At 40.6% G+C, this 72089-nt stretch overlaps 1 protein-coding gene across 1 annotated transcript; it reads left to right on the top strand.

Annotated features, from left to right (window-relative positions):
• The first annotated feature begins 27387 nt into the window (after positions 1 to 27387).
• On the top strand, positions 27388 to 56908 carry LOC126088447 (spermatogenesis-associated protein 17). Its single transcript, XM_049906589.1, has 3 exons — positions 27388 to 27409; positions 51588 to 52238; positions 56835 to 56908. The coding sequence occupies exons 1-3, from the start codon at positions 27388 to 27390 to the stop codon at positions 56906 to 56908; spliced, it is 747 nt and encodes a 248-aa protein (XP_049762546.1).
• The last annotated feature ends 15181 nt before the right edge of the window (positions 56909 to 72089 follow it).

Here is a 72089-nt window from a genome sequence, read left to right as displayed (position 1 = left end):
GCACTTTGTAAGCGCTGGAGGACTTGCATTGAGCGTGGGGAAGATTATGTTGAAAAGTCATACAGCTTTGTACCACTTCTACACAATAAATAATATTTAAAAAAATATTTAAGGTTTTCATTTGACTCACCCTCGTATATCAGATATTTTTGCTAACGCATCTGGTTTGATGTATGCATTGATACTGAGCTAGGTTTGTTCTAATTATGGCGTCTTCAAGTAAAATCGAAGAAACTTGTTTCTTTCTTTTGGAATGGGAAACGGATTACTTCCTTTACCAGGTAAAGGAGAAACGTGTGTCTTTACTGTGGTATGCAAGTGTATCATTTGGAAAGAGAGGGAACAACGAACGTCACTCGAAAACCATTCAATCAAGGATAAGGAAGGACTGGATTCTGCTCTAAGGAAAGAAGAAGTGAGGCAGCTAGAACCCAAACTTAATGCTTACGAACCAACTTTTTGTAAAACCATTAGAAAAGAATAAAACAGCAACTGAGGCAACATTCATTGTTTCAAAAATTACTGCACAGAGTAAGAAACCGTAGGGAGATGGTGAATTAATCAAACTACATTTTTTAGAAATTGCAGATTCGTTATTTGAAAGTTTCAAAAAATTAGTTAAAATTCATTTAATATTTACTAGAAATGTAAGTTTATAGCCAAGAAACTAATGTAAGATTTTCTTAAAAACCTCTTATTCCTTCCTGTCCTAATTTCTTTTGCTAGCTCGTGGAAGGTTTTAAAAACGTATGGTAGCCCAGCAGCTTCGTAAGTTTGGCAACCACTGCTGTAGAAAGTAAATCATTATGGCAATAATGTACAGTTAGCTGCAAAACAAAGAAAGAATATTATTTAAGTTTCTTTCGTAACTTATTTAATTTACTACGGTCAATGCTTACCAACGTACTTACTTATCTGATAATAGGCTGCTTTGGCGTAAAACAGGCACGTGCATGGCCCATTCTTCTTCTGCTTTTTTGTGCCTTTGTCCCACATCGGTGCAGGGTCGGCATGGTTATTAACGGATTTTGCACGGTTAGTTTAAGGGAAGGCCAGATGCCCTTCTTGTCGCCACCCCATTACCCCTGGGAAGTAATGTGTGTATCCCAGTTGTCTGTGTGCGGTGTAGTTCATGTGAAAGTCAGTGGAACTTTTCTATATGTTTGCGAATCATGTAACTAAAAATGGTTCAAATGGCTCTGAGCACTATGGGACTCTACTGCTGTGGTCATAAGTCCCCTAGAACTTAGAACTACTTAAACCTAACTAACCTAAGGACAGCACACAACACCCAGCCATCACGAGGCAGAGAAAATCCCTGACCCTGCCGGGAATCGAACCCGGGAACCCGGGCGTGGGAAGCGAGAACGCCACCGCACGACCACGAGATGCGGGCGAATCATGTAAGTGAATCTGGACTTGGGTACCAGCCCAGTATTCACCTAGGAGGCTGTGGGAAACCGCCTGAAAACCTCATCCAGGCTGGCCAGCAAACTGGTTCTCCTCACTCATTGGCCAGGCGGAGTGGAGCCAAGGCCGGCGCCTCTCCCTGGCCGGGAAGCAGCGCTTTAACATGCACGGCTGTCATGGGTGGGGTGCGCATTTTTTGTTCTTGCCAACATTAAAACAGTTAATTGTTAGGTCATAAATGCAAGTGGACATTTAACGTGACCGTGTACAAATGAAGCAAAATCTTAAAAATTTGATCATTATTAAAAAATTAAATACAGTACGGTACTTGGATGACGAAAAATGTAAAATAAAATTTCCGTTTCTATAGGCACAGTATTCTGGATTTCAGTACTTGTGAACAGTGCGTAGCTCAAAACGGAAGAAAGATAAGAAAGATTACATGTCACCAAACTCCGGACATTGCTAATAAGTTATAATAAAATGAAATGATGCTTCCGGTTGACTGAGAGATGAAACTGCTAAATGTGTACACAGTCCTATTAAGGAGGATATCTGTGGTGAGCGTTCCGTTTCAGAAATTTAGCCTTCCTAGGGAAATCAGAAACGGCTACTGGCATGATAAAACACATTAGTCAAAGGGTTATTCCTTAAAAATTCTAATAACGGTTAACAGCTGTCAGGCGCTAGTATAAAGTAACACATTGTGTTATATTTCTTTTAATTTGATGAAGGGGTGCTCGTTTGTACTGTACGGCCAACGATCGGATCTAGTCGGTAGAAGTAGGGCGTCGTCGGCATTGGAACTTCTGCCAACATGTGTGACGTAACAGTGGTTGGCGCTTAACGAGCGGGTGTTGTACAGCAGCCTTCATTTAACTGGTTCCGTAAACACTACTGCAAATAAGCACCACATCTGAGCACGAATGTCTGCTGTGTAATGCATATGCAAGAAACCCAAAGGAAGGAGAGAAGATTAGGATTTACGTTCCATCCTTAATGAGGTCATTAGATGATGATGATGATGCGTGGTTTGGGGAGCGCTCAACTGCGCGGTCATCAGCGCTCGTACATGTCCATTTTTTACACAATCCAATCTAGCCAATGTCACGAGTAATGATGGTGATGATAATGATGATGATGAAATGATGGGGACTACACAAACACCCAGTCCCCGGGTTGAGAAAGTCCTCCACCCGGCCGAGAATCGAACCCGGGACCCTGTGATCCAGAGGCAGCAATGCTAGGCACTAGATCACAAGCTGCGGACGAGGTCATTAGAGACGGACCACAAACTCTGATTGTTTCAAGGATGTGGAAAGAAATCGGCCGTACACTTGCAAAGGAACCATTCCCGGATTTGCGTGAAGCACTTAGGGGAATGACGGAAAATTTAAATCAGGATGGTAGGACGCGGATTTGATTCGTCGTCCACCCGAATACGAGTCCAGTTTGCTAACCACTGTGCCCATGTTCATCTTCTGGCTTGGCATCATCTATATCCAAGTTACACACGTGAATTGGGTTGCCCGGAGTCTGCCTCTCGAATTTTGGTAGGTCCCGGAGTTTCAAGGGGAATGAGATACTTTTGAGATTATAATTCCCACAGGCATTTAATGTTCTATATCTACCTGTAGGCACTGCATTTGTCGGGTAATTTCTATTGCCAGCCATAAGTCACCACGCAAAGCAGAATTAATCTCTCTTAGAAGTATCCTGGACATTAATACTTTTATTGTTTTTTATTTTTATTTATTTATTTTTTATTTTTTTTAGCGCCAATGTCTTCCAGAAGAGCAATGAAACTGGGTTCTACATTAAGTGAATCAAAATGGCTCTGAACACTATGGGACTTAACATCTATGGTCATCAGTCCCCTAGAACTTAGAACTACTTAAACCTAACTAACCTAAGGACATCACACAACACCCAGTCATCATGAGGCAGAGAAAATCCCTGACCCCGCCGGGAATCGAACCCGGGAACCCGGGCGTGGGAAGCGAGAACGCTACCGCACGACCACGAGTTGCGGACAAGTGAATCAAAAATATACATGTGTACGTGAGTACTCGACAGAGTGCCTTAGCAAATCCCCTTTCCTGCATTTCAGAAAAAATGGTCTAGTATGACACGCTTGGTAAATGCTACAGACCACTCTGCGATTAACTCGCCCCACAATATCACACCACTAGCCCACTAGCCTCCCGAATTTGGACGATGCTCCCTTCCCCAACTGCTTCACTGCCCTCCTTGGGTGGGTGGGGGGGTGCTTGAGTTTACAGTACAGAACTGCCTTACACTTAATTACGGGAAGTCATCGGCCACTGACAGATCCAGGGAGATCCCTTTCCAAAATGGCTTCTCAGGCATTAAGGAAAGTCTCAGGACCTCGATATCCTGGATTAGTGTTGCCAATGCGAGCCTGTAAGATCCTGCCTCCAAAAGTGCTAGCAACCACAGACTAGTCCAGTGAGGGTGTGTGGTTTATATGATAATCCATAACAGAGTGCGCTCTAGGCTTGCTGCAGTTGGGCTCAGAGCGATGTGGTGCTGTCCAGTGGCGATGACTGTGGTTATGTCCACGGTGCAGAGAGAATAGTTGCCTTGGCAAACAAGCTGGTGTCATCAGCCGATACCACACTGATGTTGACTGACATAGCTGCGGTTGTGTTTGCGGGCACAGTGAGGATCGTCAAACGACTGGGCTGGGCCAAAGACCTCATCACTTCATGTCAAGTCGTGGTGGTGATGGTGGTGTTCCAGGCGCAAGCCAGAATCCACACACATTGACCACATCTGCAACTAGAACCGTATTTGTAAGTATCATGCAAAAAACGTTGTATGCAGGTATCTATGCTTACAAGTATGTGTAAAAACGTATTATTGCAGAATACAAAGAACTACTATTTCGGTATTTGTGACAGACTGCGGTCTGTAGTGTACAGTTATTCCACTGGGCTGCAGTTCATCCACTCCCATCACAGAAACGTCATTGCAAAACCCTCCTGGAAGCCGTCTGCCATCCGCGGGTGCATCAATGAACCCCATCAAATCGTCTAGCGTACACTCATTCATTCTACATCTACATCTACGTGATTACTCTGCTATTCACAACAAAGCGCCGGGCAGAGGGTCCAATGAACCACCTTCAAGCTGTCTCTCTACCGTTCCACTCTCGAACGGCACGCGGGAAAAACGAGCACTTAATTTTTTCTGTGCGAGCCGTGATTTATTTTATTTTATCGTGATGATCATTTCTCACTATGTAGGTGGGTGACAACAGAATGTTTTCGCAATCGGAGGAGAAAACTGGCGATTGAAACTTCACGAGAAGATCCCGTCGCAACGAAAACACCTGTGTTTTAATGATTGCCACTCCAATTCACGTCATGCCTGTGACACTATTTCCCCTACTTCGCGATAATACAAAACTAGCTGCCCTTCTTTGTTCTTTGTACTTTTTCGATGTCATCCGTCAGTCCGACCTGATGCAGAGTGATGGCCCGCTCCCATGTGCAACAAAAGAAGAAGAAATTAACCATTAGGTTGCAACTATAACGAACACGTCTAAAATACATACCGGTAGGATCACTAGAGTCAAATCAGGAGCGCTTATTAGCTCCTTAAGAAACATCGTCGTAACCGTTCCATTTCAGTGCTTCATCTCTGCCGATGCTAACGGCGCTGTTGATGTTGCTACTAGGAGGTTCTCCGATTGGAATGACTCTACTTCACAAGCAGAACTTAAGAGCCGCCATACTGCATGGAATTAAACTTGTCCTGCTTGGAAATTGACCCCAAATAACGAAACGTGTAAGGTCATTCACATGAGTGCTAAAAGGAACTGCTGAAGAAGAGTTCTTTACCTGACGACGTTCTCAAAAAACTTCGTCCTGGTGCTGCCGTGCCACCGAGACTATACGGTCTACCCAAGATTCATAAGAAAGGGGTCCCGCTTCGTCCGATTGTGAGTAATTTGGGTGCTCCTACCTACAATCTAGCCAAGTATTTAGCATCTGTTCTTGGCCCTCACGTCGGTAAATGCGGACATCACATTCCCAATTCTATGGTGTTGCATGGGGGCTTAATAAAATGAAATGCAAATACTTTTTTAATTTCCTGTCGCTGTATGTCCGATTACGCAAGTCTCGTAAACGGCTGGCCCTGACTAGTTTTAGTACGCAATCTGACTGCATAGAATAACAACTAACAATGAAAGAAACTCTTCGTTAACACAGTTAATTAATTAAGTCCCCAGCAACTATAAAACCTACGAAACAACAAACTCAAGTGTAGCTGTTCTGTGTGTGGTAGTATGACTCAACGTGCACATCTGGCACGGTTCTTTTTCAACAAGACAAAAAATTTTAAATAGCAATTATACTGACGTGATAAAAGGAAATTAGAAATACTATAATTGCGTAAGGAAAGCAGAATTACACTCTAATACAAGAACACAAGCCAGATGCTTTGTTGACTGAACCTGTAATGAAGCATTATTCAGGACACACAAATAATAAGAAAATAAAGAACAGTAGTTAGTTACCTTAATTTATATTGACGAAAAGCACTCAGATCATTACAATATCTCCATTGGATCAACATCTGCTATCTCTCCCATCAAACCACTGCATAAAACATGGAACAACACTCTGCACTACCACATCTCATCTCAACTTCCGCTACAAGCAGTGTCCACCACAACTGCTCGGCAAGAACTGCTTGCCGCTACCTCTCAACACGCACTGCCAGTGGAGGCGGCGAAACAATACTCTCTCTGGCGCGATTTTTGGCGCTGTGGCTCAGTGTAGCCACCTTTCATATGCCCTTCCTTCACGGGCTAGAATTTGATGGTATTTTTGCCAGCATTGGTGGTGAAAATACCACCAAATTCGTCAAAAAAAAAAATACAGACAAAAATAAAAGATCATATTAATACGTAAATATCATATAACTAGATAAAATTTTGGCTTTGCACTGACCTTTCAATAGCCTAATATATAAAATACACTAAGCAATACCAATTCTTTCATACATGTGACTTTACATAATAGTTTACAGAAATATAACAATATTTGAAGAACCCTGTATGTAAACAATACTAAAATCAAATTCCTGTAGGTACAACGCCCATCGTGACAATCTGCCATGAGTTAATTTTGTTGACATAAGAAATTCCAGAGCTCGATGATCGGTGTAAACCTTAGTATGTCTGCCAAACAAGAATGTGCGAAATTTTGTAAAAGCCCAAACAACAGCCAAAGCTTCAAGTTCCGTAATCGAATAATTCTTTTCTGATTTAGAAAGAACACGACTTCCAAATGCAATAGTCCTTTGTACTACAACGCCGTTTTCTTCTATCTCTTGAAATAAATGTGCACCTAGCCCTTTGTATGATGAGTCCGTTGCCAAACAAAAATCTTTAGATAAATCCGGGTGTGAAAGAAGTGGAGCAGCAACTAAAGCATCACGAAGTTGTTCAAATTCTGACTGAGCTTCCTCATCCCAACACCAATTAGATTTCTTTCCGGATAGTTCACATAAACGAGGTGTGGCCAAATTGTCCAATCTAACAAAGCGTCTAAGAAAATTACAAACACCAAGGAAACTACGAAAATCACGTTTTGTGGTAGGAACAGCATAATTACGAATAGCGTCTAATTTTTCTGGATCAGGAAGAATACCTTCTGTAGAAATAATGTGACCGAGAAATTTCACCTGAGAACGACCAAATTCAGATTTCTCCAAGTTCACAGTAATGCCAACTCTTGCAAAGATACGTAACAATGAATCCAAAATTTTGTTGTGCTCACTCCAAGAATGTTTAGCAATAAGAATGTCGTCAACATATGAAGTAATATTGTCACGAAGATAAACAGGTAAAATTTCATTTAAGCTACGAATGAATGCTGCTGAAGATACAGTAAGTCCAAACGGTAATTTCCGAAACTGGTAACAGTTACCAAAGGCTAAAAAGGCAGTGTATTTTCTACAATCAGGGTGGAGTTCTATTTGCCAAAAACTTGCGCGCATATCAATCGTGGATAAAACTTTAATTCCATGGAAATGTTGAAGAAGTTCATCTAAATTTTGTGGGCGGTCAGTTTCAGGAATGATGATATTATTTATCTGTCTGGAATCCAGAACCAAACGAATCGACCCATCTTTTTTAAGAACGACATGTAATGGGCTAGTATAAGGACTGACTGCAGGCTCAATAATGCCCTGATCTAACATGTACTGAAGTTCATTCTTAACCTTGTCTCTGTAAGCCAAAGGAATAGCGTACGTTTTCCCACGAAATGGCGTGTGTTCTTTTACTTTAAATAAATATTGTAAGCCTTGTATAGTTCCCGTGTGATGACTAAACACTGTAGCATGTGAAGTCAAAATGTGGTGCAGCTCTTCTCTTGCAACGTCATCTGGCACTTCAGCTTTCTTAACCTTTTGATTAATTAGTTCTTCGCTATTAATTATATCATCCATCGCGTCTCTGTAGCTATTGTCATTGTCATGAATAAACACACTGTCGTCATAATGCTCAACGAAAACATCAGAAGTAAGAAACCTTGAACATTTTGTATCTGACTCAGATCTTGTTAAACACTCAAAAAATTTCAAACATTTCGGCATTCCGGCAACAGTCAAATTCACACTTCCTTCTTTAAAGTTTAAAATTGCCTTATGTACGTTAAGAAACTCCATACCTAATATAATTTGTGTACTGAGCAATGGAACAATAATAAAATTAGCAGAAAATTCGTATCCTTGACAATTGAAATTTAGGTTGGTCTGTTGTTTAACTTCTACACCTTTTCCAGAAATCGCTCCTCGAATTGTAGTTTTAGAAATAGGTAACACAGGACAGGCAATAGTTCTTTCACATATACGAAAAACTGATTCACTAATGACGTTCAATGGGCTCCCAGAATCTAAAACTGCAGTGAACTTATTCTTACCCACACGTACTTCAATAACAGGATGTAAAAATGCGTCTACATTATTTTCCTTTTCGTCTAACAAAATGTCTCTCATGTCTTCCAGGCGTACGTAGTGTAAAACCGTAGTGTCATTACTTTCTGAACCGTCTATATTGCTGCCAGAAGCCGAAGCTGCTAGTCATTGTCGATTGTTTGCGCCACGTCTTTGATTATTCGCGTCATTTCGCGGATCCATTTCTACGATTTGCACTTGTCTCTCTGAAGTTCTGTCACGTGGAGGATGCCAATTAGGTCCCTCCTGTCTGTTAGATACAAATTCTTGGTTGTGTCTGTTATTAAAATTTCTGTTTTCCTGTCTGTCTGCATAACTACTTCTTGTGTAATTTCGACTGTCACTTCTGAAATTATTGTTGTATCTACTACCCGGATTATTTCTGTAGTAAGAATTTCTATTACTGTTTGAATAATTTCTGTCTTGATAATACCGATTACTGTTTCCGTATGATTGATCATTCCGGTACGAATTACCGTTATTATAATTGTCTGTGTAATTTCTGTTAGAACGCCTGTTATTGTCATAAGGCTGGTATCTATTGTCCTGTCTGTTTCGTCTGTCATTCTCAAAATTACCGCTATAACGTCCGTTCCGATCACTGTCCCTTTTCTCTGAAAATCTATCATAATTACTGTTACTGAAAAAATTACAGGTAGTCCCGTCGTCATTGTCGTACTCGAGTTCTTGTAGCAAAGTCTTAAAAGTCTCAATGTCGTCTTTACATCTTCCGGCTAAAGCAATTTGTCTTATGGATTGTGGCAGCTTGGTTAAACAAATGCGAATTAATTCAGTCGGGCTATAAGGGTTGGAAAGGAACTGATTCTTTCGAATCATGTCTTCAAAATATTCCGCTGGCGTGCGGAATTCAGACTGTTTGAAATTACGCTGCATGATAAGACTGTGTTTGACTCTGTCTTGCGTGTTTTCGGACCAATATGCCGATAGAAATGCATGATAAAAATCATTTAGGCTATTACAATCTCTAATGATTGCGCGCATCCGCGTCGCCGGTTCGTTTTCTAAATACCCACACATAAATTCCAGTTTGTGACTTAGTGGCCAATTTGGTGGAAGTGCGTACATAAATTGATCTAACCATGAACATGGATGTATGTCATTCTTAGAATTGCGGAAGATCTTAAATTTCCGAACAGTCAAAAAGTGTTTATAGTCAAAGTTTTCGCCTCGTGGCGACAAAGACCTACCGCGTTTGTCCCAGTCCCAAGGTCGATTATTGTCAAGTTCGCGCGCCTGGCGATCTCTTGTTGCATCCCGTAAATGAAACAAATTATTTTCTTCAAACCCCTCTGCTATCTGTGATTCTAAATTTCTTCTACTGTCTTTACCTACAATTTCGCCTTCAATTTGTTTCACTTGCTTTCGTAATGCCTCAACTTCCCTTTTAACGCGTTCATTAAATTTTCCTTGATTTTCAACATGTTTACTTATGCTCTGGTACTCTTCGGTTTCTGAAAATGGCAATGGAGCTGTGTCATCTGAATCTCTGTCCCCATTTAAACTAAGATTTGTCAATTTATCTGAAATCTCCTCCACTCTTTCCGATAAATCACCTATTTGTTCTTTCTGTTTATTTACGTCTTCCGTAAGTGTCGCGACTCGGGTTTCAGTATGGTCACATTTAGTAGTTAACTGTTCATACTGTTGTGTTAGGTTATTTATTCTGTCATTTGGTACGGATTTCTCGATTCTTTCAAGTATTTCTTCCTTATCGTGTGCACATTGTAAATTTAATTCTGAAAATTTCTGTACTATCACGCGATCTCTTTCCTCCTGTTCTCTATCCTGTTCCCTTTGTCTAATCTCTACTGCAATTAATCTATTATTGTGAGAATTCAAAATCGGTTGTACTTCTTCTCTGATTTCTTTCTTCAATTCATCTTTCATATTTTTGAAACATGTCCCTATTCGTGAGTCTAACCGTGTTTCCAAAGTTCCCATCTCTGTTTTTAATTCAGATCCAAACCGTGCTTCCATTGTTCCCATTTGCGATCCCAGTGAGTCTAACCGTGTTTCCATTGTTCCCCTATCAGTTTTAATTTCAGATCGCAAAGTTCCCATCTCAGTTTTAATTGTTCCTATATCAGTTTTAATTTCAGATCGTAACTGTGATCCCATATTTAATATAGCACTCATCAACTGCTCCATATTAAATGGTTCAGAATTCTTTTCGCCCCTAACATTTTCCACAATACTAACTTCCTTCTGCATAGCCATAAGGCTATCTGTGTTCGATACTATTCCAGAATCTTCTGTCGTTAATCTCGGATTCTGTGAATTTTCTGGTTGAGAAAAATTTTGAAATGGTTCCGGACTATTTTCCCGACTTATTACATTGTTTTCCACTACATTATCCATCATACTGTTGTCCTGTGTTGGCGAGTTCGCCATGTCAACAATTTCGTTATTCTCACTATTCATCATTTTTGCCTTTTTCATTGATCGCGTAATCATTTACAAAATATCGTCACTATATGAAAATTACACACAATGACACTTTATCACCAACAATATCAATCACACGAAATGCTTCCTTCAAACACGATTAACGAACAATAGAAGAATGACAATCACCAAATAGACTACAATTACTAAACTACAAATTACTACAACAATACTACTGTCTACTATTTTTGCAATCAGAAGAATTCCAAGGGACGATCCGAAGCAGCGGTCGCCACGTGCATGGGGGCTTAATAAAATGAAATGCAAATACTTTTTTAATTTCCTGTCGCTGTATGTCCGATTACGCAAGTCTCGTAAACGGCTGGCCCTGACTAGTTTTAGTACGCAATCTGACTGCATAGAATAACAACTAACAATGAAAGAAACTCTTCGTTAACACAGTTAATTAATTAAGTCCCCAGCAACTATAAAACCTACGAAACAACAAACTCAAGTGTAGCTGTTCTGTGTGTGGTAGTATGACTCAACGTACACATCTGGCACGGTTCTTTTTCAACAAGACAAGAAATTTTAAATAGCAATTATACTGACGTGATAAAAGGAAATTAGAAATACTATAATTGCGTAAGGAAAGCAGAATTACACTCTAATACAAGAACACAAGCCAGATGCTTTGTTGACTGAACCTGTAATGAAGCATTATTCAGGACACACAAATAATAAGAAAATAAAGAACAGTAGTTAGTTACCTTAATTTATATTGACGAAAAGCACTCAGATCATTACAATATCTCCATTGGATCAACATCTGCTATCTCTCCCATCAAACCACTGCATAAAACATGGAACAACACTCTGCACTACCACATCTCATCTCAACTTCCGCTACAAGCAGTGTCCACCACAACTGCTCGGCAAGAACTGCTTGCCGCTACCTCTCAACACGCACTGCCAGTGGAGGCGGCGAAACAATACTCTCTCTGGCGCGATTTTTGGCGCTGTGGCTCAGTGTAGCCACCTTTCAGTGTTTATTCAGAGATTGAAGTCCTTGTCTCTTAGTCCCTGCGATTTGCTTGTGAGCTTTGATGTCGTGTCGCTTTTTACCCGGGTTCCTCTGGAAGAATCCTTGCAATTAATTGGTGAGAAACTGGATGAGCCGGCCGCGGTGGCCGTGCGGTTCTGGCGCTGCAGTCCGGAACCGCGGGACTGCTACGGTCGCAGGTTCGAATCCTGCCTCGGGCATGGGTGTGTGTGATGTCCTTAGGTTAGTTAGGTTTAAGTAGTTCTAAGTTCTAGGGGACTTATGACCTAAGATGTTGAGTCCCATAGTGCTCAGAGCCATTTTTTTTGAAACTGGATGAGGAAACAACCAGGCTTTGTCGCCACGTGCTGACTTCAACGTACTTTTTATTCAATGACAAATATTTTGAACAGACTGACGGAGTGGCTATGGGGAGCCCATTGTCCCCAATAGTCGCCAACCTTTTTATGGAAGATTTGGACGACATGGCGCTGAAGATGGCGTCCTTAAAACCAACCTGTTTCTGGAGGTACGTTGACGATACGTTTATGGTGTGGCCTCATGGTAGAGAAGCTCTTGACCGCCTCCTAGATCATTTTAATTCCCTGCATCCTAGCATCAAGTTTGCCGTGGAGGTGGAAAGTGATGGAAAGCTTCCGTTTCTGGATGTTCTGGTGTACAGAAAGGATGATGGGACACTGGGACACAGTGTTTATCGAAAGCCTACGCACACGGACCGTTACCTGCATGCTTCTAGCTGTCATCCATCATTCCAGCGTACGGGGGTCCTGCGGACGTTGGCGAGAAGAGCTTATGCCATTTCAGATGTAGAAAGCTTGACACCAGAATTGGACCATCTTAAGGTTGTGTTCAAGCAGAATGGCTATACAGATAAACAGATCCGTCGTGCTTTCCAGTTTGGACCATCGCCTGAGCCATCAGAAGATACCTGCAAATCGGTGGCTTTTCTGCCTTTTGCTGGGAGCATTTCCTCGAAGATAGGAAGAATTCTGAAAAGATATCATATCAAAAGTATTTTTCGTCCGCCAGCCAAGATTAGAGCGCTTCTTGGCTCTGTTAAGGATGACTTGGGTCTGAGGAAGCCCGGTGTGTACAAGATCCCTTGCCACTGTGGGAAGGTTTATATTGGTCAGACAATCCGGACCATTCAGGACCGATGTGTTGAGCATCAGCGGCACACACGGCTGCTTCAACCTGAGAAATCCGCAGTGGCGGAGCACTGTCTCACCGAGGGACACAGAATGCTATATGACGCGACACAAATGGTTGCCCCTGCATCTCGCTATTGGAACTGTATTTTAAAAGAATCCATAGAGATTCGTTTATCTGACAATCTTATTAATAGAGACAAGGGTTATCTTTTAAGTAAGACTTGGGACCCGGTGTTATCTGACATTAAAAAACAACGGTCTGTGTTTCGATCGTCGGAATAAAAATTTTTTAAAAATTTTTTAATTTTTGACAGCGGTATCTCGATTTCGCCTGTTTCCACCACTGGCGGCGCGGTGTGTTTACTGCGCTAGAGGGCAGTTACGGCACCTTCTCGCGCACGCGTTGTGGGTCTTCTACGGCCTATATAGAGGCCGCCACTTGCACTGGGAAGTCAGTTCCGGCGAGATCGTGCACCAGCCCTCTCACCTGAGGATGGCGGCCAGTTGGACCGCGGAAATATTGTGTCATGAAGACGTTTTGATCCGGCTGCATACCCGAGAAGAATATTATCAATTATTACGCCGGGAAAGCCTTCGTAGTCACATGCATATCGGTAGTTCAAAAGCTTCCTGTATTTCATGTGTTTAATGTTACAGCTTGTGTGCTATGAAAGTATACCATTTCAATATTACGGCACAATGACGATATATCAAAAGCGCGTTGTTTTGGTACAACTTGTCATAATTAGATATCAAATAATGACAATTGTATGGCTCTGAGCACTATGGGATTTAACATCTGCGGTCATCAGTCCCCTAGAACTTAGAACTACTTAAACCTAACTAACCTAAGGACATCACACACATCCATGCCCGAGGCAGGATTCGAACCTGCGACCGTAGCGGTCGCGCGGCTCCAGACTGAAGCGCCTAGAACCGCTCGGCCATTTCGGCCGGCGACAATTATAGATACAGTTTTTAGGCAGTGTACAACATATATGGTACCGATTGCCGCGTTGAAGCCGTAGCGTAGTTGAAACTTCCTAGCAGATGAAAACTGTGTGCTAGACCGAGACTCGAACTCGAGGCCTTTGCCTTGACAGGCAAGTTCTCACCAACTGAACTTGCGAAGCACGACTGACGACCTGTCCTCACAGGTTTACTTCCGCCAATACTTCGTCTCAAAGTTCACACAAGTTCTGCGAAACTTGCGGGACTAGCACTCTTGGAAGTTCCGCAGGAGAACTTCTGTGAATGAAACTTCCTGGCAGATTAAAACTGTGTGCCAGTCCGGCACATATCAGCGCACACTCTGCTGCAGAGTGATAATCTCATTCTGGAAACTTCTGTGAAGTTTGGAAGGTAGGAGACGAGGTACTGGCGGAAGTAAAGTTGTGAGGACGCGTCGTGAATCGTGCTTGGGTAGCTCACTCGGTGAGCACTTGCCAGCGAAAGGCGAAGGTCCCGAGTCTCAGTTTGGTACACAGTTTTAATGTGCTGGGGAGTTTCACATCAGCGCACACACAGCTGCGAAGCGAAAATTTCATTCCGGAAATATCTCCCGGCTGTGGCTAAGCCATGTCTCCTCAAATTCCTTTCTTGTTGCAATTCTTGTAGCAAAAGCCGGTGGCTGGAGTGTTTCCCCATTGCCTAGAAATCTTAAAGTTACTGCCAACCTATGTCAAATACAATTGTTGCTATTATGAAACTTTATGTAAAAAAATATAGCTATTTCTTGGTTTTATGGACTACTTCGTGTTTGAATCATGTTGGTAGATATCTTTTTCAATGACGTTGAACACTTCGAAAAAATCTCCCCTTTCATTCAAATTAAATTACGAAACGAACCTCAGTCATGAAATCTGTGTGATGAAGTACGTTACTTCAGAGTGATGGTAGTAAATGCAGCAGCAAGAATATACATGCTCTTACTAACATTAGACACAATACTTTAACTATTTTAACTTTAAAACCGAATATGGGGTGAAGTTTCAATTGTGTTAACAAATAACTTTTACTAGTATGTGTCTCAGATCATTATAGAGCCTTATGTAGAGTTTCTGTACCAGCAGTTCGCTGTTCAATCCATCGACGAGTCCAGAACCTTCTTCGACATTTTCACCGCTCTTCTTCGATGATTAACGCAACTGTTGTACGCGCGTCCATTTTCGCAAAGGAACTATATGATTTATGCACCAAATTCAGCCGGGAATTGCCGCTGGAGAGCGCTGAGGTCACAAATCAAGACGAGCAGCACGTTCGGTAAGATGTATCAGGTCGTTTCAGAGTGTGCAACAACCACAGCGGACAGCAGGTCTGGCGTGCTTCGCAATGAGAAACACGGTCCCTTGAGATATTGGATTTCTGCGGGCCCACGTAGCGAGACACGGCCTACGGCTGCGCTTCCACTCTGGTGTTACGGTCGCCGTCGCCATGTCTGCGCTGTCGGCTGTTCGTCTGCCGCAGCTGTTCGTCTGCCGCAGCTGTTCATCTCAGCTGTCTTCGCTGTGTTGCTTCTCCGTCTTCTGTCGCAACTTTCTGAAGCGGCGATTGATGTTAAGGTAACACGCTACCCAAGTTTTTCTTGAAATAGTGTCAGCAATATTGTCCAGGATACGCCATTCTGCCTTGCAACACGATAAGTCCTTGAAATTGAGTCGTACACGCCGATTCAGTTGCTGCCGATCGATATTAGCATCATAGGCATACAGCGGACATTAGCATGTAGTACAGGGTGAGTCAAAAAGGACCTTACAACTTTGGAATGATATAGAAATTTATTGAAATAAGTTACTGAATCGGTAGATGTTATTTTGTAGCAAACAATCTCAAGTTTGACTCATGTAGTGCATCAGTACCTCACTCCGCCACCAGGAGCGCCAGCTTAGTGCACAGTTAAAATGGCTGCTTTCAATGTTGCAGAGGTTGCTCGCTTTGTGTTTCATGAAACAAACTATGCAAGAACTGTTTAGCGAAAATCCACATGCAACCCTAGAACACGCTCGTAACTGCCCCAAATTTACTGTGTTTGTGCCCTTAGCAAATTGCGAGACTGCTACGGTCGCAGGTTCGAATCCTGCCCCGGGCATGGATGTGTGTGATGTCCTTAGGTTAGTTAGGTTTAAGTAGTTCTAAGTTCTAGGGGACTGATGACCACAGATGTTAAGTCCCATAGTGCTCAGAGCCATTTGAACCAACCTTAGCAAATTGAAGTGTACAGCCTTTCTCCTTGATGGAGAAAACTTTCACTGATATTGTGTTTCTGGATATGCTTGAAAACTTTTTAATTTCACAGATCGATGGAGATAGCAGAGATGGGGTGGTTTACTAATAGCAAGACGGTGCACCATCTCATTTCCCCACGGATATTCGAGGTTTCCTCGATGATCACTTCCCAGTTCGGTGGACAGGCCGTGAAGGGCCATTTGCATGGTCGCACCACTCCCCATATGTGACACCACTGGATCTCTCTGAGGTCCTACTAAACACAGCGTGCATTTTCGCCCCCTACCAAACAATTTAGCCGATCTGAAAAATCTAACCTGCGCTGCCGTTGCACAAATTACGCCAGATTTGCTGCAACGAGTATGGGAAGAAATTGATTACCGGTGGTCTGTTTGCCACATCACAAATTGTCAGCCATATCGAACCAAAATGACACTTGACATTTTTATGTGAGAGTTAAGGTTGTTTGCTACAAAATGGCACATCTGCCGATTCTGTAAGTTAGCTCAATAGATTTCTTTATCATTTCAAAGTTTTAAAGTTCTTTTTGACTTACCCTGTATAGTATGGAGCGCCTTTTTCACCAAGGACACATTCAGAGATCTTCGAACAGTTCAATGCCAGCAGGTACCTCATTTCCAGTCTCTGTTTTATATTTGGGAGAAAACCATAGGTGCCCCTTGATGTTTTGGCGCCATTCTATCGTTTCTGCCACAAGTGGAAGATCTGGTTGCGGACTTGCTGCTTGCTTGTGACCCCTATTTCTATTAAATTCAGTACTTCATTACGTTGTTCTTTCTTCAGCCGATGCATCGCCCGTTTTCTTCGTATCTGGAGCTCGATTGGACACCTTACAAGTATTACTTACAACGCTTTAACTTACACAGTACCAAAAATTCCCATCAGTCAAAGAAGTATTCCGCATTGCACCCTGTTTACTGCCCGTGCTGGTGTTATGAGCAGTGGTGTCCATCCAAATACTCGCACAGCGTCTCATGATCGCAGGATAGCATATAATCGAATTCTACAGCATAGCAGTTTCCCTAACCTATCGAGAAATCAAACTGGTCGTTAGGACTTTGGACCTAGGTGATTCTTTTCTTCATCCTTTTTCAAATAATCGCATTTGCTTTCTTCCACTTATCTAGTATTCTTCCATGAAAGGAACATGTGTTATAGAATTGGCACACTAAAAACGTATGCCTATAAATGACACGTAGAACTTCAGCAGCGACGCCATCAGGATGAAGTTACTTAGTCCTTTTCAGTTTTAGGATCTCTTTCCTCAACTCCTCTTCCGAAAATGGAAAAACTATACCATCTCCCTACTTTTCATCCGCAATTCTCTTTGTTCATCAAATTCGGCCTCTGCAGTGTCTTCTGTAAAGAGAGTGTTCACCAGTAATTGTGCAGATTAATGCCAATTTTTTTTCATGCAGCTGTCTTTTCGTTTTAGAGTTGATAACATTGTCAGAGACCTTATCTTTTGACAGACGATTTTATATGGGTTACGCCATGGGTCAAGATGTAGGTTATGTGCTGCGAATCGTTTCCAGTTCTTTATTCTTGCCTGCCGCAGATGGTCTTTAAATTACTGCGTAAGGTATCTGTATCTGCCCAGTCTACAAGCTCTTTCTTCCGCAGTGCGGCCTTTCTCGTGGAATCTTCTGGCCCTTCTGAGTTGTTCTCAGTCTTTGGAGACCATCACTGCATCGTACTTGTGAAATCCAGCCCGTTTGTCTTATGACTGTGTTTTCTCCTTTCAAGGGTTCCTTGAGATTTTGTGTCCACGTTGTCATCTACTTCCAACCCGCCAGGTTAGCCGAGAGCACTAAAGCGCTGCTTCCTGGACTCGGGTAGGCGCGCCGGACCCGGATCGAATCCGCCCCGCGGAACGACGTGGGCTGGTGTGCCGGGCAGCCTGGATGTAGTTTTTAGGCGGTTTTCCACATCCCACTAGGTGAATACCGGGCTGGTCCCCACATCCCACCTCAGTTACACGACACGCAGACATTTGTAACACTTCCGCACTATTTCATGGTTTACACTAGACGCAGAAGCTGGGGTACACATATTACATCCTGGGGGGTATGGGGTGGCGGTAGGAAGGGCATCCAGCCACCCTTTAAATTAACCTTGCCAAATACGTTGTAACCACGCCGACCCTGCGAACATTGCGGGACGAAGGCGCAAGTGAAAGAAAGAAAGAAGAAAGAAAGTTGTCATCTACTTCCACCGGTTCTGGAGAGTAGCAAATACTCCCTAGGTGGTTCCAATCGGCTTTCCTTGTGTTAGATCGTGTCTTTACATGTCTAATCCATTGTTATCTATGAGTTCATTGCTACGAAGTCAACCGGACACTGCGACGACGTCTGTCAAAGCGGTGACCGCTGTTGCGACTTTCTTTGGTGGAGCAACAGAGAGAGACTTGGCAACAGTGTTGCACCCAACGATAATACTGGACACAGGAGTGGCACCACATCATCTTTACAGACGAGTAACGCTTCTTTGTACAGTGTCTGGAGTGTAAACGTACAAATGGTTCAAATGGCTCTGAGCACTATGGGACTTAACTGCTGTGGTCATCTGTCCCCTAGAACTTAGAACTACTTAAACCTAACTAACCTAAGGACATCACACACATCCATGCCCGAGGCAGGATTCGAACCTGCGACCGTAGCGGTCTCGCGGTTCCAGACTGTAGCTCCTAGAACCGCTCGGCCACTCCGGCCGGCGATTGTAAAGGCTCCAAGGAGAACGAACACTTACATATTTCATTCATTGTATCATCTGGTGTGATGGTAAGGAGTGTCATTGGGTATACAACGCAATCATCTCTGGTTCACATCGCCAGTACAGTGTACCGCAGCAATTACATTTCTGAGGTGTTACAAGGCCGGTGGCTGTGCCCTATATTAATGGTCTCTGATGTGATCTTTCAACAACTTAATGCAAGACCACAGGCTGCTCGTGTTGTCCTGACCCACCTTCATACAGGGGAGGGTGTTCTACGGCTGCTCTGGCCAGTACATTCTCCGCATCTCTTAACCACTGAAAACTAGACTGGCGTGCCAGCACCTACCAGCAAGCAACATGGAATGACGCATCCATATCAGGTAGGCAAGCTCATTTTGACTCGATAACCAACTGGGTTAGTGCTATTATGGCTACCAGAGTTGACAGTTGCGAATACTAAATTTGCGCCATGTATGCTTCCCAATCACCTATAAATTGAATAATGTTTCCTTCCTACTGTACTGTATGTGCTCGATAAGTACAATTTCTTTATTTGTTACCCAGCCAAGTGTTGCAGTTTTAATGGTCAGCAAGGTATTATGCAGTTTTGTTAATGAATAGTGTATCTGTTCTAATGTAAAACAGGGTTCAACATATGGCAATCTTTCACTGTTGGAGTATTGACAGTACGCGTGCCTATCCTCTGCGAAACCTTCTAGAATCCAGAGCGAAATCTTCTAGTTTTCAGAGTCGATCAGTGACTGTGTCACCGCTCACGTGCTGCGGTTCACGTGAAACGACGCCATGTTCACGGTGTGTGTGTTGCTCTCACTGCGTGTTAACTCCACACATCCCGGCTTTGGTGAAGCCTCTCATCAATCAACAGTTGTCCGCGACATTTTGCTCACTGGATTCTTCGACACGTCTTTAGAAGCCCCAGATAAGGTTCCAGCTGACAACGTGGGCTAACCTGCGATTGCCAGTGCGCACCGCCTATGTTCTTCTCACACCACAGCCGTCGTGTTGCGAGAAAGGGAACTGGACTAAAAAATCAAGGGACAGTGAACTCAATTACGTCCCATTAACGTGCTCATCCACGATCACTATACGCTGTGAGTATCCATCTCATGGATGCCCATTAGAGTGGTCCTTATTTTTCAGACTTTCCAACAATTTAGATGCCACTCCACTATTCCGCTACAAAAAAAAAATTTAGCTGAGCGAAATAGCTGCAACGCGTCCCTCAAAGGCCACGAAGTACAGAAATTTTCACCCAGAAAGTAATTTTTCAGATAATCACTTGTATACATTAATGACAGAAATTATTGCAAGTTACATTAATTTAATTAATACCCAATTCTTATGCGCACTGGCATGTGGTTTGCAATTGCTAATGTAATATATAAAAAAATGGGATGCAAATTATTATCTGATGTTTCTTACTTATTTTAGACTTACACTACCGGTATTATTATTATTTTGGAGTTTTTATAACTTCGGCAGTTTTGTTATGCAATGTACTTGGTTCAATTATTTTGTAACCAAAAATGATTATTTCGTGGATGATTATTCAAATGCTATTTCAAATAATTTGTGCTTCTGGTGCGAACGTACTTTTATAATGTATTCTTCCTAGACTTGTAAAATGCCATCAGCTTCTTCCGATTATCCATCCCACAAATTAAGATAACATTTCTAAGTTGCCTTTCTTTTTCTGCGTTGCCTATAAATCAGCTGGAGCCACACACAGAGCAGGGATATCAGTGGAGTGAGCGCAGCATGCGCTTGTCTTGCCAACGTCAAACAAAAGTAGTCACTTATTTGTGGACTGCAATATTTCCTTAGATTTTGCACTAACACCGAAACTTTAATAATCTACATATTGACTCTGTTTTCACATATTTATTTATTAGCAACGTGTAGTAATCGTTGCTGTTAAGTGTGCAAATCGAAATGCGTTAAAGGAGGAAAAGTTACTCTTCACAGATGAGAACTCCAAAGATCTAATTGCAGTTAATATATCAGGAAGAACCACTTCGTGTGTTGAAAATATTGAGAGAAAGTGTATTGATATCACAGGGCTAATTTATGTGGCTGGATCGTCGTATATTTACGAGACAAGTTTTAGATAAATTCGATAGTGTGGGAGCGTGCTGACAGTGGATCCGCTGAATGTACACATATTTCTAGCAATTTTCTGTTGCATATTAGATTTACACACAATTGTCTGAGCCATTAACTCCGGATTCTACAGATCTGCAAACAACTATGCATATTTCAAAGTAGTCAGAAAGGAAACTGCAGTGCTAGTACAGTACTCATGTTATGGAGAATGATTATCTACAATTTATAATTTAGTTGCCATAAAATGAACTAAGATTAAATACGTTGCTCCAGAAGGGAAAAACAGAAGAATTTCATCCCTTATAATATTTCCAAATGGGATAAATCGGTAATTTGCTGGAGTTCACAGCTCCAACTTTGACATTTCATAGTACACATTGACTTTGGCATAACACGATGCCATTTCGCAATAACACCACTGCATGATTTATTAAAACAGAGACTGGGCTATACGATCAAGTGGAGTACAAAACCTAAAAACTATCCATGGCTACCTCTTATTTTCCTGCAGCAGAAGAATTTTCCAAACGTGAGCTGTAACACTTATCGCAAACAATGAAACTGCTCTTATTTTCGTCTCTAAAAAGCTTTAAACCAAGTCACTTTATATATCAAATGCACATTGTTAAGATGCCTGTGAAACGCATGTAACAGAATAGCTCATACTTTTGAGCTGGAACTGTCTGTATTATCGATGTAATCTAATGGCTTTTACGGGCAAACCCTAGGCAGCACCATAGTTACATGACTTTAGAGACGATGTATGTTGGAGACAAAAATTCTATACTGTGAATCGCAGTGCTCACTCCATACACATTCCTGTATTATGGAGCCAAACTACCCTCGAAACTGTAATTTCTAAACTTTTCCTTTACAGTCTCTTGTAAAGCCTACAGCAAAGGAAAGCGAAGCTTGGAGATTCAGAGAGTTTCAAATTTTTTTTGGCAGAAAGCATGAATTCCTACTACAATATCTGGCCACTTCACTGATATGTTATTCAGACTCTATGTTGAATGGAGTGGTTTGCAGTAACATTTAATTAGAACTATAGATAAGGAAAAAAGAAAACAAATATGTTTGGAAATTGCGGATGATTCTCTGTATGGCTCGTTCAAATGTTTTTGAATTGATGAAAGACGAAGAAAATAAGATTTTCCTAATGCTTCGACGCCAAAAGGGGGAACGGGTTACATAGTTTGTGCAGATAAAAAACTAACACAGAAGGAGGGAAGAGCACTAAATCCCAATCCAGTGGAAACCGATAGCAAAAAAAGGATTTTGAAGAAAAGGAACAATGATTTGCTGCTTATCTGCTTGGTGCACCAAAGACAGATGGGTTTAACATCAGCTAGCGAAAGTAGTGGTGCTGGTGAAAAGTCGTGTGTCGTTGTCCAGCAAAAATCAGCAACAGCCGCAGCAGAAGCTACAGCTCCACGTACTCTAAAGGGACATGTTCATGTACACTGGCAATAATAGCATCTTTTCAAGGCAAGGAGAAATTGCTCGGAGTTTCCGAAACCGTTTCGTCTTCAGAAGAGCAACATGTGGATGTTTTCCAAACAGTGGCGAGGTGGCGGATGACCGTCAAAATTCAGAAAGATAGTTACACGTTCCATAGATGATTTTGCACAACAGATTGTAATGATATGTTTGGAACGGTACATGTTACATTCACATCGCAAATTAATTTGTATACACAGCTACACTCTGAACATTTGTAAGGTGTTCTTCTACTTGTTTTTCGAAAGGAAACTGATGCACAGATGTGAGTTAGTAATTCCTACCCAATACCTTTTACAAATTACAGTAATACAGCAATAGAAATTCTTCTACAGAACAGAAGGAATTGTCAAGGAGAAACTTTCTCAGGTTGTTATCAAATTTTACTTTGCTGTCTGTCATACATTTTATGTCACTGGGAAAACGATCAAAAATTTTTGTTTCAGTATTGTGGAATTGTTTTTGTGCTAAAGACAACCTTAATGTGTAGAAATGGATGTTATTTCTCCTTCTGGTATTGTAATTATGCACCTTATTGTTACTTTTGAGCTGTAGTGGATTATTTACAACAAACTTCATGAGGGAATAAATATACTGCGAAGCAGTAGTCAAAATGCCCAACTCCTTAAATAGATGTCTACAAGTTGATTGTGTTTGAGCATCACATATTATTCTTACAGTATATTTTTGCCCAATGAAGACTTTCTTTCTTAGAAATGAGTTACCCCGGAACATTATTCCATATGACATTATTGAATGAAAATATTCAAAACATGTGAACTTAGTGATTTCTCTTCCCAAGATATGCAATGATTCTAAGCGCAAAGCGATTGAACTAAGTTGTTTTTGGAGTTCCAAAATGTATTTTTTTCCAATTAACATTCTCATCAATATGGACCCCTAAGGATATTGAAGTTTTCACTCTATTTATTATACTTATCATTGGTGTAGTACCTCTAGACGTGCAGAACTGAATACACTGTTTGTTTCTAAAATTGTGGGTGAGACCATTCATAAAAAACGAGTCAATGATACTTTTAAGAACTCTGTTTGCCATTTCTTCTGTTTCTGCACATATGCTTTGATTGATTAAATACTAGGGTCATCTACAATGAGAACTAATTCTGCTTGTTGTATACTAGACATAAGATCATTTACATGTATGAGGAACAGTAGTGGACCTAAGATTGAACTTTGGGGAATCTCGTAAGTGATTTCTCCCCAGTCAGAATGATATCCCTGGACTATATTGCTTGAATTACTATGTTTCTGCATTCATTTGGTTAGACATTACGTTATCCACTTGTTGGCTATGCCATTAATCCCATAAAATGTCAATTTATGTAGGAGAATACTGTGACTCACACAGTCAAATTCCTTAGAGAGGTCGCAGAAAATAATACTTGGTGCTGTTTTATTATTTAATGCTTGTAAAATCTGGTGACAGAATGCATAAATGGTATTCTCAATAGAGTAACCCTCTGTTGTGATCTGACAATAAGCTTCACACCCTGCTAAATGGTTCCATACATATTTAGAAGAAAATATGATGCAAATTATTTTCCAAGCAAATGAAGTCGAAGAAGGGGAAGAAAAATAAAACCAATCACACGAGTACATTCTGCATGAGAATAGTTTTCTTCACCATCACCACCGCCACCACCATCACCACAAACAACCTGACATAGACCCTTCAGCAATATGTAGTATTGGCAGTTACCAGACTAACTAATGTACCAGCATTTTTTAGATTATTTGTTTAAATTATATAAAAATTATACGTAACATATAAATCCCTTGTCAACTAAACCTTTCTGTAATATTAGGCTTCGCCACCTTACAACTAAACTATTAAGTTGCAATCTAACGTAGACCTTGGGCTAAGCTACAGATCAGTCTGTCATCACAATTAGGTTTTTTTTCCCTTTCAAATTCGTTGGCTTTGCTAACTCACAACCAAACTGTTACTTCCCAACCTAACCTAGACGTTGGGCTAAACTACAGATCAGTCTGTCACCATATACAATGTTTACATCATATGTCACACTGTTAACTCCACAGCTAAAAAGCCTGTCAGAATATGTGAAGTGTGTAACTGACATTATTTTCAGGACTAAAATGTATGAAAAAATAGGTCAGCAATGCACAAAATATTTATGTTAAGTGTCACAATGTTATTGCCACATCTCACCTGACGACTACAGTGTGACTGAACTCTCAAATTAAGTGTCATAATGCTAGTTCCATGTCTAAATTGTTCTGTACCTGTACAAAATATGTGGGTAAAATTATATGCTATGCAGGAAACTGACATTTCATCCTAGGCCTAAATGAGGCTATGAACAAAAATGAACTCATCAAACACCATTTTAGGAGGAAAAGTAACTTACAGTATTTCCATATCTAAAGTGTATGACAAAAACACATAAAAGGTATATCTCACAGTTATTCCACATCTAAAATGCATGTCAAAAATATATAAACTTCATCACCAAAATAATGTTGAAGTCAAGTGTCACAATGTTATTTTCACATCTAAAAGTCTGTCAAAGTACATAAAGAATGTAGCTTACAGTATTTCCACATTTAAAATAGATCTTAGGACTACTTTATAATAATGAAGGACTCGGGGAGATATAGTCATAAGCCACAACTTTCACGAAATTGAGTTTTTCATGTTGCGGCATTCTTAACAATGTCTTCTTCACAATGAGTTGAAAAAGTTCCTTGTTACTGCAACAGATGGCAGGCTATGACGGAGTGCAGTTCTATGCTGTGCCATTTGGTGGTAGTTTCAGAAGATACATAGTCACAAGCCACGGCAAAATGGCGGGTTGGTCAGGAACGTCTGAAGCGTCTTCGGGTCTTCAACGCATATTTGACACAGACAGTAGTGGAAGTGAAGAGCTTTACCCTTTGCATCCTGACAATGATGAATCTTGGCATCCATTGACCAGCAGTTCCAGTTCAGATGATGTTTGGATAAGGAAATTAAACGGTTTATTTCTGCTGATTAATTTCCTGTGGCTTGTGACTTTGTTTCTCTTAACACTGGCAACGCATTTCACAGCCATCCTGTGTGTTAATGATGAAACTTGATGGGCACATTTATATTACTGCTTAATGGTGCAATAATGTAGTTTCAAAGGCAAAAGATGTGTAGAAAATATTTTCTTATTAATGTGATTTTAGCGAAATTTAATGTTTTGTGTGGCTTATGACTATATCTCACACAAATTCTTAGACTATTTTGCTCTTCATATTATACTTTGAAATAAGTAGAATAAATGAAGAATCACACAAAAAACCAAAGCCTTCATGGAAAAGAAATCGAAAAATTGATCAGTGGAAGAAAAATAAAGCAAAATGTCGATGAAATGCTGGTCAGCAGTATAAGTCTTTAAAAGCACACAAGACTGTTCAGGCTGCTACTATAGGAAGTCCCTGTACTTGTTCAATTAAATGCTTCACAAAACTGCTTTCAGAGGAAGAAAACATTTTTCATTCATTTTGGGACATAAGAAATTTTAATGCCCTGAATACTTACCTGATGAGCTGTATGAAAATGGAACCGAAAAAGCGGAGGTTTGTTCACTATTTAAATACAAATGGTTTAATATTTTGTACATTTATTTCATTTTGTTATATTTGTCATAATTTCTTTCAAAGCTATCCAAAAAAGACTTCCAAGAAAATATCATCCAGGGATGTTACATTTTCTTATAATGTGAGGGTATGCGGAATAGAAGTCATGATCTGCAAGGAAGCTTTCCTAAGGGTTCATGGCTTACAGATACATTCACGAACAGTGAGGAATTTACTACATCAAATGAAGCAGAGATTTGCAGTGACAAAAGAAGATGGAAGAGGTTTGTATGTCACTCTGTGCTATAAGTTAGGGATGTACTCAAACTGAGTACTATACAAATATTTCTATTAGGAAGAGGATATAAGCTCATCTTTTTTTTTCTTTCAGGAAAACATGGAAACTACCCATATAAATTTCAAGACAAAGCTGTACAAAGTGTTAGAGAATTTCTCAACGCCATACCGAAATATATCAGTCATTACAGTTGGCAACAGAACCCTAATAAAGTGTATTTGGATTGTGATCTCACAAGTTGCTTCCTTATTTCGAGATAAATACTCAGAATACTGCAAGGAAAAGCAGGTTCCTGCAGTATCTGAAAGCAAATTCAGAGAAATTTTCGTATCTGAATTTAATGTAGGCTTCAAACTACCAAAAAGTGACACCTGTTCAAAATGTGATGGATTTCTAATTGCTATAAATAACCCAGAATTATGTGCAGAAGAAGTCACAGAAAGGAAACAAAAATATGAACTGCATCTCAAAAAGGCTGACGGAGGTCAAAATATGATTGCGTCTTTAACTGTTCTGGCTAAAGAAAATTCGAAAGAGCATCATGCGATAGCAATGGACATGCAGCAAACATTCCCCACACCTAAACTAACAGTAGGTCCAGCATTTTACAAGAAAAAAATATGGACATACAACTATGGTATCCACGACTGTGGATCAAATAATGATTATATGTTTCAGTGGAGCGAGAAAGATGGAGGACGGGGTTCAGATGAGGTTGGGAGCTGCTTATTGAAGTACTTGCAGATAACTAATCCTCAGACAAAACATTTTCACATATTCATAGACAACTGCAAGGGTCAGACAAAGAATTGGACTATTATTGCTTTGGAAAGGTCCCTTGTTTCTCCCAAAAGATTTGATTCTGTCCAGCATTACTTCCCTGCTACCTTGCGATCATGATTTTGGTTTCACTGAACGGTATGCAAGAAACAGACGCCCAATAGTGTACATTCCAGATGAATGGGCAGAAGTAATAAAATCTGTGAGTCCAAAACATTTCATTGTAACTAAAATGGAAAGAGAAGACTTCAGAAGTCTGGAAAGCCTGAAGACATTGACCTCAAAACGTACAGAATCCACGTCTGGAGATCCCCCACCATTTCAGTGAAGCTACTCAATTTAAGTTTGAGTCTGAAGATCCCTTCAAGCTAAGTGTAAAGCACTCTTATTCAGACATAGGGGCTTTCATGTCAGTGGATATTCATGTCAAAAAGAAAAGCTAGTTGAACCAAATCCATATCAGCTGCCAATAAAGTACAGAAGGCTACTACCAATTATCCAGAAAAAAAATTGATGATGTACTGTCTCTTATGCCATACATACCTGCACCAAATCAAGCTTTCTTTCAGTCATGTACTGGAAATAACGTGTACAATAATGAGGTAGAGGAACTTCCTTGATGTAACTGTGTAAATGAAAAAGTAATTTATACATCACAGATACCTGATATGTATATATTAATGTGTAAAAATTATATATTCTGCTTGCTGTGTAAGAGTAGTTAAAATAAATCCTTACAGATTTATACTTTATGTTTTAATTAATTTTTTGGGAGATATAGTCATAAGCCACCGCTGACTACATCTTAATTATAATCATTCTAAAATTAATATTTTATAGCATACAGAGAGCTGACTATTTAACAACATGATTTGCAAGTATTAAGCAAGTGTTTGCAGTAGAAATAAGGTTTCTATTTTGTATTAAACATTTTCAGACCTCTATGGAACTTTAAACTCGCTGTATCTCAAAACTAGTTCGATGTAGCTTATGACTATATCTCTCCGACCCCTTCATATGTTACTTGTGGTATAAAGATGAACTTTCTTCACCTGATGTTTTTAGGAGTTTTTCAGTAATATTTCACCTCACCAAGCTCCATTTTAGGGGGGAAGAATATAATACTAAAATGGTGCATTCTGAAGAGATCATTGGAATGTTGTATCACTTAAACTGCATATTTACATAATACACAACCAGAACTTCGCAATGCAGCAAATACGAAATATAAACACAACTAAACATGATCAAAGACAATTGTGGACAAGGTTCCACATAGAGATGAAAGTTCGATGTCTCAAAAATACAGTATTTGCACGAAAATAAAATTATTTACCAAATACAAAAAGATTTCAAGTACAAAACACATACATGTTGCTTATCAAATTCTCTGACCACAAACGAAAATTCGATCTTTGTACTAAAATAAAAGTGTGTCTGTTATCAAAATATATAAAGGTTTCGATTAGAAAACACATGTGACACTATTGTCCTCACTTAATTTTGGTGTAACATTTTTTAAAAATACATATGGCTTATATATTGGCACTACTGATATAACTTGCTGTGTTGATACGCTTATTTCGATCTTTGTACCGCTCTTTAAAGAAACAAAAAAGTGTTTATATTATTTATCAAAATACTTAAAGTTTGTTGTGTAACATGACATCACTGCAGATCTTACTTACGGCTTTAAGGGCAATTTTTAGCAAGAATAGTTGGATCTTTGCACCAAAGTAAACAAATTTATTCCTATGTCTGATCTGTCGGTATTATTTTTTCAAAAACTCATCTTTGCTTTGCTTAGACCGATATCAAAGTCAGCTAAACATTATAGTGACTCCTGTGCTAAAGTATTAACTTCACCTTGAGGTACAAATCATTGGACATCTTCTGCTGACAATGCTATTATTCTGTGACACAGTGGAAAGAACATGACACTTTGATGAAATAACATATTGAGTGGTAGTAATTCATATTTGTAGAAGTAGGAAATGAGGATTGCTATGCTTGCAGCTACTGACTTTCAATTACTTTTCAAAGTCATCTGAACAATACAGCAACTCCAAGCTATAGCATTAACTTTATCTTGTACTCATCTGCTGACAATGCTAACTTATGCTATTACATATTGGAGACTAAATGACAATTAGGTCTCCATACATCATCATTTTCCAGCAATATTGCAACACATTGCCCCCATACATTGGCATATTACAACAAAATTGTAACAAATTACCCTATACATGGACAAATCACAGCTAAATCGTGACATATTACAGTAAAATTGTAAAAACGTTCCCATGCTCACAATGTCACAGAAAAATTGGAAAAATTGTCCCTGTTATAGCAAAGCTGTAACGAAGTGCCCCATACACCGATTTGTTACGATAAATTTGTACCAAGTGATGTACACATCGCCATTTTACAACATAATGCTCCATATATAACCATGTTATAGATAAGCATCAACTGCCATTATCCCTTGATCATGGTTACTACCATTACCCCTGATGCTACTGTCATGCAATGAAGGTCAGTTGACATATGGTGACTCCCATTACTCAAGGCATCATTGTGAGGAAACGATGTTCATTTGACATATGACAACTGCCATTACCCTGGATACTGCTGGGGCCATTATGGCCAGTTGACATGGTGACTGCCATTACTCCAGGTGCTGTTTAGGGACTATGATAGTCAATTGTCATTTGGTGACTGCCATTACCCCAGATATTACTGTAAGGCAATGATGGTCAGATGGCATATGGTGACTACCATTACTCCCAGATACCACTGTGGGGCAATGATTGCCAGTTAATGTATGGCATACATAACCTTTTAACTGCAAAACCAAAATACATGTATTTGCTAATGATATTCATAGTAAATAATCCACTACATTTTGAGAAAACAGTATCTGTCTGGGCAATACTGTTGTGCATACCTGACGGGTATTATGGGCTGCTGCCTCTCCAGGAGGGCAGAGTGAACAGCTCACGCCATCATAACTGACTGAGCTGTTTAAAACACTAACCTCCCACAGCCTGGGCTATTTACATAGTAGCTCCACACAGCCTCCACAGTGTCCAGAGGCGCCAACCTCGCCATTAGGGATCTTGCCTACCGTAGTAGAGAGTGCTGTAGTCTAGGCACCACTTTCTTATGCCACATCACATGCCCATTCAGTATCACACTGGTATCCGTCTGCTGCAGAGGGTTTAGGCTGCCACCAGACCATGCTGCAGGCTGTAACACTCTGGGCTTCACGCTACTCATACAAGCAGCTCACCAAACAGTGTCACCATCCTTGCCATAAGCACCTGTTGCTGATGCTATAGATGATATGCAGGACACCATACACAACACCGAGGTGACACACCACAATGCATGTGTTCCCACTGGTAGCTAACATCTTTGAGCCATCGTCTCTAGCATCCACTGATGCCTGACGCACTGGAAGTATCATTTTCCCACCGACAGTTATCATCATTGAGATACATCTCTGGCACCATTGATGCTCGCTGTCCTGGAAGTATTCCATAGTTGAAGGTACATTCCGAGTGCCAGGTTGGTTGGATCCTACCCTTGATCATCCTTAGTTCCTTCTGCTCTTCCACCTGCTATGACTCATGGACTAAAATGTGTAGAACATCCCAAGCAACCGCAAGGAGTGATATTTCTGGCTGTACTTTAGTAGTGTGGACAGTTGTCCACAGACACTGTGTTTGAGATGTGTTTCTTATACCAACAATAAACAGTTGCACATTTAATTGGTAGTCCATACCACTGCTCGGCCATAGACAAAACACATAGAGGCAAGTCTGTTTCTCAAGTGTGTTGAAGTGTGTTTAGTGTCAAACTGTGTGCCGTTCTTATCTCCTTCACTCATCCAGCATATGTAGCTGGTGGCATTGAGACTCTTCTTCACATTACCTGATGGTGGTTCTGTGTTTGTTGGAGCGTAGTTCATTTTATTTGTTGGTAGAAGTTTGTAGACTAAACTGACAATGAAGATTATGTTTGGAGCTCGTCCAAAATTTTCGTCTGCTATATGCAAGACAGGTGGCATCGTTACTTGATTTCAGTACTGTGTGTGTTGAGGAGATGTCATCGGTTGTGTTGTACTGATTTTGTAATTGCTCCTGCTACAGTCGATGCAGCACACCACCTAATTTTTTAGGGTTTAGGGTTTAGGCTGCCACCAGACCATGCTGCAGGCTGTAACACTCTGGGCTTCACGCTACTCATACAAGCAGCTCACCAAACAGTGTCACCATCCTTGCCATAAGCACCTGTTGCTGATGCTATAGATGATATGCAGGACACCATACACAACACCGAGGTGACACACCACAATGCATGTGTTCCCACTGGTAGCTAACATCTTTGAGCCATCGTCTCTAGCATCCACTGATGCCTGACGCACTGGAAGTATCATTTTCCCACCGACAGTTATCATCATTGAGATACATCTCTGGCACCATTGATGCTCGCTGTCCTGGAAGTATTCCATAGTTGAAGGTACATTCCGAGTGCCAGGTTGGTTGGATCCTACCCTTGATCATCCTTAGTTCCTTCTGCTCTTCCACCTGCTATGACTCATGGACTAAAATGTGTAGAACATCCCAAGCAACCGCAAGGAGTGATATTTCTGGCTGTACTTTAGTAGTGTGGACAGTTGTCCACAGACACTGTGTTTGAGATGTGTTTCTTATACCAACAATAAACAGTTGCACATTTAATTGGTAGTCCATACCACTGCTCGGCCATAGACAAAACACATAGAGGCAAGTCTGTTTCTCAAGTGTGTTGAAGTGTGTTTAGTGTCAAACTGTGTGCCGTTCTTATCTCCTTCACTCATCCAGCATATGTAGCTGGTGGCATTGAGACTCTTCTTCACATTACCTGATGGTGGTTCTGTGTTTGTTGGAGCGTAGTTCATTTTATTTGTTGGTAGAAGTTTGTAGACTAAACTGACAATGAAGATTATGTTTGGAGCTCGTCCAAAATTTTCGTCTGCTATATGCAAGACAGGTGGCATCGTTACTTGATTTCAGTACTGTGTGTGTTGAGGAGATGTCATCGGTTGTGTTGTACTGATTTTGTAATTGCTCCTGCTACAGTCGATGCAGCACACCACCTAATTTCTCCTGCAGTGGTCCATACATCCAGTTACTGCCTGTCCTTGCCATGCCCACACTGTTGCCCACTCTCATGGGCCTTCGATAATGTCATGGAGCAATGTCTGGCGTTCCTAGTTCACCTAGAACAATATTTTAAGGCCTTCATGATATGTAAGGACGCTCATCATCAATCATTTCTCCTCTTCTTGTCCGGCACTACAGCGTACATTATCCTTCAATCCCTTAACCCCAGGGTATATATATATATATATATATATATATATATATATATATATCATTGGCCGCCCTCGCCTTAATTATATCTGTATGTGACGTCTGTTCTTTTTGGACACGCCCGATCCGGGACAGATACACCAGTGTCTGACGTAACGAAAAGAGCAGATTCTCGCACCCGCACAAGTAGGAAGCCTCAGGTGTTGTCTCTGTGAACGGCACCTCACCGGGCAAGCTCCAGGGGGTTGGGAGGGGGTGGGGGGGTTCCAAGCTACTGTGTGTTTATGAGCAATCCCCAGCCCCCAGGCCGAGCAAAGGCCAGGGAAGGAACATCCCTACGTTCTGGAGAGTGGTTTGAACAGATAACAATCTTATGCTTTCCTAAAGAAACACAGGCTGCAGAAAAATAACAGCCTAGTGTCGGGCGCAGTTTCTTACTTTCGGAGGACCTCTGATGCGTGGCTAGTTGCTGGGGCAAAAACGCGCGGTTGGTAAAAATGTTTGTTACGCCACGAAGATGGAGCAAAGCAGTAGCTTTTTTGAGAAGTAAGGGCAACTCATAAAGTCATTGGTGTTTCAATGTGGCGTGCTTTCTTCGTGGGATTTTTGTGCAACAAGGGAATCACGACAATGCCTGGCTGAGTGTTATTCAGTGATTGGTGGACATTTACTATATGGTGGGAAGGAAATAGCAGACTGTGTGATCCAACTACAATATAGAAAGTTGGTTGTGAGACGGTGACGCAGATGAATCGAAGATTTCATCAAGAGGCAAGGAGGCGTGGATCTGGTGCGCATCTTGGCCGCAGGTCACTGTCCAGAGTTCGTGTTGGGGGAAGCACGAACCTCGCTCGCCCTGCACCACAGAGATGCAGACATGACTGCATCTTTCTGGACGTCTCATGCTGAATATTTATGGTGAGCATTATTAGCAGCACGAACATCATAGGACAACCCTTGGCCTGCATTTGCTCAGACCATTGCAGTTATCTGTGTCAAGTACAGCACTGCTTTAGTAGATCCACGCATTCCTCACTCTAACTGTCAGGCCAACAGTCTTTGTATTTGTTGGAATAGAAGCTTGTGAGTCATTTTAGGAAGTCATTTGCTTCTAAAGGGCACGTTTCATTGACCTTCGTGTAACACTGAAAACCAGCAAGTTTATTTCGTGTCACTCGTTATAACAGATGAAGTTCTTTCATGATCAGATGCGTTTATTGTATGTGTGCAATTGAATAAATTAATGCGTTCATTTAAAATGCGTTTCTGTTAACACTTTCCATTAATATCAAATTTAGTAGTGTGCCATTCTCCACTTTAGGAACCCAAAATAACCGGCCAGTGTGGGCGAGCGGTTCTAGGCGCTACAGTCTGGAACCGCGCGACCGCTACGGTCGCAGGTTCGAATCCTGCCTCGGGCATGGATGTGTGTGATGTCCTTAGGTTAGTTAGGTTTAAGTAGTTCTAAGTTCTAGGGGACTGATGACCTCAGCAGTTAAGTCCCATAGTGCTCAGAGCCATTTGAACCATTTTTGAACCCAAAATATGGCATTAGTCAGCGTGTATGGCTCTTGATTAACTTACTCGGGTAGGGTAAACATTTTAAACACACACTGGGTTTTGCAAGAAGTTTTATGCAATTAACAAATGTTATCCACTCAAGTGCAAATTAAAATCAATTTTTTGAATGGTTTATTCGTTATTTCTCTTCCGCATGTCTTTACAAATGATTCCAAAAAGTTTAATTGTTCTACGATCGCTCCTTTTTCATGGGGGCCTTCTCAGTAGAGAAGTTTGATTAAAACCACCCTGTATAACTGAAAACGCTGAAAAGTATGCATGTGAAATCATTCAGACCCGGAGAGTGAATGAAAAGATTCATAACTGACGTAACCATCAGAGATTTGTGTCAGTTCGCTATTAAGTGAAACGACCCATACCCAGAGAATGAGTGAAAAACATTCATATAGATGACGTCGTCACAGAGAATAGTTTCATTCGGTTGTTCATTCTACTGAAGGAAAAAAAAAGCGATTAGCCAGGTGGTTTTTAATACCATTAAGGTGCACCATGATATGCAGGCAGGCCCGTATTTAAAAAATGTTATGCTCATGGGCCCAATAACTTTTTTCTCCCCCCGCCCCCAACACCAAACTTAGTCAATTTTGAAAAAACATTTAGCAACGAAATTATAAACACGTTATTTAAAAAAAGAAATCTACAAAAAAGGATAATATTGTGTGGAATTATGGTAATTGGTTATTACATCAACAACTTTTTTCTTACCATATTATCAGCAAACACATTTACCACATTTTCAGAGTCCAGTTTCACAGTCAGATCATTTTTACTGCTAATACAGCCAAGTGATTCAAACGATCTTGTGTCTGAGAAGCACGCAAGTAGTTCTTAACCCTTCCAAGAACTGAGAAGGATCATACAGCAGAGCAGTTCGTTGCTGATGCGGTCAAATAAATTTGCAGAGCGATTCTGTGTTTGGATAAATATCAAAGAGATTTTTTTTAAAGGAAATTGTTGAATGGAGACACTGAGCACGCGATTACTTGATTTACCCACCCAGTCAGGGATCACTTTACTGTGCACCATGTAAACTATTTGAGGATTCATCCCAGTCAGCTACAGGTGGCTTTCGTGATTGGAAATACGCTAATCAAAGGGTAACTGAACATGAAAATTCCAGTGCACATCGCGATTGTGTTGTAAGTTTCAGGCAAAGGGGAAACACTCTCTCCAGAGTTGATAAAAATTTATTACTCAGCTACAAGAAGTAAAGTATTCGAGAAATGTACTACAGAGGGTGGTGGCTGTAGTGAAAAACTTTCCTCAGTGGGATTGCCATTTCGTGAAGATGAAGATCAGCTTGGTTCCTTAAGGAATGGCAATTTTATGTGTTTAGAGCTGATAGCAGAATTTCATCCATTCTTAGCAGCTCATATAGCTAAATATGAAAACATGGGTGAAGGAAACACCTCATATTTATCATTTAGCACTTACGAAGAAATAATTAGCATTTTATTTAAGACTGGTAAAGAAGGACCATTCTCTATCCAGAACTCAAAAGGAAGCTTTTGAGAGGACACATTCTGTTCCAAGAGAATCCTCTATATCCCCTGAGTAAATATGCTGCAGCTGTTTTGCAGCCTTATAGACTTCATCAGGGTCCATTTTCATCCAACTGGATAAGAAAGAGAACTTTTCCGAAAACTCTTTGTAGACACCAAGACGATCATTGAGCTCTGCGGATAGTCTGTTCAATACAATTAAATGATTGGTCTTCAGTATGTCACCTTCAGATTTGTAAACCACTATTTCATTTTCTGACTCAGAGTCTGAGTCGTCAAAGAGATTTTTTCGTTTCTTCGCACGTTTTTCTCGAGTTTCAATGACTTGCAGAAGGTGTTGCGTTGTCAGGGTGGTCTCCAGTTTTCTCTAAAAAATGGTTCAAATGGCTCTGAGCACTATGGGACTTAACATCTATGGTCATCAGTCCCCTAGAACTTAGAACTACTTAAACATAACTAACCTAAGGACAGCACACAACACCCAGCCATCATGAGGCAGAGAAAATCCCTGACCCCACCGGGAATCGAACCCGGGAATCCGGGCGTGGGAAGCGAGAACGCTACCGCACGACCACGAGATGCGAGCCAGTTTTCTCTCTGCCAACTTTTTGTACGCTTTAAAAGATTTAGTCATCTCATCTATGAAAGTCAGAAGTGAAGCATAAAGTTTCACTACTGCAGATATGTCAACTTCTCCTGACTGTAGTGCTGTACTTACTGCACTGAAACGTTCCAAAATACTCCCCCATATTGTTGCCATGAATGCAATATTTCTAGAGTTAAGTTGCTGCAATATCCCTGTTACTTCTTATTTAATAACATCTGTCTCGGTTTTCTCTTCAGAAATGCATTTTAGAGGTTTATTGACTGCATCTCAACTAGCATTTAAGCTTTTGCAGGCATCTTCTCGAGCTGACCATCTTGTAATGCAGAGAGGCTTTAAACTCAAGCTTCCATCTTCGAAAATTGTCTGCAGATTTTTCCAGCGTTGTGCAGATGTCGAAAAAAATTGTAACTCGTTTGTAGCATGTCAAAAAATGTAGCCATTTTACAGCATGTGGCTGCCCTTGATCCTTCCAGATTCAGGGAATGAGTGGAGCAGGGGATAAAAATTGCCAAATCATTGAATGGCTTGATTTGGGCTTGTAGGCTAGAGTAGATCCCTGCCACATTTGCAGCATTTTCATAGTTTTGGTCACTCCATGGGAGTTGAGGAACATAAATACAGCATCTTCCAGTTCTTTCCGGATATGTCCAGCATTTCTCATAAATTCCACAAACGGCTCTTGTGGTTGACCATCTTTATTTACATATCGTACAATGAAACTTAACTCATCACAATGTGAAACATCAGGTGTAGAATCCACAATAATGGAGAAATACTTTGCATCAACTATCTCCTGTATGACTTTTCTGTGACAGTCTTCCCCATAATATTGATAATTTCTTCGTAAGTGCTAAATGATAAATATGAGGTGTTTCATTTACCCTGGTTTCCATATTTAGCTATATGACCTGCTAAGAATGGATCAAATTCAGCTGTCAGCTCTAAACACATCATCAAATTGCCATTCCTTAAGGAACCAAGCTGATCTTGCTGTGGAATTCTTCGTATGTTTGTTATCAATTTCAGATTCACGATCGTGAGCCTTTCACCACAATTGCTGCTGCACTGTGAATTATCTGTAGGTGTCAAGTTCGCAAGAGAGGAAGAATTTGCAGGTTGATAATCTAGTCCTTTGCTAACGGTAAACGTTTGTAACTTTGGCGTTTGATGTAATACTTCCTTTTCCCCCTTCCTCCTTCATTCAACTAATTTTCTGTGGCCTGCGCCACTGAGACGTTTCCTACCATCCATATTCACGATTACGTAATGTCAAAACTTCACCAGATTAATGAAACGGGGGGAAAATACACAAAAACAATAATAAAAGCACCAAACTGAAACTAAGCCACATCAACGCTACATATGATGCGCTTGTGCCTTGCCACACAGAAACCATGCATAGGCAGTGCTGTCCATTGCGTGATGTTGAGATCATACCCGTCTACCTATGATTTCCCCTCCAGATTCATTCGAGTTAAGGTATCACAAACAATCGAAACTGTTGCGCTCGTTTCGATTCCTTTGCAAACTCGAACGCTTTTTGCGTGTTCCGTAGTTTGGCCACCCATAGCGCTAGTTGACACCTTTGCTTGCTTCAGAAAACTATGCTATGAGCATGCGCCATGATCTCTTTGGGGCACGGTTTTAAATGCTTTGGAACCATCAGAAGAGCATCGTCTCGTTAGTAGGAGACAGTTTCGGCCATCCATTAGCCACAAATAAAATAGCAAATGATCCGTTAGAAACCACAGCAACTGGGGAAAGGGTGCAATCGAACGCATTAGAGCAGTCTAAACGGTTTCGAACTAACTCGAAAGAACCTAATAATAATTCCCGCAACCATTGCAATGTGTTTTTTTTTCTGCACGCATAAATTTGTATGCTCAAAATTTTGCTGCCTGTAAGATTTTGCAGCCCCTAAGAATTTGCCGCCCGGGGCCATGTGGCCCGTGCACAAATACGGACTGGGTGCAGACACTGCCCATTGGGATGGTCTCTTGCACACTTCGTATAGGTGACAGGAAACGAACAGTGGTAAGCTACATGCCCTGCTTCCTGGCAGTGGACGTACTGAAACAGACCTCACATTTGCTTCATTTGTTTATTTGATTTAAAAAATCGACTGAACGAAAAAGCAATAGACTGGACCTTCGGTTGTTAAAACCAGTTGGTTGTCCCAATCACTATGGCGCATCTTGACGTGTGGGCACTGCCCACTGGGATGGTCACTCACACATTTTGCACAAGCACTGCGAAGCAAACAGTGGCAAGCTACATGGCCTTCCTCCTGGCAGTGGAAGTACTGAGGCAGACCTCACTTTTGTTTCAGCTTTCCCACTGTGACAGTGGTGGAAGACACCACCATCACTTGAAAGACTTCTCAGTTGTCTGGATTATCTGGGAGGACAACTAAGACAGACAGTGAATCTTGCTGGATCCTGGGAGATTTGACACCCGTCACAGTACGCACGCCAAATCCGACGTTTTCCTGTTCTTCACGTGGGTGATCTACATTCATGCTACAGGGGAAGCCATGAAAGACCGCTTTCCATAAGAAGTGTCAGCATGGGTTGTGCCGTGGCTGGCAAGCCGCTCGAGGTTGGCACTACTTCCTCCTGCGAGCCATGGTACATCACTGGCGAGCGAGGTGTTTATCTAGCGAGCGCGAAGCACGATATGGAGGGTGACAGTTACGGACCAGAATCGGCGGGCATGTTGTGGCTATCACGTCGGCGTGTGATTCGCGTCAGATCGGACACGTGACTTTGGAACCCTGGCTAGCTTGTTGTATGCTAAGGCCACCACGATATCAACAGGTTTCCTAACAGATGATTGTTCAGTGGATATACTGTGAAAATGCCTGTACTCCGGTGGTGCACTGTAGTAATACTGTTTTGCAGCTTGTGAAATAAGTGTAAAGTAGAAGCTTATGTGAAGATTGTACTCTGAAGGGTTGCAAAACTGTGTTTCCCGGAAGCGTAAAACTCCAGTAAACTAGATGCATTGGACTTTCCATGATGTGTTTCAGCTCACGTATTTTACTGTGGTTTGTGCTTGTATCAAAAGGTCATGCCATTTTGGAACCAATGTAATGTGATGTGGCGACATTTAGCTAAACAGACCAATCTACCATTGACGAAATTCGAGAAGGCAATTACTAAAGGCACTTTCTTGATAAACTTCATTTAATCCTTCTTGAACTTCTGCATTGCTAAAGTGTGTCTATTTTACCAGTGTTTACGTTAATATATATTTGGACATCGATCACCTTCAGGAGTTGAAATTAGTGACCTGTTACAAACTTGGCTCTCAGGCAAGAGCTAACTGCAGTAGTTGATTGCTAAGCTATCCATTTTTCTGCATTCTATCTCTGAAGGTAAATTTAAGGGGTTGTCTTCTTCTTCTTTTTCTTCTTCTACATGATCAGACCCAGTGGACCACACGCTGCTACAAGTTTCCTCCTCCATTGTATTCTGTCCATTGCTGCTATCCGCCCTCTGTCCACATACATTGATGTCTGGTTTAAATCTTCATGGAGGCCATCCCTCCAACACTTCTTAGGTCTGCCTGTGGGGTCTCTTTCCTGTAGCTGTGAAATCTAGGAGTTTCCAAGGCCATCTGTGATCTTCCATGGCTGGCCCACTGCATTCGTTTGGCTTTCACGGTTCCTGCTACCTTGGGCTGCTGGTATAGTTCCTCAAACTCTTGATTGTGTCTGATCGTCCATTCACCAGTGTCTGCATCCAGAATCGGACTGAAGGTCTTCTGAAGCACTTTTCTCTGAAAAACGAGGAGCTTATGGAAGTCCTGTTTCCGGATACTCCATGTCTCACAGCCAAATAGAACAACAGGCTGGATCAGGGTTTTGTATAGTGGAATCTTGAACTGCCTGGAGAGATATCTGGAACGAAGCAGTTGTGCTAGGCCTTGGTAAGATCGGTTTCCTGTTCGTATTATGGCATTTATCTCTGCTTTACATGACGAGTTCTCAGTCAAAAGTGCCCCTAGGTATCTAAATTCATGCATTCTCTTGTAGGACTGGTCTCCCACGTGCAGTGATTGTAGGTGACCAGCAGTCTGACTTTGACCACGCATCATAACGAGGTACTCTGTCTTGGCTTCATTTATGTTTAGCCCAAATTTGGTGGCAGCGTCCTTGAATGCTCTGGTCATTTGCTCCAACTCCTCTTCAGGCCTAGGGAGCAAACAGATGTCGTCTGCACAGGCTAAGTATGTCAGTCTCTTTCCTTCGATTTCAATCCCTTCGTTCTCTTGGAAGGTCTTGTGTACGATCTTCCCGAGGGCAAAGTTGAAATTAAGGAAATTTAAGGGGTTGTGCTAAAGTACACCTCAGCTTGGAATTAAAAAATATATTTTGCTTCATGTAACGGATCATTTTCATCTGAAATGTATGTGCTCAGGTGGAGAACTGAGTGGTGTGTCATTATGAGCTGGGTGCTTGAGTACATAGCGTTCTCATGAATGTGATTTGTAATCATACTGAACATAGTGTGCTCGTGTAAAGCTGTCTATTCTAGAAATTTGCTTAGGCATGTGACGCCATAGCACATGCGGAATCATAGAGAATTGTGACGGCCATCTTTTACGGGTTTCAAACTGTGAAAGTTGACTATGTCTTCAAAGCTCACATCCAGTTATGATTCTGGAATAATTCTATCAGTGCGCCTTTTACTGGTTAAGTTTGAAAATTTTATATTTACCTGTTTACAACAAATATGTTGTGTTTAAACTTGCACACAAGCTCAATCAGTCTTTGCGCCCTTTCCTAAGTGCCAGCATCCTGCCACAGGGTGTAGAACGGCAGGTGCCGCGCCGCCACCAAACTCGTAGACCTCTGAAAATCTTCCATGAAAGAAAGAGATTCTCTGAACAGGTCAGCTCCCACAGACTTCACTGTGATCACTGTAATCGTCCACTGCTCGAGGCGCTGCAAGAACCCTCTGTAGTCGTCCTTCAGCTGAAGAACGACTGGCGGTGGCTTTGGTTTGGACGATTAGCACTGGGCACTTCTCAGGACCTGTCTCCTTCTCGGGCAGCAGTTGTGGTGTCCGGATGTCCAGTCTGTGTCTGGACACCCATATCGACGTCCGACAGCGCCTGGAAGAGGCTGCCGGTTGCTGCTGGCGGGGCATTGAGCATCTGTGCCCTTGCAAAAAGTTACTGGCATCATAGTACCAAAGTGTTGGCTCTTAACTTTTCTAAGCACTCGTAATTTGCTTCCGTTCTTGGTTGTAATTTTTGTTGTTGTTGTTGTTGTGGCCTTCAGTCCAGGGATTGATTTGATGCAGCTCTCCATGCTACTCTATCCTGTGCAAGCCTCTTCATCTCCCAGTACCTACTGCAACCTACATCCTTCTGAATCTCCTTAGTGTATTCATCTCTTGGTCTCCCTCTACGATTTTTACCCTCCACGCTGTCCTCCAATGCTAAATTTGTGATCCCTTGGTGCCTCAGAACATGTCCTACCAACCGATCCCTTCTTCTTGTCAAGTTGTGCCACAAACTACACTTCTTCCCAAATCTATTCAATACCTCCTCATTAGTTATGTGATCTACCCATCTAATCTTCAGCATTCTTCGGTAGCACCACATTTCGAAAGCTTCTATTCTCTTCTTGTCCAAGCTATTTATCATCCACTTTTACTTCCATACATGCTACATACCATACAACTACTTTCAGAAACGACCCCCTGACACTTAAATCTATACTCGATGTTAACAAATTTATCTTCTTCAGAAACGCCTTCCTCGCCATTGCAGTCTGCATTTTATATCCTCTCTACTTCGACCATCATCAGTTATTTTGCTCCCCAAACAGCAAAACTCCTTTACTACTTTAAGTGTCTCATTTCCTAATCTAATTCCCTCAACATGACCCGATTTCATTCGACTACATTCCATTATCCTCGTTTTGCTTTTGTTGATGTTCATCTTATATCCTCCTTTCAAGACACTGTCCATTGCGTTCAACGTTCCAGGTCCTTTGCTGTCTGTGACAGAATTACAATATCATCGGCGAACCTCAAAGTTTTTGATTTCTTCTCCATGCATTTTAATTCCTACTCCGAATTTTTCTTGTGTTTCCTTTACTGCTTGCTCAATATATAGATTGAATACCATCGGGGATGGGCTACAACCCTGTCTCGCTCCCTTCCCAACCACTGCTTCCCTTTCATGCACCTCCACTCTTATAACTAACATCTGGTTTCTGTACAAATTGTAAATAGCCTGTCGCTTCCTGTATTTTACCCCTGCCACCTACAGAATTTGAAAGAGAGTATTCCAGTCAACATTGTCAAATGCTTTCTCTAAGTCTACAAATGCTGTCTTCTAAGATAAGTCGTAAGGTCAGTATTGCCTCACGTGTTCCAGCATTTCTACGGAATCGAAAGTGATCTTCCCCGAGGTTGGCTTCTACCAGTTTTTCCATTCGTCTGTAAAGAATTCGCGTTAGTAGTTTGCAGCTGTGACTTATTAAACTGATAGTTCGATAATTCTCACATCTGTCAACACCTGCTTTCTTTGGGATTGGAATTATTATATTCTTCTTGAAGTCTGAGGGTATTTCGCCTGTCTCATACATCTTGCTCAGAAGGTGGTAGAGTTTTGTCAGGACTGGCTCTCCCAAGCCCGTCAGTAGTTCTAATAGAATATTGTTTACTCCCGGGGCCTTCTTTCGACTTAGGTCTTTCAGTGCTCTGTCAAACTCTTCACGCAGTATCACATCTCCCATTTCATCTTCATCTACATCCTCTTCCATTTCCATAACATTGTCCTCAAGTACATCGCCCTTGTTAGGTTCTCTATATACTCCTTCCACCTTTCTGCTTTCCCTGCTTTGCTTAGAACTGGGTTTCCATCTGAGCTCTTGATATTCATACAAGTGGTTCTTTTTTCTCCAAAGGTCTCTTTAATTTTCCTGTAGGCAGTATCTATCTTACCCCTAGTGATATATACCTCTACATCCTTATATTTGTCCTCTAGCTATCCCTGCTTAGCCATTTTGCACTTCCTGTCGATCTCATTTTTGAGACATTTGTATTTCTTTTTGCCTGCCTCATTTACTGCATTTTTATATTTTCTCCTTTCATCAATTAAATTCAATATATCTTCTGTTACCCAAGGAGTTCTACCAGCCCTCGTCTTTTTACCTACTTGATCCTCTGCTGCCTTCACTATTTCATCTCTCAAAGCTACGCATTCTTCTTCTAGTGTATTTCTTTCCCCCGTTCTTGTCAATCGTTCCCTAATGCTCTGACTGAAACTCTCTACAACCTCTGGATCTGTCAGTTTATCCAGGTCCCATCTCCTTAAATTCCCACATTTTTGTAGTTTCTTCAGTTTTAATCTACAGTTCATAACCAATAGATTGTGGTCAGAGTCCACATCTGCCCCTGGAAATGTCTTACAATTTAAAACCTGGTTCCTAAATCTCTGTCTTACCATTATATAATCTATCTGATACCTTCTAGTATCTCCAGGCTTCTTCCATGCATACAACCTTCTTTCATGATTCTTGAACCAAGTGTTAGCTATGATTAAGTTATGCTCTGTGCAAAATTCTACCAGGTGGCTTCCTCTTTCATTCCTTACCCCCATTCCATATTCACCTACTTTTTTCCTTCTCTTCCTTTTCCTACTATCGAATTCCAGTCACTCATGACTATTAAATTTCCGTCTCCCTGCACTATCTGAATAATTTCTTTTATCTCATCATACATTTCATCAATCTCTTCGTCATCTGAGGAGCTAGTTGGCATATAAACTTGTACTACTGTGTTAGGCGCGGGCTTCGTATCTATCTTGGCCACAATAATGCGTTCAGTATGCTGTTTGTATTAGCTTAACCGCATTCTTATTTTTTATTCATCATTAAACCTACTCCTTCCTTACCCCTATTTGATTTTGTATTTATAACCCTGTATTCACCTGACCAGAAGTCTTGTTCTCCTGCCACCGAACTTCACTAATTCCCACTATATCTAACTTTAACCTATCCATTTCCCTTTTTAAATTTTCTAACCTACCTGCCCGATTAAGGAATCTGACATTCCACGCTCCGATCCGTAGAACGCCAGTTTTGGTTCAAAAATGGTTCAAATGGCTCTGAGCACTATGGGACTTAACATCTGTGGTCATCACTCCCCTAGAACTCAGAACTACTTAAACCTAACTAACCTAAGGACATCACACAGATCCATGCCCGAGGCAGCATTCGAACCTGCGACCGTGGCGGTCACGCGGTTGCAGACTGCAGCGGCTAGAACCGCACGACCACACCTGCCGGCAACGCCAGTTTTCTTTCTCCTGATAACGACGACGTCCTGAGTAGTCTCCGCCCGGAGATCCAAATGGAGGACTATTTTTCCTTAATGAATTTAATTTCTTTACTAACTGAAGCCCTTCTGCTTCTACTTACATTTCCCTACATTTCGACAATAAGTGATCATATTGCTGTCGGGGAATACTGTACTCATTTCATTTAACACTCTGTAAGGCTGGTAAATCCCTATGTACTTCCAATAATTCCCAAATGAACGTCCGTTCCGCTGATTGAGAACCCATTTCCACTTCACGAAACAACAAACGCTAGCTCCTTTAGCGATCCCATTCGGCTCCCCGCATACAATGGCGTAGTCTGCCTACATGGAAGTTTAAGTGCACACGAAGTGACAATAGAATTTATGCAAATCTTGAACGACAGAATATGAATCTGTTGGCATTAACGTACGCAAGAAGTTGGAGAAGATGGACAGCACTCAAGTTGTTTACGACGATTGTCGAGTCAGTGATCCAGCTCTTCTTGGATGAGCGTTTGGCGCTCAAAGGCTGCGCCACGGTCCACGAACGGTTGCGTTGTTCATTGGCTAGCACCCTTGCCGCCTCTCGACACTTCAGCTCCTTTCTGATAGCTGCGGATAGCGTTGCGGCGCATCGGGGAGCACCTCTGTATGGCATGCATCTGTCGCCTCCTTGTGGACGGTCCGCCACACCATTCGCTACATCGTGTCCGCCAGCACACTTCATCTCAGCTCAGAAAGACGGGACGGAACTGCGCGCCACAAAAATGTGACTACTGACTTTGGTGTGCCTGGTCTCGGCAGAGAGCCTCGCTAAAGCACGTTTTACTCGAGTGACTTTCTGGTGAAAATAGACTACTCGAAGTGTGTGTGCACCTTTCGTGTCTGCGTGTAAATCAGCAGCCAACCACGTGGTGAGTGTGTCTATGACGTCCATCAATCGTAGATGTAACGTAAATGTACAGACTAACAAATGATTACAGTTTCAGAAAAAAATGGATGATTTATTGACGAGAAAGAGCTTCACAACCTGAGCAAGTCAGTAACACGTTGTTCATCCTCTGGCTCTTATACAAGGAGTTACTCAGCTTTCATCTACATCTACACCCACATGGATACTCTGCAAATGACATTCAAGTGCCTGGCAGAGGGTTCAACGAACCACCTTCACAATTCTCTATTACTCCAATCTCGTATAGCGCAAGGAAAGATTGAACACCTATATCTTTCCGTACGAGCTCTGATTTCCCTTATTTTATCGCGGTGATCGTTCCTCCTTATGTAGGTCGGTGTCAACAAAATATTTTCGCATTCGGAGGAGATAAATTGGTGATTGGAATTTCGTGAGAGGATTCCGTCGCAACGAGAAACGCCTTTCTTTTGATGTTTTCCAGCCTAAATCCTGTATCAGCGATGTACTCCGTCAGTCCTATCTGGTAAGGATCCCACATCGCGCGGCAGTATTCTAAAAGAGGACGGACAAGCGTAGTATGTCTGTTACATTTTCTAAGTGTCCTGCCAATAAAACGCAGTCTTTGGTTAGCCTTCCCCACATTTCCTATGTGTTCCTTCCAATTTAAGTTGTTTGTAATTATAATACCTAGACATTTAGTTGAATTTACGGCTTTTAGATTAGACAGTTTTATCGTGTAACCGAAGTTCAACGAGTTCCTTTTAGCACTCATGAGGATGACCTCACTCTTTTCGTTATATAGGGTCAACTGCCACTTTTCTCACCATTCAGGCATCTTTTGTAAATCGTTCTACAGTTTGTTTTGATCTTCTGATGACTTTAGTAGTCGATAAACGACAGCGTCATCTACAAACAACCGAAGACGGCTGCTCAGATTGTCTCCAAAACCGTTTACATAGATAAGGAACAGCAGAGGGCCTATAACACTACCTTGGGGAACGCCAGAAATCACTTCTGTTTTGACTTTCCGTCAATTACTACGAACTGTGACCTCTCTGACAGGAAATCACAAATCCGGTCACATAACTGAGACGATATGCCATAACCACGCAATTTTACTACGAGCCGCTTGTGTGGTACAGTGTCAAAAGCCTTCCGGAAATCTAGGAATACAGAATCGATCTGAAATCCCTTGTCAATAGCACTCAGCACTTCATGTGAATAAAGAGCTAGTTGTGTTGTTTTTCACAGGAACAATGTTTCCTAAACCCATGTTGACTGTGTGTCAATAGACCGTTTCCTTAGAGGTAATTCATAATGTTCGAACACAATATATGTTCTAAAATCCTGCTGCATATCAACGTTAACAATATGGACCTGTAATTTAGTGGATTACTCCTATTACCTTTCTTGAATATTGGTGTGATCTGTACAACTTTCCAGTCTTTGGGTACGGATCTTTCGTCGAGCGCACGGTTGTATAAGATTGTTAAGTATGGAGCTAATGCATCAGCATACTCAGAAAGGAACCTAATTGGTATACAGTCTGGACCAGAAGACTTGCTTTTATTAAGTGATATGAGTTGCTTCACTACTCCGAGGATATTTACTTCTACGTTACTCATGTTGGCAGCTGTTGTCGATTCGAATTCTGGAATATTTACTTCGTCTTCTTTTGTGAAGGCATTTCGGAAGGCTGTGTTTAGTAACTCTGCTTTGGCAGCACTGTCTTCGGTAGTATCTCCATTGTTATCGCGCAGAGAAGGCATTGATTGTTTCTTGCCGCTAACATCACATACGACCAGAATCTCTTTGGATTTTCTGCCAGGTTTCGAGACAAAGTTTCGTTGTGGGAACTGTTATAGGCGTCTCGCATTGAACTCCGCGCTAAGTTTCGAGCTTATGTAAAGGATCGTCAATCTTGGGGATTTTTCGTCTGTTTAAATTTGGCATGTTTGTTTCGTTGTTTCTGTAACAGTGTTCTAACCCGTTTTGTGTACCAAGGAGGATCAGTTCCGTCGTTTGTTAGTTTATTTGGTATAAACCTCTCAATTGCCGCCGATACTATTTCTTTGAATTTAAGCCACATCTGGTCTACACTTACATTATTAATTTGGAATGAGTGGATATTATCTCTCAGGAAGGCGTCAAGTGAATTTTTATTTGATTTTCTGAATAGTCATATTTTTCGCTTATTTTTAGAGGATTTGGGGATTACAATATTCAATCTCGCTACGACAACCCTGTGTTCACTAATCCCTATATCGGTTTTGATGCTGGTTATTAACTCAGGATTATTTGTTGCTAAGAGGTCAAGTGTGTTTTCACAACCTTTCACTATTCGCGTGGGCTCATGAACTACCTGCTCGAAATAATTTTCAGAGAATGCGTCAATAACGCGTTGTTCATCCTCTGGCTCTTATTCAAGGAGTTACTCAGGTTTGGACTGATTGATAAGACTTGTTGAATGTCCTCCTGAGGGACATCGTGCCAAATCGGTCAACTGGCACGTTAGATCCTCAAAATCCCGAGGTGGTCGGAAGGTCCTGGCCATAGTGCTCCAGACTTTATCAGTTGGGACAGATCCGGTGACCGAGCTGGCCAAGGTGTGATTTGGGAAGCACGAAGACGAGCAGTGGAAACTCTCGCCGTGTGCGGGCTGGCGTTACCTTGCTGAAATGTATGCCCCGGAGAGGTTGCCATGAAGTGCAACAAAACTGGGTGTAGAATATCGTAGATGTGCCGCTGTGCTGTAAGGGAGACGCGGATGAGAACCAAATGGGCCTGCTGTGAAAAGAAGTGGCACCCCAGACACACTCCTGGTTGTCGGGCAGCACGGTGTGCAACAGTCAGGTTGGTATCCCACCGGTATCTGGGGCGTCTCCAGTCACTCTTCGCTGTTCACCAGGGCTCAGTTCGAAGTAGCACTCATCGTTGAAGACAATTCCGCTCCCGACAATGAGATTCCAGGCCGAAGACGTCTCTGGAGACCCGACAGACAGCGGTGGGATACCAACCTGACTGTCGCCTACAGTATGGCCCGACGACCAGGAGTGATGGACTGGGGTGCCATTTCTCTTCATAGCAGGATCCCCTTCGTTCTCATCCGCAGCACGCTTACTGCAAAGCGGTACGTCTAAGAGATTCTGCACCCCATTTTGTTGCCCTTCATAGCAAGCCATCTTGGGCTTACGTTTCAAGAAGGTAATGGCCGTCCACACATGGCATGAGCTTCTACTGCTTGTCTTTGTGCTTGCCAAACCTACCATGGCCAGCATGGTCACTGAAACTATCTCCGACTGAGAACGTTTGGAGCTTAATGGGCAGGGTGCTCCAACCATCTTGGAAATTTGACGGTCTAACGCGCCATCTGGACAGAATTGGCACAATGTCCCTCACGAAGACCTCCAACAACTCTGTAAATCAGTGCCAAGCCGAGTAAATGCTTGCATAAGGGCCAGAGATGAAACAACATGTTATTGACTTGCCAAGTTTGTGACGCCCTTTCTCTTCAATAAATCATCCAATTTGTTGGTTCGTAGATTGTTTTCAGAGCGTATATTACTTACCAGCAAGCAGTACAAATCAAAATTCCGGCTCCATGTGCAGTCTGAAACTGCAGGAGTGCTACAATGATCTCTGCACAGCCAGTTAACAACAATTAAAAAACCACAGGCGCAGAACAATCAAGAATCACTTGTTCCGTTTTTCGATTAAGGTACTTTTGCATCTGTAAGAAGTTATTTGCAGTTTACATTCACTGTTAAAATTTTCGCCTCTCTAAAGCGAAAATTGTCGGTCTGTGAAAACCATTTACTGTTTTGAAAATAAAGTGCTAGTTTTTATTAACTGTGCATTATTTACTTGCAGATATCTGTTTTTTAATTACTTGAATAAAATTATCTATTTACCTTTAAAAATTCTTCATTTAGTTATGTGTAAAGTAATCGACAAGTTTGTCGTGTTATATAATAAAACGACGTTGCAGAAATTGAAGTAGAGAACTTAACGTCTTGAATTACCATCCAGTTGCAGGCAACGGAACGAGGCTGGCAAACGTTCACGTGGAGGTGAGCATGCAGCCAAACGATATCTTGTTTCGGTGTCATCGGCGTAATTAAGCTAAAATTATTCGAATGTCCATCCATAAATCATTATTACAATCAGCAAGAGCATTTTCACGGAGGTGGTGACGTAATAGAGGCCTATATCCATAACGATATCTAATCTCTCGTCGCCTTTTAAGCCATACCGCTATTCGTCTCTCTTTATGCTTTTATAAGCTCAAATAAACAAATGCGGCACAAGCAGCAGCACGATCTTTAACTTTCTTGAGGACATGATATTCAAAACTACACACTTGCAAGCGTAGCACACGACTGTCAACGTCTATATTAGCTTGGCACGTGAAGAAAAAAGAAAACGGCACACTCCACGCGAAGATAGGCGTTACTGTGGCGGACACTACAGTCACACTTCGACACGCAGCCCTGGAAGTCTCCCCCCCGCCCCCCCTTCCCCACCATACCACGCCCACCGCTTGAGTACTCCAAGCGCGTGCTTTTAGAATTGATTCAAATGACTCAGAGCCCTATGCGACTTAACATCTGAGGTCATTAGTCCCCTAGAACTTAGAATTGCTTAAACCTAACAACCTAAGGACGTCACACACATCCATTCCCGAGGTAGGATTCGAACCTGCGACCGTAGCGGTCGCGCGGTTTCAGACTGAAGCACCTAGAACCGCTCGGGCACAGTGGCCGGCTTTAGAATTGGCAGTTCGCAGAGCGCGTGTATACGAAACTATTTGGTACGTTGCTTGCATAATAGCGGTTCAGTCGTAAACAATATTTCAATCTCTACAAGCTTATTTGTGATCGATTGTACTATGTTCGTACACATAATAACTTATTCTACTTCCCTGGCGATTATTACTCATTATTATCTTAAGTGGAATCAATGTCACATTCCATTGCCGCTTTACTATAAAAATAATCAGAGCTAGAATCCGATGTTTTCTTAATTCTTGTGGATCTTCAAATCTTCGCTAATGTAGGCCCAGATCTTTCTTTCGATGTTTCAAAAATGGCTCCAAGCACTATGGGACTTAACATCTGATGTCATCGGTCCCCTAGACTTAGAACTACTTAAACCCAGCTAACCTAAGGACATCACACACATCCATACCCGAGGCAGGATTCGAACCTTCGACCGTAGCAGCAGCGCGGTTCCGGACTGAAGCTCCTAGAACCGCTCCGCCACAGCTGCCGGCCTTACGATGTTTCTCCCAATTTGTGTGCAGGTTATAAGTGTAGATCTTGGTTGCTGGAAGCTGCGTCTTTGGTTCATCTCTTGCTGCTGATGTTTACCCGACTCGTAGTATCTCGTACATGTTTTCTTTAGTCGCAATGGCTCTATGAAATGAGCCTTGCCATTTTTATTTTCCACCTATAACTCAACATGCTAGAAGGATTTGAACGTGACTGGTTCTAACGTATCGTCCGGTAAGATGGCCCTGCTGCTAGCTATTTTTTTTATTCATCTCATAATTCCGAAGCGAAATAAATTTACTTCAATTTTTGCTTACCTATAATAGCTTTCCTTCATGAATATCTTTATATGATGCTATGTTTCATTACGTAAATTACAGTACTGCATACAGGGCAGTCTCAAAGATTATTTAATGTTTTATTCGTTGTAGAAGTCTTTGCAAACAACGTCAAATACAATATCTTTGAAATTTTTACTGTGATGTGTTGGTACACCACGTACATGGTGTGAGTGTTTTAGTCAGACTGAAGTTGGCGTTCACTACAGGCATCGTGATTAGAAGCACATTAAATTCTGAGATTTCATATACCTCGTACAAATTTTCTTCCTATTCGTAGTACGAATCGCAGGACATCGTTGCTTGAACATAATTTCAGCTACCGCAGTTTAGTACCGGTGCACTATGGCATCTGTTTTCCCTTACATTCAAGACGCAAGTGCAATATATAAAGAGATCCAGAAGAGAGAAGATGAAGCTGAAGAAAACAGAAGAGCTGAATATGTTTCGGCTTTAACTATTCAAAAAACAGTGCGCGGATTCCTCGAAAGACAGCATATTCGTCGGTTAAATGCTGCTGCAGTAACTATTCAGAGTCACTGGCGCGGGTATGTTGGCAGAAAATTGTATATGCTTCTCCTCCAGAAAGCGGTAAACGATATGTACTGGCAGCATTACTGTACATCGGCAACACAAATACAGAAAATATGGCGAGGTTATGTTGTTCGAACACGAATCTTCAATTATTACGAGTTCAAAGCAAGAGTTAAAGAGGCGGTAGAAAAGGACGCAGAATTACTCGACAAGATGCAACAGAATAACGACAGATTCGAAACAGCGGTAATGGATGTGCTTGAGAATGAAGCTAAGCAGTGGGTGCTGTTTATTTTGTTTAAACTACATCATTTGGTGAGAACTACCAACCAACGCGGTATATATAGTAAAAATACAGGCACAGAATTATCGGCCATTGAGAAACAACTTAAAAGTCTTTCTTATACAAAATATGTGAAACTTTTACGTGCTCAGAGGAAACAAGCCAGTAAGATGATTTCATCTTCTCTCGCCCTGAAGTATGGAATTGATTATGGCAAAGAAATTGAAAAGCTGCATAATACCAGCGTGATTCGTCAGGGTAAATACGAAGACCCCTCAAACAGAATTAAGTGTGCTCAACCTAAAGTCAGCCGATTTTCTTTTCCACGGGTCAGATATAATGACAATCATCTAATTATGAAGCAAGCCCAATACCAACCTGTGAAGTTCAATCTCAGGGAAACTGATCCTGCCAAGAATGTGTGTGACAACGAATTCGTCAATATTTTACGTCCAATAGAAGTATTTGATAAAATTAAGGTGTACGATAAAGATTCCTTTTGCCCTTTAACATGTGCTCTGGAAATATTCTTAAAGAGATGTAATAGTTCTTCTCTATGAAAGATACAAAACTGGAAACCTTGAGTCAGTTATGTGCTTTATTGTAGAATTAAGGCTAATGTATTGTCACAGTAGCACTGCTGAATGGTGAAATTACGAGCATAAGTTTTTGGGAAGCCTGTATTTTTACCGAAACCTCTTGTCGCTCTACTTTGCGTCTGTGTCACCGAAGACACACGGTTTCCTAGTTCATTATGAAATGAGTAAGGATACCCTGGTGTGATGGTCATTTTGCCATGATTACTGTTACGTTTTTTGTACCAGATTGTTAATGATTTACAGTTCAACAGAAACCTCTCATGAGAAAAAAGAAATTAAAAAATATGTATAAGAGGAAAATTACATGGCTAGCATTACTGTACATCACTCATCATATGAAAAAATGACATTTAATATGCAGCTATCAATATTTTGCTATTCATACCTACTTGCTTTCTAACAAGCCTTTGTTATTACTAGTCAGATAAAATTGTGCATCGCAAATGCTGGAAAAAAATAAATTAAGGATATTTCACTATAAACGCAAAGATGTAAATCCAAAAAATTTGGGTCAATAGGAATATTAGATACTAGTCATCGGCTTTGACCAGTGAAGTAATGTTAATGACAGCTGTGATGCGACATTTTGGTCCGTATTGTTACAGTTCGGTTGATAGTAAAGCCAACGAATATGGAAGCAAAACACCTCGTTGTGCCGACAAACTGATATGTAACTTAGCCCGTTTGAAAAAAATTGCCACCGATATCACTTTATAGTCGCCATGTTGTTTACAATATATGTTCCATGTTTCATACGCCACTGATCAAATCCGACGACAAGTAATATCAGTGCTGTGATGGGACATTTTGGTGCATATTGTCACATTTCGGTTGACAGCGAAGCCAACGAATATGGAAGCAAAACACCTCGTTGTGGTGACACACTGATGAAAAAAATTGCCACTGATATCACTTCATAGTCGCCACGTTGTTTACGACACGTCCCATGTTTCATACGTCACTGGTCAAATCCAACAAGTAACGTTGTAATTCTGCACGTGAGACATTGGCAAAAAGACCTTAGTCAGAATAATGATGAAATGGTGTGGCTAGGCTCTGTGGTAGACCCCCGAACGTAAAAATGCTTGCTGTTTTTTTTATAGACCCATGAGCAAACTATTATGCGAAATAAAGTATGTCCTGCCAGTAGTTATGTCAGTTGGACGTTCACTAATGTCTCAAATACCGGTGATTAATAATACAGCTGAGGGAAAGCAACAAATAAATTCAGTACGTTTTCAAAGAAGCCATACCCTCTTTACGTTTACAGTGACAACTCATTGTCGTATTTTTTAAATTTTATTTTTACTTCAATTACTATTGGAACAATTTGGGAACCAGTCTAGTACAAAATCATATCCATTTGGTCCTCTGTGAACATCTATGACGTCAAACAGATTATTACTATGAATAACGTATTGTGAAAATCACAATTTAGATTTCTAAAATGTACTTCATTCATTAGACAATGAATTAGAGGCTACTACGTTTATACGTGATCTCTCAGATGTATTTGTTTGCGTAAATCACAATATCCTTTTACGTAAATTAAAATATTGTGAAATCCTAGTAGCTTCATCTATGTCCACATTCTGCAAACCTCTGAGAAGTGCATGACAGGGGGTACTTTCCGTTGTCTCACCTATTGCAGTTACTAGCATTCCATTCGCATATGAAGTGCTGAAAGAATGACTGCTTAAATACCTTTGAGCATGTTAGTGTGATCTTTTCTGTGCGTTCCCTACGAGAATGATTCACAGGGTCTGTACTAAATTCCTAGATTCTCCATTCTTCTGGCGATTGAAATTTTGTAAGTAAACTTTCATAGTATAATTGGTATCCATCTTAAAGTGTCTGTAAATCCAAGTTTTTCAGTATGTTGTGATGTTCTGCTATGAGTCAAAGAATCTGTCATTTCTTCGAATATGTTCAATACCATATATTCATCCTATTTGGTATGTGTCTAACACACTTGAACAAATTATAAGACAGGACCCGCATTGTAAGATTGCTGACCTTGTTGAAAGGTTGTCTCAGAAGTCTTATTCTTCTTCCAAAGCCCAATGTTGATTGTTGGGAACTCTGAATATTTTTTAAATGACTTTACGCAATACCATCAAAGTAGCCTTCCATTTTATACTTGTTTACTTTTGCAGTCCAAGTCGATTGTGATCGGCTTTTACATATAAAACTTGATACTTGTGTTAAGAGGCGAGTAAGCCACATAGACTTCAATGAATTTAAATTAAAGCGGCCGCTAGACGGTCAATACTTTTGACACCATTTCGAGGATGCGCTATGATATTGAGAACATCATAAACCTTGGAAATATTCTGCGCTGCCTCGAAATACTGTGGCAACAGCGACACATGGATATTTACGGTCTGCGAGCGTCTGCCACCATGGAGGCGGATTCACTGTATTTAATAATTCAGAAATAATCATAGAGAAACTGAACTGATCGTGTACTCAAAAACACTCGCTAGCACATAGGCTATATGCGTTGTAATGATTTTGAAAAAATATCGTTTGGATACCATTAATTATAAGATTACGAAAATTTGGTGTTTTGCTTTAATTCTCGTACTCAGTATTAACAGAAAACCTGTGAACTGTAACGGCACGAATTTAGAACCATCACGAAGGCATTTAAAACGTTATACAGATTGTTTCCTTATATTGATCATGGATTTACGGATATGACATCCTCCGCATGCCCTCACTAGCCGAGATAAGAGATTTATTATTACCACGAGATTCTAGTGATACTCGATGCAAATCTTTTCACTTCGTTATTTGCGATTGATAAGCATAAGGGAAATAATTTACAGGTCATAGAACGAGAGTAAGGTGTGGATGAAGCACTCCTCAGACAAGAAAATGGAAATTTTTCCATCTCGTATAGCAGAAATAGAATATATAGGCTGTAGCATATGATCACTAGGACGGTCTGGGGACTGTTACGAAATCCCATGGTGCTACAAAAATATGAAACTGATTGTGAAACCCTGAATGTTCAAGCTATTAGACCAAAATTGTATTGTGCTCTGTTACTTCAAATGTTGTGAACTAGGATGCCCATCGTACACCCGTGACCATGTGTGACAGTGCATTCGTATCAAAGACTCGGACCGCATTTAACCTTGTCTAGATGAGAGGTATCGTCTTTGGGAGTTACTTAAAACACTTTTGAACTCTGAAGTCATCCTGCACCACAACAATGAACGTACACATAATAAAATGTGTTTCAAACTTTGAAACATTCTCCCAATTGGGTTTTCCAATAGGTAATAAACATATCGATCAATATTTACTATTACTTACAGGAAAATGGTAGGTGGTTTCTTGAAACCTTTCCGTTTCTTATGTTAAATCACAATGTAAAAACGTCAGGTGTAAGTAGCAACAATGTAGACAAGTTTTTAAAAAGCTATAAAAATAATTTTGCTGTGAAATTATTTTATTATATTTTTAATTACTGTAGTAGAATGAAGGACTGAACACTTCTGTCACATGCAGTGGCAGCTATGGCGCTTTAAATTGCTTCACACTATTGATGACTACAGAAAGCCACAAGCCACCAACGTTTCTTTTTTTTTTTAATCTGATCAACAAACCCCTTTGAAATTTCCTTCTTTGAGCCTTCATTTCACTTGAGGGACACTACAATAAAATCATCACATTTGCATTGTCAAACTCTGAAAAATTATATAATGTGACCTTTTTCCTCGGCGATCTTTATTCTCAATTCTCGAGCATTACTGTACTGCAGTCAACGCAACAGTGATCATCTTCATCATTACTTTTGAGTGAAAATGAAATATTTGTAGTTGTTCCAAAGTACCCCACTAATGGGCACAGAATTATATTTAAAGAAAGAAATTTAAACAACCCTGAAGAGGTAACGAAGAATTATCAATGTGATATCAGAAACAGGATAGTCTATGCATATGTTTTCATGAAATTGCCAGGAATTTCATACGTTGGCTTGTAGAAAAAGTTTTTCAAAGAAAAATTTTCAGGTCTAAAATCGTCAGCAACATAAACGATATCTACATACAGATGGTAACTTCATTCATTTATCTCAATTTCTTGCTAAAGTTACTGCTCATCGTATGTTGGTTCAGAATCATACACAAAACAGTTAGGTATATTACCCACACGACGATGGCAATATTAGAAACAAGATAACTGCATATCGTTTCAACTTCCCCCACTGTTTCAAGTAACCCTATTTTACGGAACTTATTTTTAGATCATATTGAAAAGAAGAAAAACCATTTCTTACTATTTGATCCTATTACAAAATCTGAAGTAAATTCTGAATGATCTGCACACAAACGTAACGTCATTGGTTATGTAAGTACATAGATGCAATATTCACAACAAATATGTAAAGCACATTCCCCGAGTTTTCTTACAGATTGAGCCAAATTGCAGACACTTTACAATAAGTACTATAAGCGGAAATGTACCGGGTCATGAATAAAATCATGTAACAGGACATTTCGGCGTTGCCTCCGTTCTCACATCATTTCTTATAACAGGTGTGGAAACCGTCCGGACTTTTTGGGACAAAAACCGATAAAGATACGCCGAGTAACACTAAAATATTGCTGATTATACCACAATCCATGAAAAAGAAAAATTTACGTTTGTGTAGAAATGTTAGCTTTGTCATCCTTTGACTCTCTCTTTCATCCAAATAATTTCTGATTTGGCCTGTCTTATTTCAAGCATGCACTTGTGTCTATGGAACTTTTCACATACTACCACACACACAAGTTTGAACACGTCAACACTCATTAGCAGACACAGGATTTTTTTTTGGTCAGGATGTCGGTCGGTTCTGTCGGATGATAGGATGTTTCATTACCCCTTTGTGGATCGACGGTTAGTCGTTTGACCGAAAAGTCGCTTTATTTTGGATCGAAGCGGAGGTCATCTTCGCATCTACAAATCCGCCCTTGCTCACTCGTGCAGCATTACTGAGTACAATATCTAATTCAGGACGAGTAGAATGTTCATGTGCAAGGTTACCTATGTCACACAGGCAACAAGAAGCTTCCAGATGAATTTAGGATCCAAGGTATACATCGCCCTACTCACCGATGTAATGCTTCATTACGACACTGTCAGTAGCTCCTTACTTTTAAACAGAAACTGTCACATGTAATTAAAAGATCAATTACACAACGGCTCTTCTGATTATACCATCAATGATTCTGTGGGAAGCATCAGAATTGTGAGAGATATTGACGATGATCAAAACTCAATTTCCAGCTTCAAGGCCAGCCCCAATTCACGCGCGGTTGTGTGTAAAAGAATTCTGGCGTTCGATCGGTGTCCTGCTAAGTGTGTGAAAGTGTGAACCATTTCCAACTTAAAAAAAAAAAAAAGGAACCTGCATTTATGAAGATACGTGTCATCGTTACTTACAAGGGAATGGTCAGACTTGTCATGTCGAAAAATGTATTGCTTTTTTTAGCATTGTTATTTAACTGTGCAAAAGGTCCGTATTCAGAATTGTAGATGCTGACATGAACTGGAAGTCACCTAAAAAAAAATCACGAATATGGCTGTGTTTCCTGCTTGGCGCTTGCAGCGACGGCTGGCCACCCCTGGAAATGGCGAGTCGCGAGCGTTGTGCGCATGGTCGGCAAGTGCGGCCGTCTTATCGCGGCGTTCACTAAAGAGGAATATAGCTGCACGGTTTTTGTGGAAAGGGGAAACGAATATTCGTTTCTGTGGCATGCACGTCCTTTTAATTTCTGGTACGAATTTCGAAACATACCGTCCTGGAACTGGTTAGAGATGTGAAAGATGTTCTGTACATGTTCATCTATACTCCGCAAGCCACTTTACGATGAACATTCAATCTCCCGTCACAGGTGATGGCGAACCCTGTAAATATTTTGCTGCTTGCCATGGAGATATACCACAGACGCCAAATGAAGCAATCAACAGAAAACACGCGTGAAGACTATGTGTTGTGCGACATGGTTGTTAAACTTCTAGACGAGCATGTAAATGGCGCAGACTTGTGGCTAGAAACAACTGAAACACTCGATATTGCAGACTGTGAATCTACAGACGGCGAAGACACCGACGAAAGTTGCACTCATGAAGACTCTTCGAGTGATAATGCCACGTACCATCATCAATTATCTCCGAAAGTAACACCAGCAACTACAATTACCTTATCAGACAAAGAAAAAGAGGTGACGTATTGGTTGAACGAAAGTGGTAAGAAACGCCTACGTGTCAGTACTGTTCAAAATAAGTATTCTGAACGTGAATTTTATAGATGGAAAAAGGAAGTCGCTGGACGACGTAAGAGTCGACTGGAAATTGCGACGGAGATAAATGCGCGACTTTTTGAGCTATTTACCGATGCCAAACAACAGTCATTTAGTGTAAGCGATACAACTTTGCGTGATTGGGCGTTAGAGGTTGCCAACGCGATAGGCGCTAAAGAATTTACAGCTTCTCAAAGTTGGATTAGTGGCTTCAAAAGATCACATAAAATTGTGGCAAGAAAAATAACAAAATTTGTATCGAGAAACAGGTCGGAAAATGAAGTGACACCAATCGAAATGATAAAAGCTTTTCTTACGAATGCAAAAAATAAGATGGCTAGTTTTAGTGAATCGTACGTGTACAATGCAGATCAGTCAGGTTTTCAAAAAGAAATGCGTGCACAAAAAAACACTGTCATTCAAAGGGGAAAAAGATATTGAGGCGATTGCGCAGTCCACGACTGCACTCACCCATTCATACACTAAAATGCCCAAATTAGTCTCGATGACTTTGACTACAAGCTGTTCATTACTACACGTAAATTCAAAACATTTAAGAATTCTGCCAACGACATTCATCCACAAGCGTGGCTCCATCAATTCTCTCATTGTTTTCCTCTCAACTGGTCATTGGAGCACAGGTTAGAATTTATGTGTGGCTACTTAGAGAATGAACCAGCTGTAAGAATGCGATCGGTCATTCACGATTGTCACAGTGAAGGAGAATTTTATCATGCCTTCCTCTCAGCATATTGGTCTCAAGCTACACAAGACCGGGTAAAACATAGCATCATGATGATGAAACATTTTGAACAATCTGAATTTTCCAGTCTTGTCAAATATTTTGAAGACATGTTGCACAAGAATCAGTACCTGTCAAACCCATACAGCCCCTCAGAACTCATCCGCATTTGTTTAATCAAATTACCTGAACATTTACGGCATATTATTTTGGCAGGACGTTGCAAAGACGACATTGAAGCTTTTCAGGGACTCTTACAAGAATTAGAAATTGACACAGACAGTCGCGGGATGCGAAAACAGGAAAACAATCACTACAGGTCACATCCGTCACAATTCCGTGACGACAGAAACAATAAATGGCCACGACAAACCTATTCTTACAACGTAAATCGTGACCAAAACAGACACCACCCATATGACAACCACTGGCAGAGTAATAGTTACAGGGAAAGATCACTTTTCCGCGGTAATGACTATCACAGAGACAATCAGAGAAACAGACAATATGGGAACCAAAACAATTATTATCAAGGGAGACAGAATAACTTTAGACGCAACGGTCCAGCGCGCAGTTACGACTCAGGGAGAAATTCTCCACCACGTGAGCGACAAGAAAGAAACTATGGAATCTACCAACATGACGACAGACGATATGATCGTAACGACAGACCTGAACTACATCAGAACTGGCGGGATTCTCGTCACGGTGAATTTGTAGAAGTTAGGTCTCCAAACCCCAATAACGACAAGTGCCAACAAAGAGAAAATAGGCAATGACTCACTCCACTGGCAGCCACAATTCGTACTTATGAAACTGACGACGCAGCTGCCGTAGCTAGTAATTACGTAAAAATGGAAGACATTAGGGACATCTTACTCCAGGAACACGACGTAAAACATAACAACATTGCATATCCTGTGATTCACATTAGTGTAAATGACGTAAAATTTACGGCAGTACTTGACTCTGGCAGTCCCATTTCAGTAATTAGTGAAACAGCTTTTAGCAAATGCAAAAAATCGAACGATTGCCCCACACTTCCGTTACGTAAGATTAAATTACAAGGTGCAATCTTTGGAAAAAGTGTAGATGTACGCCAACAAACCAATTTAGAATTCTTTTGCCAAAGCCACAGCTTCTCTATGAACTTTCTTATTGTTCCATTATTGTCGACGGAAATTATACTGGGAGTAGACTTTTTGAATGAATACAAAGCAATTTTAAGCTTTCACGATGCTGAAATAAGTTTAGAGAAAGAAGGTAAGTCAATAGCTTTGAAATTTGAAGACTGGCTCTCAAACCATGATGAGGAAATTAATCGGCTATACGTTCTGTTAGACAACAGTTCGGAATTTTCTACGGAACTAGACACTAACAATCACTCTGCAAGTACTGACAGGGATGACATCGACGGCATATTTGAAATTAATGAGTTAATTCAGAATAAAATTCAAACAATTGAGAATTGTAATGACACTGATAGGCAGGACCTTTTTGAGATTTTACAAGCACATTCCACAGTTTTTACTCACAAAACAGGAACAATTAAGGGATTTCAATACCAATTTCGTGTTTGTGAGCATACTAAATTTTGTGTTAGACCATACGTAATTCCGGCGCATTATAGGGACCGTGTTAGAACAGAAATACAATCTATGCTTGACGAGGGCATTATTGAGCCTGCAGTAAGCTCATACAACAATCCGTTACATGTTGTTGAGAAGAAAAATGGATCGATCAGACTTGTCTTAGATTCGAGACAAATCAATACTATCATTATTCCTGAAACAGACAGGCCGCAGACGATGGAAGAACTTCTTCAAAATTTTAATGGTGTAAAAGTGTTGTCTTCCATTGATCTCAGATCCAGCTTTTATCAGATCGAACTTCATCCAGAATGCAGAAAATACACAGCTTTCCTTTGTTTCGGCGTTTGTTATCAGTTTCGGAAACTTCCTTTTGGTTTGAACATTTCTTCGGCAGCATTCATTCGCGGGTTAAATTCCATATTACCTGTGTTCTTAAAACGTCACATCACCTTATATGTGGACGATATTCTAATAGCAGAAGCTTCATGGGAGCAACATAACCGCATCCTCAACAGTTTGTTACGTATTTTTGCAGAATCTGGAATTACAGTTAACTTGGAAAAGTCTGAATTCGGTAGGACAAAGGTGAAGTTTTTGGGACATATTATTTCTTCTGAAGGCATTCAGCCGGATCCTGAAAAGTTAGAAGCAATCAGAGCCATTCCAGTTCCATCCACAAAAAGACAAGTCCGCAGTTTTCTAGGTCTCGTAAATTTTTACCGTCGTTTTCTGAATATGCAAATTCTTGTTACACCAAAACTTTGTTCTCTCACTGGAAAAAATACTATTTGGAACTGGGACGAACAAGCACAGTTGGAATTCAATTCTTTGAAAGAAGCGTTACTTCACGCGCCAATACTAGCTCATCCAGATCTGTCACAAGATTTCTGCCTTAGCACGGATTCTTCTAAAGTCGGTCTTGGTGCCCATTTATTTCAAGAAGCCATAGAAAATGACACTACCATTCAGAAAACCATTGCTTTTGCTAGCCGAGTGCTAACAAAATCTGAAAAAAATTATTCCGTTACTGAATTAGAAGCTTTAGCTATCGTTTGGGCATTTAACAAATTCCATTTCTTTCTTTCTGGTAAGCACGTAAAAGTATACAGTGATCATCGTGCATTACAATTTCTTATGTCTTCAAAATTAAATCATGACAGGCTAAAACGTTGGGCATTGTTTCTGCAAGAATTCCGCTTCACAATAGTCTACATTCCCGGCAAGGAGAACATTGTTGCGGACGCGCTGTCACGCGCACCGGCTGGGCTTGAGAAAAGTAACACAGAAGGCAACCTTGAGAAAAATTTCAGTATTCTTTACATTCAGAAAGTCGCCTTTGAAAACTTCATCACCACATCTTTAAAGGACATTGCTCATGAACAAGATAAAGATCCGATTTGGAAAGACATCAAAAGTAAATGGCATGAAAAGACACACACTCAGATTCGGCATTATTACCTGGTTAGAAACAACATACTGTTCAAACGCTGCATTGTTGATGACAAGCTATGGGTACTTTGCATTCCAGACGATTTTGTTAATAAGCTCATTTGGTACATTCATTTCAGCTACGCACATTTTGGTCCACGAAAATGTTATCATATTCTTCGAACGACTTGTTATTTTAGCAATATGGAAAAGAGAATTCGAAGAGTCGTGTCTATTTGTAAACTTTGTCAAAAGGCGAAACCATCTACTGTCTCCCATCGTGCTCCGCTGTTTCCTATCATTCCTTCTAAATTAAAAGAATTTGCTGCTGTTGATCTCTTGGGACCGCTTGTCAGAACATCTAACGGATTTGCGTACATTCTAGTCGCTGTTGAACTTACTTCAAAATTTGTTTCTTTCACTCCGTTACGTAAAGCCACTGGACGGTCTGTATCCAACGCCTTTGTTAAAAATTTCTTACGTGAAGTTGGACACGTTAGTAAAGTCATTTCAGATAACGGACCGCAATTCAGATCTGCTGTTTGGTCACGCATGCTTCAGAATCATAAAATCAAACCTGTTTTTATTTCATTGTATTCACCACATTGTAATCCGTCTGAACGGATTATGAAAGAAATCAATAAGCTTTGCAGACTTTATTGTCACAGAAAGCATCAGCATTGGGACAGATATTTACACTTATTTCAAAATGTGCTGAATGAAATGCCTCATGATTCCACTGCTTTACCACCTACTCTTGTACTGAAGAATGTAGAACCTCCGAACAGAATCAGAGAGCTTGTACCTTTCCCGAATACACGTAAACTTCGACACAAAGACATAATTGATTTGGCTCTTAAAAATATAAAATCTGCAGCAGACAAAAGGAGAAAACTAAACGGTAAAGCAAATGCAAAGAAATTATGTATTGGTCAGAAAGTTCTCATTAAAGCTCATTCATTGTCACATAAGAAGAAACACTTGAGTCACAAATTCTTTCTAGTTTACAATGGACCTTACAGAATCCGACGTATACCACATGATAATTGCGTTGAAGTTGAAACTGTGCGTACTAGGAAGAGTAAAGGTTTACACCACATTTCTCATGTAAAACCATTTATTGACAGATAATCTGCTTTTTAACTTAGTCTTTGCAATTTTCGCTTCACGCTACTTGTACAATTTGTCACACTGAGAAACTGTTAACATGCAACTATGTTTTAAAGCTAACTAACCATCCAGTCAAGAACATAGGTAACTTAGACAAGTAATTGCGAATGCATTGTTATTGCGAACAGACGACACAGTGTTGTTATTTATACATTCCTCCTTGTTAGTTGCACGATTACGTAACGAATATACAGCTTACATACTTAGAACATATACCAGCACTGCTAATGAAATTTTCATGCAACATTTTGGTTTGCTTGAGAGTGGATTCTGGATTTGAGGTGCTTTCTGTGAAATGCCAGATGACACAGTGGTTAGTTTATGTGACAGCTACACGATTTTATCACGACGCTGCTAATACGTGACAATTTACAATGTTGCTTTTGCGGTGTATCTGTTTTATATCTGCACAGTTTTTTCTGAATTCTTCTATAAAGTGAGACATGTTTTAGTGGTGACTTTTGTGCTATTGCTACAAGGAGACAGCCTTTTCCGTAGGACAACAATACGTTACAGCAACAGTACTTTCCTCATCACGGCAATAAGCGTAATAACTAAGTTATCTATACGCAAAGCATTTCACTTTTGTGTATCATGAGGTAAGTACATTGACTTCTGCAGAACTTAGCTTTCGGAGGACAATAACTACGACACTTCCCAGAGATTATCTTACAGCAAGACGCACATTTAGCGCTACAGGACATGTATTTGAGTGATTAATTTTGTACTTAAAACATTTATTTTTAGAGATTTTTGAATTACAAAGAAAGTTTTTCGTGATACATTTCATTCCATTGCTGTAAGCTATAATACCTGAGGATACAATTACAATAAACCTCAGGGGGGTACACACCTACTTTGTGTACCATGTGTTTGGCAAGCACAAGGAGCCCTAGCTAATATGGTATTTGCTTATACAACTTTACACATCGGTACCATATTTCTCTAATACATAAATTACACAGCTATCTGATCATTTAACAGAGAAACAAACATCTTTTTACTACGTCAGTGACACATGTTTACGCAATTACAGAGTTGGATTATTTCACACTTAAGAAATTGTATTTTGTCTGTACTGTGTGAACTCTTCATATTTTTTCGGAACCATTGTGATACTATGAGAGCTTTGAATGATGTATTTGGTAAGGGACCATGATTTTTAAAGTACGTTTGAGGTAGATGACACTATTGACATGAGCAGAGAATTTTTATAGATTTTGAAATTATTGCAGAAAGGTACGACTTTTTTGAGATTTGACTGAGGTGTTATGATGTTATTTTTTACGACGACGATGTGTATTATGCTGTTGAGGTATGTTTATGTCAATAAGATGATGCTACAATATATGAGGAATGTGATTACGTGTTTATATGTATATGAATAATGAATAAAAGTTAGGGACTCTTGACTTGTGAAAAAGGATGTTGGAAACCAAGATTCGTACTTTAAGAGTTATGAAATGTGTGTGTAAATGCGTGAACGTATCACAATGCCGGCGAAGAATTTTTTGGACACTGTTATATTCATAGGATTTTGTTTCTACACACATGTGACGTAAATTTTCGACCTGTGAAATTTTCATATGAGACTGTCACTGTAGCGGAAACTGGTGTCGTAAATATTTCCGTAAGAAAGTGACCACCTGCACGTGCGTCGTCGGCACACAGCTGTGTCAGACACCTGGAGAACAAGCCATTAGGGTGTGCCTTTCATCGCTAATGCGACACATCGTTACTTGAAAACATATGATTTTTGTAATGCGTTGTGGGCACACAGCTGTGTCAAACACCTGGAGAAGACGCCATTAGGGTGTGCTTTTCATCGCTAATGCGACACGCTCGTTACTTGAAAACATATGATTACTCGCACTTTGTGCTAATTATTGAAATGCTTATGAATTGATGGGAAATATTCGTACATCTGCACACCTGATTATGACAAGTGTCTTTCTCCGAGAGTTGAGTGCTACTGACTTACGAAATGCCACATGACTATTGAATGATATTTTTCTGCTTTGCTTTTCGTAGTTGCTTATTTCACTTGATATCTGGTTTCCAGCTGTGTTGCAGCATTACTTTTATAAAATAAAATGCATTTGCTAATGTGAACACTTTCTGTCAACAGATCTATTAAATAATTATTTTATGATCCACATTCTTTAAAAAAGGAGCACTTGGAAAGGAAAGAACAATAAGAAGGAACTAGTAACAGTAAAACAAAATTTTCTTTTCAAGTACATGGTAATATTTTTTTTACAATAAGTTGTTATGGTGCACCACTTTAATTACATAGACATTAAGATGACCACTTTGATTACATAGACATTAAGATGTGAATATACATTTCCCTTATCTGCATTGTTGTTTTTACTGTAATATTTTTTCTGCTTGAGCTATGTCATGTTTAGATATAAGTTGCTGCTGCTGTTTGCCAGGCATAGTGCTACTGAATTTTAAATTGTGTTACTCTGTTAAGCTAGTTTTACTACTGACTTATATTTATTGTTGCTGCACATTGGCTCATATTAGTTGTAATGTTGCATTGCTTGGTAATTTAGATTTACTGTAGCTTGCTTTGCGATTTTCCATTTTTTTTTGTCATTGTTGTTTGTGTTGATTTATTATGTGATGCTGCATTGCCTCGTCCCTTAGTTTAGCATTTGAGCTCAGTAGATTTAAGTTAGCTTAAGAGGGGGTAGCCTATAAGACAATGAGTTATGATGAATTGGAAGAAATGCATTGAGAAGCTATACGAAAAAGGTTTGGCAAAAAAAAAAAGGTACTGTACAGTGGAGAAAAACTATTTTTGACAGAGGATGTGAACAGAATACAGAAAGCAGGCTTAGATAGGACTTTTGGGAACAATGATGAATGAAGGGAGATCTCCATGCAAAATACTGCAGTAAAACAAACCCTGTCCTTTCCTTTTGTGTTATCCCACTATGTGTTTGTGTACCCTTGTGTATTTGTGTTTTTCCTGTCTTTATATGTTTAGCTGATGAGAGCTATGTTGTAGAATTTTTCTAATACTCTGTTATTTACCTTGTAAAGATGCTTAGACATTATTTATTCTGTTTTGTTGCTCATATGTAAAGTTGATGTTTCAAAAGTTATTCTGATCGTTTATGTATCTACTTATCTCATAATTCCTGTAACACTGATGTATATGTTAGTTCAATTCTTTTGTAAAGTCCCTATTACTACAAACGTTATCTGTATTGTTATGTTCTTTAATGGTGTATTTTGTATCTTTGTTATTGTATTCTTATGTTATAATATTGTAATTGACACCAGTTCATCTAATTAAGTAACTTGTACGTTACATTTCACTGCACACGTTTCTGTTGGTCATAGTATGTGGACAATATGTGAGAAGTAGGGACTATTAGTGTTTGCACGTGTGTTGATAATTCAGCAAGGGACTGGATAACAGCATTGCTGGTTCTAAGGACAATTCCAAAAACTTTGTGAGTGCACAAGTGGTGGTTATGGACTTGCTCTATTATCCGCAAGACTCTTCAATGGTGATTGTGCACCTGCACAGTCGCAACAGATGGCTGCTGGCCGTCTCTACAAGGACTACAGTGGGTCTGCATCTTTGATGGCCCACCAATACCATTATTTCTACAAGGACTACAGTGGGTCTACACCTTTGCTGACTCACCAATACCATTATCTCTACAAGGACTACAGTGGGTCTGCATCTTTGATGGCCCACCAATACCATTATTTCTACAAGGACTACAGTGGGTCTACACCTTTGCTGACTCACCAATACCATTATTTCTACCAGGACTACAGTGGGCCTGTCCACAATTTCTACAAGGACTGCAGTGGGTCTGCACCTCTGGTGGCCCACCAATACCACAATCTCTACCAGGACTACAGTGGGTCTGCTCTGTGATGACCTACCTACCAATCTTCTTCAAAACGTCGACTGAATCTGCTGTGGGTTTGCTCTGTTGTGGCCCATTACCTGTCTGCATGTCAAGAGTCAGCACAGTCTTTCCGTTGGAAGGACAACACTACTTCTTCACGACTGCATGGAAATCCACTACTTCCGTGTGCATTGTCTTTTACTGCTCAGACTTTGATAAAAGAAACGGCAGTTTTACTGTGGTGAATGATCAGGACTGTCTTTATGGACTGTGAGAAAATTTTAGCTTTTGACCAACATTGTATTAATCAGTGTGTGCATTTGATATCTTTCTTACTGTAATTATGAAAAAATTTTTCAAATCTGTATTGGCCAATGGCCAAAAAAATTTGTAAAATTTTTTGTGGGGAGCATGGGGGCTATGTAAGTAGGCTGTTTATGTTTTCTCTATGTAAGTAGGCTGTTTATGTTTTCTTTATCTAAGTTTGCTGTTTATGTTTTCTTATTGGCAACGTTACGTAGCGCTCTGTATGAAAATCACTGGCTGTGCTGTGTGCAGCCTGTGGCTAGTTTGCATTGTTGTCTGCCATTGTTGTCATGAACTGATATAGCTGGATGTGAACAGCGCGTAGCGTTGCGCAGTTGGAGGTGAGCCGCCAGCAGTGGTGGATGTGGGGAGAGAGATGGCGGAGTTTTGAAAAATGTCATGAACTGCTGTATATATTATGAATATTGAGGTAAATACAGTGTTTGTTCTCTATTAATATCTTTCATTTGCTAACTATCCCTATCAGTAGTTAGTGCCTTCAGTAGTTTGAATCTTTTATTTAGCTGGCAGTAGTGGCGCTCGCTGTATTGCAGTAGTTCCAGTAACGAAGATTTTTGTGAGGTAAGTGATTTCTGAAAGGTATAGGTTAAAGTTAGTCAGGGCCATTGTTTTGTAGGGATTATTGAAAGTCAGATTGCGTTGCGCTAAAAATATTGTGTGTCACTTTAGTGAATGTTTGAGTACGTTCAGTTGTGCTCAGCTGTTTGAAAAGCAAATAGTGTAAGAGGTTTATCAGCACAGTCGTGTATAAGTTGTTCTAAGGGGACGTTTCAATGGTACTGGCAGTTTTAAAGTTTTCAAAGGAATAGGTTCTCAGATAATTATTATGCATGCTGACTCTTCTTCTGGTTTTGTTTCTGAGAGTAAACTTGTATTTATGCGTAAGAAAAATAGTAGTGACTACCATTCGAAAATGAACGCTGTCAGTTTCGTGATGTGGTTCACAATTCTTGTCATGCCTTGCTTCTAAGTTGGTCATTGACAGTTATAATTCAGCTGTTACAGAGAAAACACCAAGTACAAACACCAGAAAAGTGAATATTTTTCCCTGGCTTAAAAATAAAATTATTAAGCACAGTATAAACCAGACTCGTGCCGATCTCCTGCAACTCATTAATTTATACAAGTCACATGACAGAATGTGCAAACTTGACTTCCTTGCACACAAATGGGGTCACACAGTATCACTCTAAATGTAGCCCCAAGGAATTAATTTGGGCAAAGGATAAGGCTATATGGGCGATAACATTCACTGAATCGCTTGTGCATGAGGCAATAGACAACATCCCACCAGTAGCGTGGGCACATCCGTGCGGCATGCTGAAAATCTTCGGAAAGAATAATTTGACAGGGAAGTTATGATGGATAAAAGCCTTGAACCTATCATGATAAATTTATAATCAGATTGTTCGGAAACAGACTAAAATAGTAGTGATGGTGGTATTATGATGTAGATTTTGGAACAAAGTAGTAATATTTATTAGCTTTAAAGACTCGTGGTTTAAAAAATGTGTTTGTCAACATATCAGTTGCATGTATAATAATTGGGCCTTCCTAGCCTTTTTGAAGACTTTGTATCCTTTGAATTATACAGACTATAATGTTCAACATATTGCCCAAGGAGAAATTAAGCTTCTCTCAACATGTTGTACCTCTAATAACACACGAGAATGCAGCTGGATGAATTCGTCATAAGTCCGATATTTCCACATGTAAACCGCTATCATTTTCAAGGAACGAACTGGATAAGGCCCTAAAATGACAGTAACTGTTACCGGTCGAGGTAATGGTGGTTTTAGATGTTATCGGTCATCATTCCCTGGAGTTATTCGCAAATGATGATTAATTGTTTGCTTGTTCAATGGATTATAAATGCGGTCTCTCTCTCTAATGTCGAACGAGTTAGTTTATACTCATAATGCCCGTTAACAGCGAAAAATATGACAACTTACTGACCATTTTTCGATAGCCTTTTCATTAGTCTTTCCTACCACTAATTCTTTTCTACACTCGTTCTAGGGGACTGATGACCTCAGAAGTTAAGTCCCATAGTGCTCAGAGCCATTTGAACCATTTGATTACACTTAACTACAGTCAAACACATCAATATTCACACCTTATACTCATTTTTAAAAATTTTAACTACAGTCAAACACATCAATATTCACACCTTATACACATTTTTAAAAATTCTATTGAGTAAAAGCAGTTGTCAAGCAAATATAATGATTTCGTTTGTGCTTGAAGTTAATTTTGTTGTATATTGCATTTTTACTTACAACGCAGTTCAAATCGCAATAAATGGTAATTGTTGCTAGCAGTTTCAATAACATTGTCATTAGACAATTGTCATTTTGAGAAAAATTGTACTTCACGTCTTCACAAAGCTGTGTCAGCTGTTCTCGCCTCACGACGTCACGCAGAGTAAATCAGTGGAGCAGTAGACGCAACGACATTTCTCTCATTAAGACTATTAGAAATTGGTTTTAATATTTAGTATTCCCCCCATTGATTTGAACATATAATATGATGTACCGTAGGGAAATGAGCCTGACTGTTGTCCACAGCAACGCAGTTCGGCAATGTAAACTTTACACGCTCTCTGCTGCCGCGCATGCGCAGTTCTCATCCCTCCGCTGCTCTGCCTCCATGCGCAGAAGCCTCGTCTTATGTGATGCGAGCTATAGTCCAACTCTATACCACTCCCACTCCCAACCCCTGGTCACAGGGATCATATTGCTGAGGAACACCCAGCCCCACCCAGCACTTCCTATTCCAGTCCTCTAATAGCCTTATCCTAACCCATTAGAGGCTGGACCACCTGTGAAAGCAGCCATGTCATATAACAGCTCTGTTGCAATCATTGAATAGCTTTTTACATTGGTATGACTAACAACCAGCTGTCCACCAGGATTGACGGCCACTACCAACCTGTGATCAAGAGCAAAGTAGGTCACCCTGTGACACAACGTGCAGCTGAACACAACATGCTTGGTTTCAATAGCGCTTTGCAACCTGGGCAATCTGGCCCCTCCCCTCGTCTGAACTGCGTAATGGTAGTTATCCTTACAACACATCCTCCACTTCTGAAATTATCCCAGCCTCAAACTACGGTAATCTACTGTCCCCACAATCTTCATCCAACAGTTTCTGCCCCCCCCCCCTCCCCATCCTATCACCTCTTCCTTATTCACGTCCTCTCACCCACATGGTGTGCTACTCTCTGCTACACATCTACCCATCTTTTTCTTTCCCTGCTCTTCTCCTTTTCTGCCCCCTGTTCTCCCCCACCCCCTCCCTGTTCCACAGCCTCCTGACACTACACCTGGTTTCAGTCTTGTCATGGCTCCATCTGCCACACAGACCTTTTCTCTCCCACCACCGATACCCTGCTATCCCTTTCCCTTCCTGCCCCCTCCAGATTACTGCTTTCGTTCAAAATGACAGTTGCATTCTGATCCAAGCAGCCAGAGATGACAGCCATGTCTGTCGGATGTGCTTGATTGTGAATGAATGCCGGCCATTGGGGCGGAGCAGTTCTAGGCGCTTCAGTCCAGAACCACATGGCTGCTACGGTCGGAGGTTCGAATCTGGCCTTCGGCATGGATGTGTGTGATGTCCTTAGGTTAGTTAGGTTTAAGTAGTTCTAAGTCTAGGGGACTGATGACCTCAGATGTTAAGTCCCATAGTGCTCAGACCCATTTGAACCATTTTTTATGAATGAATGTGCGTGTTTCCTTTTCTGAAGAAGGCTTTGGCCAGAAGCTAAATGTGTAACAGTATTTTTTTGTGCCTGTCTGCAAATCAACGTTTCATCTTTTCACAGATATTGTTATTTATAAGGAAGTTTTACATGATAATCAAGTTAGATCTACACAAAACATTACACTGGTAAAATGATTCTCAAAGTACAGAAATGTAAGGTTGTTCATGTAATGAAACATAAAACTATACAAGCATTTAACTGCATGATTAATGAGTTACTATTAGACATCAATTATATCATACAAAGGGCTGGTAATAACAATGTGTAGAGATATGTAATAGAACAATGGTTACATCAGCTCAGTT

This window comes from Schistocerca cancellata, chromosome 6 (genome assembly GCF_023864275.1).
Source record: "Schistocerca cancellata isolate TAMUIC-IGC-003103 chromosome 6, iqSchCanc2.1, whole genome shotgun sequence".
In the NCBI taxonomy this organism is placed as follows: domain Eukaryota; kingdom Metazoa; phylum Arthropoda; class Insecta; order Orthoptera; family Acrididae; genus Schistocerca; species Schistocerca cancellata.
The sequence above is the reverse complement of the archived record's forward strand: the minus strand, read 5'-3'. Positions and strand labels throughout refer to the sequence as shown.

Bases quoted from the DNA above. Each gene is read 5' to 3' on its own strand.
- LOC126088447 (XM_049906589.1), top strand. From the start codon at position 27,388: ATGATTTTGGTTTCACTGAACG. The intron at 27,410-51,587 runs GTATGCAAGAAA...ATGAAGCTGAAG, and splicing joins GATTTTGGTTTCACTGAACG to AAAACAGAAGAGCTGAATAT. The intron at 52,239-56,834 runs GTAAATACGAAG...ACTTATTTTTAG, and splicing joins TACCAGCGTGATTCGTCAGG to ATCATATTGAAAAGAAGAAA.